This window comes from Styela clava, chromosome 4, assembly GCF_964204865.1.
Source record: "Styela clava chromosome 4, kaStyClav1.hap1.2, whole genome shotgun sequence".
In the NCBI taxonomy this organism is placed as follows: Eukaryota; Metazoa; Chordata; class Ascidiacea; order Stolidobranchia; family Styelidae; genus Styela; species Styela clava.
In genome coordinates this window covers 10,827,554-10,899,642 of record NC_135253.1, presented here as the reverse complement: position 1 = coordinate 10,899,642, position 72,089 = coordinate 10,827,554, and the positions used below count along the sequence as shown (strand labels likewise).

Here is a 72,089-nt window from a genome sequence, read left to right as displayed (position 1 = left end):
TTGAGTTTTGAAACTGAAAAAAGAATGAAATTATAGTAATTTAGTGGTTGAAATTAACTGAATATTTCAACTGTTCAGTTTTTTTCGAGCTTTAAATTTATTTATATATTTCGTCAAGGAGAACTCTGTTTGTTACTACCAAATCCTATGTCTTCCAAAGTCAAATGCGTCATTTCGTATAATGCGTTTCGCAACCAAACACAAACTTTTAAGGAGAGATTTCCTTTTTCTTTTTCGTCAAATATTTTTGTACAAAGATCGGGCTTTCGTTTGGAAAACAATTTTCCCAAATTCGGACCTATTTGTACATTATATCCATTAGATTATGCTACGGAGCAGAATTCACTCAATTTCAGGACTCTAAATTAACGTTACACACAGAAAAAATACTGAGGTCGCCCATAGGAATGAATCTTCTAGTAACAAATAAAACTTTAATTTATTAGCATAAACTTCTTTTTCATTCGGAACATAGCACGAAGGACAAAAACAGAATTATTTTTTAATATAAAATGGGATCTTATACAGTTCAAATGTCCCACGGAGAAATCATGACATGTTTATTCGTTTTGCAATTTATAGCTTCTCTGTGAACATGAAATGATTTTTTTTTGGAGCACATTCTAACTTTAAAGGCTCCACAGATTAGCGAAACAATTTTCCAATGCACGTGTTTTGTTGAATATTACCTCCTTGAACAAGATAAGTTGGTGTTGATTTTGTACAACGTGACTAGAAACGTCAACGTGACTTTTCAGATATATATGTTATTTCACGGGCATTTAGGGCATGGCTGAGGCTGTCAGCACGCGACAGTTGATAAAAAAAAATGTCAATCAACTTTTCGACTAATATGATAATGGGTCAAAGAACTGGAAAACATTTAGTTTGATATTGCGTTAGTAGTTTATCAACATGAATCTGAATTGCACCTTTCTTGTGATTTGATATTATCTGTTAGATGGTGCACAAGAGTAGTGTTTACAGTAATTTTAACACGCCCTAATATGTATATATATATATATATACGATTATTCATGCTTTATCTAAAGCATAAATACATTAGTATATGTTATCATGTGTATACATAACAGTATATCATGTGTTTTAAAGCACTGACATGACTCAATAAATTGTTGGGAAATTTGATTATTGAAACCATATTGCAATGTAACTCAATTGTAGTTTAACATAAGAAATACTTTGGTTTCATTTTGTTATGGGTAGTACTGATTAGCACCTAACTCAGGGTGGTCCAAGGTTGTCGCTTTGTCGCCACAAAATTATTTTTGCATTGTTCGCGGGCCACAATAGTGTCAGAAATAGATAAACAGGGCAACAAACACTTTATTGTGCAATCAATTGATCATTATTTGTCATTTATCAAACTAAAGCATGCAAAATATCTATGTTTAATATAAGATCCCGAACTATTCACAGCGGAGAAAGTGCCCCGGCAAATATAAGTACGTTCGAACATCGGTGGGGTTCTCAAAGCAAAATCCCTCAAAATTTGAAGATGCTCATTGCTCACATGATGGCAAAATGCCGTTTTAGATCATATTTGCCCTGACTGCAGATTAATTGATTATCACATTTTACCAAATGTAAGGTACAGGAGAGAAATTACTAATTTTTCTAACATATTAGAAGCATTTTTGTAATACTTCAGGCTGGTTGCAAAAAATAACCGGAATGAATTATATTATCAGGCCATAACGTTGATATTTATTTAATATAACTGTTAAATATATTCTCAATCAAAAATATATAAAGCCAGTGAACAACTTGGAATACCCAAGCCCAATATTCAACTTCGCTAGTTGCTTCAGCTAGCCGTGAAGTCACTAGTCAATTTAGTGACATTAGTTATGTAACAAGATGTCGAAAAGATTTTCTGATTATTTTTATGACGAAACAACACCAAATGCGATTTTTAGTAACCTTCCAGCAAAGGCGACGCGGGCCATAGATAATTACGCTGCGGGCCACTTGTGGCCCGCGGGCCTGGGTTTGGACCACCCTGACCTAACTCAATATTTTCTCAACTGAAATCATGATAAGTACAGTTCAATCAATGTGCAGCGGGCAATAATAATTAATACAATATCATTTTTAAGGACAAGCTACCCTAAACTGTTCACTAATTTCTAAATCGAATTAAATAAATGTAGCCCATACGAAAAATAGAACTTCGGGTTCGTCATGATCACTCAGACAGGAGCCATTTCAATTGCATTTCTTTATAATATTTCCGAAGAGCTGAATATGTGTGACATGTATGAATAAATGTATTTCGTATCTCAATAGATAAATGATTGTTTATAATCTATAAGCGCTGGGAATGGGAATTTGTCCTTGTGTGAATTAAAAGTAGAAATATTACAGTTTTATGTTATGCGGTTTGATTTCTGAACGCGGAAGTAATGTCCAATATTGCATTTGCTCACATTTGTGTTGATTCAATTGCTGTTTTAAGAACGTAAAAGAAAGAAGCGTGTTCGAATATAACTGGAGAGTACGTCATAATGCAAACGAAACAGAGAAACTGATTTCTCACACAAGGACTGTGTCAAATATTGACAATGTCTTACCCAATGTTCCCTCTAATTTTTTGTAGTATGTATGCGCAGAAATTTTGGTGTGTGCGCACTTTTTGGAAATGACTAATATTTGTGCAAAAACCAATGAAGAAATTTTGGCGTTTTAACCGGGTAATACGTGGGCCAACAACAAACTTTCTCAACCTGCCAACCGAGAACATTGTTACATTACATCGAAATACGTCTGTGGGCAGTGAATCAATGCGTGTGCGCAGCCTCTGAAAGCTGTGTGCGCGCGCACACGCGCACACTTTAGAGGGAACACTGGTATTACCCCTCACAAAAGTTATCAAATTCTTAGTATTCAGATTTCATCAAACAGTGATAAACGCTTCTGTGTCTATAGGTTGGTAAAAACAAAGACCAAATCCATTAATCCAAAAGAGAAAAAAATAAACAAACAGTTTAAGGGGTTCATATGGAAACAATTAGATGGTTTGTGTTACGGCAGACATCATTGAATAGTTGACTGTCAGCAACACAATTGCGACCACGAGAAAATTACTCTCAAAATTTTCTTGAGAAGCAATTTGAAGTATGAACTTTTACCTCAAAATTAATTTTATTTTGTATAAAGAAATCTTTATGCAGAAGGAATGACAAACTTCGAATCGGGTGCATTGTTCATTCATAAAATACTACTTTGGAAATGCAATCGGCTGCACGTAATACATTAAGGGTTTCAATATAACAATTCTATAGCATTTATGACTTCGTTGACAAAGTATCAACGACAAATATTTGTAGCATAGATCAAAATTTGAAAAAAAAAACTGTTGCCTGTGCTTAAATTTTCTGGGCATGGGAAAATTTTTGATATTAGATGACAACTGCTTATTTTTCAATTCATAAAATAGCAATGCTCCTTGGAAAAAAATTATGCATATTAGAATTGCGATACGCATTCAAGAATCGAGAACTGTTGCCTACTTAAAATTTTTGTATAGAAGGAAATTTCAAATAATTCGTGACACACTGGTAATTTTTCAATTCATGAAAAAAGAATGCTTTGGTAAAATATTTTCTATTCAAAAATGCAACGCGTCGTAATTTTTAAATGCCAAATTTTTTTTTTTGCATATTTGAATAATATCATTGTTTGAAGTTTCGAATAACAATGCCGTGAATCTATTTTCTGCTGACAATTTTTAAATTCATATACATACATACGTATAAGAATACTGCTTGAAATAAGAATCAGTAAAAATTCTTGAACCCGATCCATAGTTGTGGGTATACTTATATCTTTCATTACTAGTTGCCGCTACAGAGCACACTTTATTTTGGTTTTACCACGCCCTGATATGAGTGCTATAATGATCTGACGTACTCGGTTATAACACAAATTGTGACCAGTTCATGAACGACATCAATTGCTGGAAAATAGTTTTTATAAGAATTGTATTAGTCGGAGGCAACATGACCCAAAAACAACATGTTCGGCTCACAGTAGTTCATAAACTCTTCCATAAATGAATAATACCGGCTGGGCGGTTGCACTGATGAATAATACCATTTTCATTTCACTGGCATCTTGATTTGCTTAGTTCCATGATGTAGATTTATGGGGTAAATGTTATAGAATTTGCAAATAAAATCGATTTACTAACTAACCCCGATGATTATATACCGGTATTTATATTTCATTTGAATTATGCAGTCCAATATCATTTCGAAAAAACATTGCATTCACTTCCGTGTTTCTTATGTAATTTACTTGTTAAAAAGATTGATAACCATAGAATGGATGACTAACCTACATGACTAGTGGAATTCGAAAGCAATTGCTGATGAGAACATTTGTCCTGATTTGCATTTACGAAAATTCATTAATTTGCAGCCGCAATTCTTTGAATACTGACAATGTTTTTGGTTTTGGTTGTTTTGCAGTCTCTAATCAACATCCATTCCCCTTTAACATTTATTAATATTCGAAAGTTGTTATATTTGGTTGTAGGAAGGTATAATGCCCCGAAATTTCGAATTTTTTTATATATTAATTCGGAAATCTATTCGCCCGAATCCATCGTCTTTGTTGTAAATATAGATTTGGAATTTGTGTGTTTTTCCATACGCATGCGTTCGTAAGATCATGATAATAATATCGACAGTGTTATTGGATCCCCGATGTACACTCATCGCAGGCAAGGCTTCGTGATATTCGGTTCATATTTGATTATTTTGGCCCAAGAGTCATTGTTTCGAGAGTCAACCTCGCTCTTCCAATGTAGGCGTTTTTATATATTTACATAACTGGTGTATAACACGAATCACAACCCACAAAACAGGTAAAATAATATTTTTAGCGGTTTGAATTGCGGCTACACTATTGATGCAAACGAGAAGAAAACATCCGTCGGCTTTCTAATATTAATTCATGAACTATTTCATAGGTCCTGACATTGCTGATAAGGTTGATGGCAGTTTTCATTAGACGTATGCAAATATCCTTAACATTAATAGTACATTGGATGATTTTAAGATTGTTAAATGGGCGACTTTACGATAAGATTTTTTAAATTTCATGCGCTCAAACTAATTCGCTGACCATTTTTATTGAATTTGCCTTTCTGTGAGTCCGAGACAAGATTTTAGAATAGAAGTTGAACTCATCTCCTAAGATAGCCTTACGCATAGCAGAATTGTCCTTTTTAAGAAGCACTTTTAATAGCAAAGTCCACAGTTTCTGGTTTCTATATCATTTCTATCAGTTATTTGCGTGATGTGACTGATATAAACAATTTCGCAGTGTCCAAGTTTATTTCGTCGAGTTAATTTGCTTGATACAAAAGACACCAATCGAAATCCCTCTTGAAAATAAAGTTACTCGTATTGGCGAGGGATATTTACTTTTTAATCTGACATGTTTTATGCTAGCGTGTGAAAAGTGGTGACTTGTGTAATGTAAAATATTTTGTTTCATTCTCATTGCTACATGCGAAGAAAGTGATCAATATGCAATTAATTGTAACGCGATCCTTTCTCGGTGAAACCTGCCACGACTGTCTTAAAAACGCTGACCTACAGTATATTCACAAAATAAAATTTCTCCATTATATGGACCTACGCTTAACCCGACGGTGAAAATTCCACTTCTTGCTGCGGAAGACGTGACGCAGAAAAATTTAGTAACAGCGCGCTTCAAAATTCTTTTGACTTCACATTATGAAGCGGGCGATTATTTCTGGCGCACTAGGCCAGGGTGGTCCGAGGTTGTCGGCCTTGCGGAACACACTATTATTTTTGTATTGTTCGCGGGTCACAGTAGTGCCAGGAATAGATAAATAGTGCAATACAAAACAAAAACTTCCATTGTCCAAACACATTGATCTTCATTTGTCATTTATCAAGCTAAAACGTGCAAAAATCTTACTATATCCACATTTAGCTCTACATTTCAAACTCTTCATTACGAAGAATGTGCCACAAGGAGAAAATGCCGTATTAGATTCTCACCGACACAACTACAAACATGTTAAGCATTGTGGTATTTGCCTTCCCATAACCTGTCAAAAATCTGTGTGAATTGGTCAGCTTTCTTTTCGAACTCATTTTCACAAAATAACTTACAACCTAATACATTTTTTGTAATACTTTTTAGGCTGGTTGAAAAAAAAAACACCCGGCAGGAATTATATTGTTCGGCCATTACATTAATATTTAGTTATCAGGCATAATAGATTCCTCATTCGATTTTTATGTTTCTATGAAGCCTATTTTGTTAGCATATATTCCCGGCCAAAAAATAGAAAGCCAATTAACAACTTAGACTAGCGAAGCACATTATTTAACTTCGCTAGTGGCCTCCGCTAGCCATAACATTGGTCAATTCAGTAACATTGGGGATGTAACAATATGGTTATTTATATGTCGAAACAACAGCAAATGCAATTTTTCGTTTACCCTCGCGCAAATGCGGCGCCGGCCACAGATAATGGAGCGACGGGCCACATGTGGCCCGCGGGCCTGGGTTTGGACCACCCTGCACTAGGCCATAACACAGTTTGTGACCTGCTCATGATCGACATCAATTGCAGGAAAATAATTTTATACGATTCATATTAGTCGGAGGCAACATGACACAAAATTTCATGAACTCTTCCATAAATGAATAAACCGGTTTTCACTGATGAAGCAATAGCATTTCATCTCACTGGCATCTTGATATGCTTAGTATCATGATGCATGTAAAAGGTCAAAAAGAAACCTCGGTATAAACCTTACATATTTTAAAATAACACTTTGCAAACTATAAGGTCAATGTTATAGGGTTCGCAAATAAAATCGATTTACTAACTAACTCCGATGATTATATATCGTCACGCTAATAACCGAATTGCGTAAGTCATTTTTAGCAGTTTCGAGAAAAACGTAAAAAACTTCCTAATGATATTGTTATGCCATTTAGAGTCAATCATTTGCCATGGTTCAATTTTTTGATCGTAGCCGGATTTAAGTTAATTTGTATGACGCAGTTAAGTGACGTCATAATGGCGCACTGTGACTTAGGCAGAAATGTGTCTATGACTTGGGTACATACGCAATTTTGCAACTTTACTATATGCACCAGTTCTGAAAACTAAACATTCCAGAAACGAATGTAATTCTCAGTATCTACAATGTCTAATCCCCAAAATAGCTAATCTGTTTTAATTACATTATTTTTCATGTTTAAAAATATATATTTCATCAATATAACACGTTCTGCAAACCCACCGAAATAAGACTAAGATTAAATATAAAGAATAAAACAGCAATGCACCCAATATAAAAGCCAACCAAGGTGAATTGGACTCGGACAGTGAATATCACAAGTGCACGTCTTCCTATACTGTAGTATAAATTCAAATTAATACGCGCTAAGCTAGAATCCGAGATGCAAAAACTCGAAAATACTTCGGCGAGGTTATTTTACCTTTGTGACGTCACAATAGTCCTGCTGGAACACTGATAATTCATTATGACGAAACAATTGCACAAACGTGCATGTCATACTAAATCTCCATTTTTAGGGGTTTCGGAATTCTTAAAATAAAATCTGAGTTAACAGACAGGTGCGCAGCATTACATAAATACCTATTTTATGAAAAACTCAAAATTGTCAAAAATGACTTACGCAATTCGGTTATTAGCGTGACGATATTCTTTTTTCATTTGAAATATGAGGTCCATGATCATTTCAAAAAAATTTGCACTTCCGTGTTCCTTATTTAATTTACTTGTTAGAAGTTTGATAACCATAAAATAGTTGACTAACCTACATGACCAGTGGAATTTGAAAGCAATTGCTGATGCGAACATTTGTCCTGATTTGCATTTAGGAAAATTTATTAATTTGCGACAGCAATTCTTTGAATACTGACAATGTTTTTGGTTTTGGTTGTTTCAAAATCTCCAATTAACATTCATTCCCCTTTAACATATATTAATATTCGAAAGTCGTTATATATGGTTGTAGGAATGTATAATGCCCCGAAATTTCAAATTTCTTTTATATCAATTCGGGAATCCATTCGTCCGAATCTATCGTCTTTGTTGTAAATATAGATTTAGAATTTGTGTGTTTTTTCATACGCATGCGTTCGTAAGATCATGGTAATAATATTGACAGTATCATTGGATCCTCGGCGTACACTCATCGCAGGCAAGGCTTTGTGATATTCATTACATCGGTTCATTTTTGATCATTATGACTCGAGAGTCATTGTTTCTAGAGTCAGCCTCGTTCTTCCGATGTAGGCGTTTATATATAGTTACATAACATATTCGTGTATAACACGAATCACAACCCACAAAACAGGTAAAATAATATTTTTAGCGAGTTGAATTGCGGTCACACTGTTGATGAAAAAAGGCAAACATTCTACGGCTCTTCCATATTGGTTCATGACCTACGGTATTTCATGAGTACTAACATTGTTGATAATGTTGGTAACAGTTTCCATTAGACGTATGCAAATCTTTTCAAAATTTCCAAACGTTGTTTGAAGAAATCTATTGAATAACTATTTAATACAGCGTTGACTGCAACGTTCATTATATAGGTTGATACTTTTTTTTATTAATATGCGCGTTGGTGTGTATTAGGTTTCCTGGTTAACGCAATAATGATATTCAGCTTTACTTCCGATTAGTGATTTTGAAATGTACTGGAATAATCATCGACATTAAACATTACATTGAATAATTTTGAGACTGTTGAAAGGGCGACTGTACAATCACATTTTTGTTCGAAATTCCATGCACTTTAAACTAATTCGTTAACCATTTTTATTGAATTCGCCTTTCTGTGAGTCCGAGACAAAGTTTTTGAATAGAGTTTGAAATCCTCTCCTAAGATAGCTCAACGCATAGCAAAATTGTCTTTTTTGAGAAGCATTTTCAATAGCAAAAGCCACACTTTCTGGTTTCTATATCATTTCTATCATTTATTTGCGTGATGTGACTGATCTAAACAATTTCGCAGTACACGAGATCAATTCGTCGAGTTATATCGCATGATACAAAAGACACCATCGGCAATGCATCTGGAAGAATAAAATTACCGCGAATGGGCGAGGGGTATTTACTTATTAATTTGACCTGATTTATGCTGGTATGTAAAAAGTGGTGACTTGTGCTCTGTGAATTATTTTGTCTCGTTGTTACATGCGAAGAAAACGATTAATATGCAATTATTTTTAAAGCGAGCCTTTTTCGATAAAACTCGTCACGGCTGTCTTGGAAACGCTGACCTTCAGTATATTCACAAGATAAAGTTCATCCATTATATTATGGACCTACGCTGAACCCGACGGTGAAAATTCCACTTCTTGCTGAGAAAGACGTGACGCAGAAAAATTTAGTAACAGCGCGCTTCAAAATTCTTTTGACTTCACATTATTCGTTTCTATCTGACGTACTCGGCCATAACACAAATTGTGACCTGTTCATGATCGGCATCAATTGCAGGAAAATAATTTCATATGATTCATATTAGTCGAAGGCAACATGACACAAAAACATGTTCGGCCCACATTATTTCATGAACTCTTCCATAATGAATAAAACAGTTTGTACTGATAAAGCAATATCATTTCATATCACTGGCATTTTGATATTTCCATGATGCATGTAAAAAGTCTAAATAAAAACTCGGTATAAATCTTACATATTTTAAAATAACACTTTGCAAATTATAAGGTCAATGTTATAGGGTTTGCAAATAAAATCGATTTACTAACTAACTCCGATGATTATATATATGTTCATATTTCATTTGAATCATGAGGTCCAATATCATTTCGAAAAAACTAAATTTACTTTCACTTCCGTGTTTCTCATGTAATTTACTTGTTTAAAAGGTTGGTAACCTTAAAATGGATGACTAACCTACATGACTAGTGGAATTCGAAAGCAATTGCTGATGCGAACACTTGTCCTGATTTGCATTTAGGAAAATTCATGAATTTGCAACCGCGATTCTTTGAATACTGACAATGTTTTTGGATTTGGCTGTTTTGAAATCTCTAATCAACATTCATTCCCCTTAATATATATTAATATTCAAAAGTCGTTATATATGGTTGTAGGAACGTATAATGCCCCGAAATTTCCAATTTATTTTAGATATTAATTCGGGAATCTATTCGCCTGAATCTATCGTCTCTGTTGTACCTCGTAAATATAAATTCGGAATTTGTGTATTTTTTCATAAGCATGCCTTCGTAATATCATGGTAATAATATTGACAGTATTATTGGATCCGCGGTGTACACTCATCGCAGGCAAAGCTTTGTAATATTCATTACATTGGTTCATATTTGATCATTTTGACCCGAGAGTCATTGTTTCTAGAGTCAGCCTCGTTCTTCCGATGTAGGTGGTTATATATATTCGCATAACTGGTGTATAACACGAATCACAACCCACAAAACAGGTAAAATAATATTTTTATCGAATTGAATTGCGGTTACACTATTGATGCGAACGAGAAGCAAACATCCTTCGGCTCTTTAATATTAGTTCATGAACTATTTCATGGGTCCTGACATTGCTGATAAAGTTGATGGCAGTTTTCATTGGGCGTATGCAAATATCTTCAAAATTACCAAACGTTGTTTAAAGAAAGCGATTAAATTACTATTTAATGCAGCGTTAATTGTAATGTTCTCATAATGATATGGGTTTATACTTTTTTATTTATTTATTAATATGTGCGTAAATGTGTATTAGGTTTCCTGGTGAACGCAATATTAAAATTGAGCATTACTTTCAATTAGTAACATTGAAATGTACTGAAATATTCATCGACATTAATAGTACCTTGAATAATTTTACAATTGTTAAATGGGCGGCTCATAACATACATAACATTTTTTAAATTTCATGCGCTCAAACTAATTCGTTGACCATTTTTATTGAATTTGCGTTTCTGTGAGTCCGAGACAAGATTTTAGAATAGGGATTAAACCCCCTCCCTTTATCTAGTTCAACAAATAGCAAAGTTGTCTTTTTAAGGCGCACTATTTGACTTATGTGACTTATGCGCTGCGAATTATTGTGTCTCATTTGAAAGCGATCTATATGCAATTATTTTTAAAACGAGTCTTTTTTGATCAAAGCAGCCACGGCTTGCTTATAAACGCTGACAGTGTATTGACAAAATGAAATTTATTCAATATTTGGATCTATGCTGAACCAGACTGTAAAAGTTCCACTTCTCGCTCCGGAAGACGTGACGCAGAAAAATTCACTAAAAGCACGCTTCAAAATTTTTTGACTTTACATTATGGAGCGGGCATTCATTCTCAATCACAGCCAAATAGAAAGATGTTAAATATCGCTTTCATTACGATTGCCCGTCGATTATTTCAATCTCGGTCTAGGTACCGATATGAGATTTCGTGTCCATACAATTTGAGAATTGCTCTCTAATACGAATCAACACGTGCAGCCTGTGGATCGACGGAAAGAACAATAAACATCAGCGCATATTTAGTGTATTGTACCGTACAATTTGTACGATTCTTGTTTTTGCGAGTTGCTTCTACTGGAGTTTAAAGAGCCAGTATCAAGCAAACACCGAATATATAATCATTTGGAGTAGATTTGTAGAACCCGAGCCTCTTCAATTTTTGGTATAAGTATTTAAATTCAAAATTTGGCGACCCGCTAGATGCCACCAGGAAGTAATGTATTATTTGTTTCAAACGCTCAATAACAAGCGTCACACTTCCTTGCACGATTTTCCACATTTCCAATGATTTGCGTGTCATGACTAATATATATGCACAACATATACAAGTATATACTTTGTCATAAACGATGTCATAGTCTTGCTTGGGCCATGATACACAGAACAGCACTTCCTGGTTTTATTTTACTAGTACTTGGAATTCTGTTAGCAAGGTATGTCATAACATTGTAAGTATTGAGTCATTGTTCAAACTTATTCAGGCTGTCACTTGCTGACAATGTAGTGATCTGTTGGGAAATTTTTGTCCATTGTGCCCGTAAGCTTAATTTGAATATTTATTTCTCTGAAAGGTGAGGTAAATTGTCCTTGGTTAACAAAGCGAAAGTACTTGTTTCATGTTCAGCAAAATTTAGATATTTGAAGGACATTACATTCGGCTCGTTTACGTACCCAACACGGCATCCCGGATTCGCAAACAAATATCAACTCGTCGTAATGCAAACGAAAAAGTGAAACAGACAGCCAGAATACATAGAAACCCTAAAATAACCTCGAGACCATGAAATTATATAGAGACAAACAGCGGTTGAGTTTTACGGTTTTCTAAATTAGCTTTTTTTTTCGTCAGCGACAAAATCCTTTCAATATGTTTCAGTTAAAGCTATTGTAAGAACCCAGTCATAGCATCCCCTTGAATAGTCAAATACCAATTGCATGATCTGAAATTCGTGAAAAGAGCATCCAGTATCATAACGCATACTAGAAACGAGCTTACGTGGATATGATTTGCATGGCGTGACTAATTTGCGGACAGTTTCGACATGTATCATCTCAAAATTTGACATAGTCTTCACTGGGCCGCGATACAACCCCACATAGTTAATTCACCAACAGGCTAGCAAAAAGACCACCGCTAATGAAATATCAAGTTATATAACAAAGAATGATTGTTCACCATCCTGATTTAATTTTACCTCGCCACAGCATGTGAAACCCCCAATATGACTTCTCATAATAGCAAAGCATAGAACAGCTGACATTCGGGCTATAAGCAATGTCTGAATTCTGGCGTTGTATGCGATGCCAATGCAAACGTGTATGTCCTTTCTTATAACATTGTTCGAAGCGACCGTTCCAATTCTGCTGTCCCGAATTTTGACTCTTTAATAAACCCGCGTACATTAGATATATTATGCGTATTTATATTAGCATTTTCGGGGTTCTCTTTGGTCCACCTGGATTTTGACATTTTGGAACCGCGTACACTAGGCATATTATGTTTATCTATTTCAGCATATTATGAGTTTTCTTTGGTAACAGCAGCACTTTCATATATCTTCGTCTATTGAACAGTAAGTAATGAATCAGATCGTTCGTCATATTGACAACAGAAAAGTGAAACAGATTGCAAACGCAAACAAGCGAGCAGGGTGGGCTGTGTTTAATTTTATCCACGGAAAACACGGTCAAATGTTATGACCACATCCAAATACTACAGCTAATTCGGACGCCTTATTAAATTCGCGATTCGCTTTATTATAGTGGATAACCACACAACTGACACAAGCATGTATAGTTAGAAAAATCGGATCTGTATATATAAGTAAAAAATTTGATTGCATGTTCTCAGAATAAATCATCGTGACCGTATTATATATTTATGTTTGTAAAATATATTTTTCCAGTACAACACAAATCACGCTGGACCCAGCATACGAGTCGAAAGATAATATTTGTCATGCGCATATACGAGCATGACCACGCTCGAACTAAAGAAACGGTATTTTCAACCACGGCATTATCGAAATAGCGCAACTGATTATCAGTACAAATATTTGTCAGTTTCGTAAACATGAACGATCTCGACCAATAAAATTTTCAGGCCAGCTAGTATTGCTATCTGAAGCATCGTCGCAATAATGATCGACCAGCATATTGTATAGGAGTCAAACTTCGATACAGTTAGGGTGAACATGTAATGTCACGAACCTACTGTTCAAAACTAAATACGCCGTGTAAATTATCCTGACGATATGATAGAGTTTTAGCTTATTTCTGAAGACCGCCATTACATTTTCTCTTTTTTTTTACATTAGTGTAAAGATGACGTCTTTTAGCAGCCTGGTCATACGAGTGGTGAATTAAAACACATGTGGTAATTCACTCCAGGTTAAATGATTTATTTACTTTTATCAACACAAATTAAGAGATATTCCATTTACATAAAATTCCATTCAATAAAGTAAAAAGCATAAAAAACACATTTTTAAATTTCTTGGGAGGCATTTGCTCTCACTTTTGAAATGAGCACTAAAAAAGCTGGAAAAAATTATAGAAGATAAGCCAATCTATTAATTCAATAAAACAAATTAAAATCAGAAATCTTTATAGCATTTTCAAGATATGTAAGTCAATAATCAGCTGTGGGGGATAGCAAACCACGGCACCAAGTTTTCGGTTCAGACTAAGTATGATTATTTTTCACAATTGAATATTGGGGCGGGCTATAAATATTATGATGATTTACATATTTTTTTTTCATAAAATGCTATCTCCTAAAAATAGTAGTTACTGTGAATATTGATTAAAAATAATTAAATGCATAAAGATATGATTAAAAATAATATCACTTCCATCATATACGAGCAGTGTACTCGTAAATTAATTATAAAAAACCAAAAATTAAATCCCATTACAAGTTGAAACAATACAGAGAGTAAATATACAACATAAAAAGCAGCTATTATAACTCTTTGTTTAAAAAAAACATTTTCACCAATCTACATCACTTTTCCTTAAGAAACCAAGTTGCTTTCGAATGAACTATTTTATTTTTTCCTTTCATTTTGAAAACATAAGATTGAGATAATTAGTAAAATCATGAATACACAAATAGCATAGCATAATATGGTTCTAATATTGGCAGTCTCCACTTCTTTCACTTTAACAATTCATATTATATTCAAGTAATGTCTTATCACACGATTAAAACGATAATAAAAAGGTTATTGATAACAATATAAGATTACAGAAATTCATTTCAGTGTCAAAACTGATAACCACTTTTGACTTACATCACTTTTTTTTACAAATATTGACAAAGAGTAAAGGAACACATTTATAGCAAAGATAAAATAATAAATTTTAAAACATTTCAATATTTGACCGTTGCTGGTGGATTTTCACAAAATAAAAGCCAAGTCTGTATTTTCGAGAATATAAAATTTCACTCTATTTTGCATTACCATTGCTTGATGAATAGTATTTAAAGAAGATTTACATTTATTGGCAAATGAAAATATCTTTTTTTTTTTAGATTGCTAATTCTTAGCTAAAACAGACCAGTAAGCCAGCACTTGCTCAACAGCAAGTTTGTAGACATCAAGTTGTCCAGGAAATGAGAATAACACTATATAAGGCAAAAATATAACTAAAGAGAAAAATTGAAGGGCAAGTTACAAATTTTCAACATATCAAACCTTTCTTTGCACAATAATTAGAGGATTAATATGATTTCAACCTTTGCCATTGTACACACTGATACACAAATACGCGAAACATAGCTAAAGGGGATCGAAGATTAGCCTACCTAACCTGGAAGACTGATTAAAGTTATGAAGGTAATGACAATAACTATACTTATTTATACACCAGTGAAAGCTAGAAAGCAGAGGTGAAAGCAAAAGCAGAATTATTAATTCACAGTCTAGTTGCATAGATTTCCATGACAGTGAAATTAATTAAGATAACACAATTTTTTTTTTAAATTAGTTAATTGACATAGTGCATTATTAGTACATTTTAGGCATATCCAAAACAACTACAGTGCAGTTTATGTTAAAATACTAAAGGAATATCTACTTATCACGTGCATAAACAAATACAAGTATTCAAAAGTGTTTAAACATGCCTTTTATTAACTGATTTTTATTAACTATATTTCTGAATTATTATGTTATTTAATTATTTGGTCAATCATGACATGCTGTTATTTGACATTAAATTATCATGCTAGTTCTTATCACACATTTAAATCACTGTTTTTCGCCACGCTTGAGTTAATGGATTGTTTAGTACTCTTGCTGTCTTCATTATTAACAATAAATATTAGTTGAGCTTGAGCTGCGTATGCTTCTACCAGAACAAGCATGAGCTGATTCTAACAGACTTTATTGAATAAAATTAATATGCAAGAGAATCATTAGCCCATTCAGCATAAAACATGGATGAATACTTTTTGATACTCCCTATGTCAACGCATAGTACACACCGCACCCCCCTATTCTGAAGGCGATATTTAAGCTCGAAAATGCGTATTATACATGGAGAACTACAATATTATTACTTCTTTCAACTGTTTACAAAAGTATATACAAGGCATCTATAGTAAAGTTATATTAGAAAAGTTTAAAACAAGAATGCTCTAAATCAGGCCTGCACAACTCAAATTACCACGAGGGCCGCAAGCATAAATCTGAAGGCCCGACGGGCCGCAAACTTTGCCACATAAATATTTCTCAAGATGAACTACAAATCAAAATAATATTGTGAAACAGTTAAATTTAATGAAACACTTTCATTACTTGGGAGCTTGAAAATATGAAGAATCTTATTTTCTTGAGTAAAAACAAGGTACAGTATTTTTGCATATGAGATGGCAAATATATATTTAGTAGTTCATCTACCTTGAAAACCCACCCTTCATTTTCAATGTTTCTTTTTGAATAGAATTAGATATTGCGTGTTGCGGTATAAACTGACTTCAGTTAAATTTTTTACTCGGGTTCATTTTTGTAAAATCGTCTCAAATATATGTATGACAATTTATTTAGTCATATGTACCATTATCGGATATTTCCATTGTAGGCTAGAAAAACAATTCGTTTAGTAGCAATAGATCTTCCTCTGTTGTCCTTTTTTGACTGGTAAATTACATTTTTCCACAAAATCTGCTCCAATTTATTTAAAATTTTACAATAAATAGCAATATTATTTATACGAGAATTTTGCACCATTCATAAATGAAGGAATTGTTTTCTAAGTTCTAAATTTGAACCAAAAAAGAAACTTCAGTTTCATAAAGTAAGTAAAAAATAATGGGGTTATTACTCTGTTGCTAATATGCACTAATGGGTGGGAGATTTTATACCGATATTGTTTTAAGTGTGATTCAGTTTGAATACTGAGATATCTGAATCAGGGTTTCGCAAACTGGGGGAGGAGGGGTCGAGCGACGAATTTTAGGGGTCGAAAAGGGCACACCAATTTCACACAACGTTCGATATTTATTGAAAACAGTGCAAAACATAAATCTCACGATTTCGAATATGATCGGAGTAACGGTGCGCTTGCATAACAATGCCGGCTTCGATTGTTAGACCAGAGAAGTGGCGTGTTTCCAAATCCCCCGCGGGCCGCACAGAAGTATCTAGCGGGCCGCATGCAGCCCGCGGGCCGTATGTTGTGCAGGCCTGCTCTAAATAAATAATAAAAGAACTAACCAGTGTTTTTTTATTTTAGAAATTAAATTGGGACCATATACATTACAATTTGCATTTGGACATATAGTTGTGGAATGAATAATTAGTAGGAAAAGCAAAGGGCCTTAAAATACAGAATACAAGACATAGCCTTCCAAATATAATAAAATAACGTAGTAACAAAAAATGAAAGGTTGCAGACTTGAACTGATTGAGGATTAGGGATTCAAATAAAATTGATAAATCTATATCTGTGCTGGTTGAGTGTGCCATAATAACTTGAATACACTGATATCTGTATAATTAACTGGTTCGCAATACATAAATAGAACACCATTCAAGATATTATAAATGACAACACTGTTAACAACGTGCGATTCAAATAGGTTTTTCTTGTTACTTGTTAATAAGTTACCACATGTCCATGTCCAATTTCGTATTGCTGTTGCACTTCTTACAAATTTTAACATATTCCATTTTATGCATAAGAATATGCACAGTAAATCGAAGAAATGACATCTCTGATACTTAACAGCTTTGATTAGAATAATTTACACAAATTATTCATTGTGAAGACCCGTGGAGTGTGGTATCATTTTTTGAACCTGAAAAATATTGCATCTGGTAGGAAATGAAAGTCTAGTCATAAATGACAAAAGTGGATGAGTCATGATCAGTCAAACTTTGGAAGTGATAGTATACATTATGTACTTGCTTATCAAAACATGGGGTGAGATATCATTTTAATCATGATTTAAAAAAAAAAATTACATTTCCGATATCCTCTAGCTAGAATTTAGAATACCAATTATGTTATGAGATTGAACTACGCCTATCCTTTGACCTTAATACTTCATAAGAATACCTTCAATAATACAACAAAATGTTGTTTGGTAATCATGAATATTATATAAAAGATTTCCAATGTAGAAAACCACGAAAATGGTAAGCCATACTAACCTTTCTTTTTATTAACTTCACTATACACAGCTTCAACAGGTGGTTTATCTTGAAAAGCAGAAATATTCCAAATTATGAGAATAAAATTTTGAATATTTATTTAATGACACAACTCTATTTCAAAATTACAAAAAATGACAATGACAAGCTACTAACCATTTTTCTTTTTCTTTGATTTATCTACAGCAGCATAAACAGCTGCATTGCTCTCAGATGAAAAGGCAGCATTTTCATTTCCTGAAAATAGAGGATTGGATTTCAATATTTATTCCAAGAAAGAGAAAAAAAGGGACTTTACCTTTATCCGCTTTGTTTTTCTTCTTCTTCTTTCTCACATCCACAGCAGCATAAGCTTCTTCTACCCCTCCCTGAGTGGCAGAGTTGGAATCATACAGAGGGTTCAGGCGTTCTTCCTTGCTTGAACTTGCATGACCTAACACAGAAACATTTAACAATACAGTTATTAATTAAATTATTGGAAACGATTTCCATGTAGAAAATTCATGATTTCGAATGCATGAAACTGGAGTGCATTAATCCAGTCAAATGTGAGTATGCGAGTGATGCGACCATACCATACTAGATCAAAATGAGGGAAGAATAGAAAAGGCTGCCTGCATAAAATAGAATGTTCATTTTCTTATATTTCATTCCAATGATTTTACCAAAAGATTTTTCACCGTCATGTTTTTATAAGATGAAAATATATTTTCGATAAATGAAGATAAAATCTTGAACATCACAAGTTGATCAATCACACCATATAGTAAAAGTCTATACCTATGTTGTATAATAATATCGCATTTCTTGGCAAATAAGTCTACCTGGCAAATAAGATGAGGCCCGTTTTTAGGCCTAAAAAGAGGGGTTTTGCATATAACCCCCCCAATAAGATGGGGTAGGAAAATCGCAACTCCGTGTCTCTGTTCGTCAGTTATGCAACAACGTGTGCTGTATTTTTATCGATTCTGCCGATTTCATGCATCGAAATCTACACGAAACGAACTCAGCTTCATTAATATAGCTGTGAACAATTTAATCTGCGATTGCGACAATATAAATAGTATCACTACTCCAAAGTACCATGGCAATCCGTGGACATGAAAATGTGTCGTAAAGTGTTCCATTATAACAGTGGTTCTTAAAGTATGGGTCGCGACCCATAAGGTTTAAAAATGGGTCGCGACAAGGTCGTCAATGCAAGGGCAATCTAAGAGGAGAAGGACGAATTTTCAGCTTTCCCAATGTTTCAATTTAGCTTCTAAACTCTGGTATTTAAAAATAATGAAATAAAAAATTTCATTCACGGAGAGAACTGTCTTGAGCTCATTGTTACATCACAATTCTGATATGCCAGTCACGTGTATTATTTTTATGGTATCGGTAACCATGCACGTCGCTTGTCGTTGTGTTGACCGCATGGAATGTCGTCTTAGTGGATTAAAATAACCAAAAATGGGTGTCTTTTTGGTAATGAAAATTGTAATAGACGACGCAATGAAAAAGCTCGCTTCTCGACATTAGATTATTCAATATCTAGAGAAAATGTGACTTCATCTCGAGGCACCATTTACCGCGAACGAAGCAGTGCGTGCACATGTGACGAGTAAAAAGTTGTAGGCCTATATTGCGAGAGATACCGAAGGCCAGCTAGGATGTCGTGTTTGCGACGGACAGCGGACGCCTTTTCTGCTACAATTCGCGACAAGGCACTTGTGCGAGCGAGGATATTTGGCACTGACGGTTATCAAAACTAAGCTCGCAATCGCTTCGATACCCGTGACAACTTGCGTATTGCGTTAAGTAAAATAGAGCTGTGTATTGAAGATATAATTAAAAAGGAAATTTCAGTTTCATCAATCTCACTGAGTCAATGGACTGTTTCTAATAAATAGTTGTCTGTATTTGAGTCAAACTGTACTAACATTAAAAACACATTTTGCGTTTTTTAGGATTGGGTCGCGAGTATTCATAAAACTCAGATTTGGGTCGCGCTCGAAAAAGTTTAAGAACCACTGCATTATAATATGTTGTTTTGATTGCAATATACTTTAGATTAATTATTTTCCTGAAACTAAACTTGTGGTTTTTTTGTTTTATTATGAGTATTTTACATTGCCACTTTTCAATGAAGAAAATTTGGGTTGCGTATCCACTGCCTTATTTATCTTAGCATTTCGTCCGCGATGATTTTGTACCAACTTGTCATTTCACAGGTGCCATGGTTCGTTTGAGAACAAAAAAGTGATTATTATCGTCCTCACGACACAAAACATATTTTGAGGAAAATTTGTGACGTTTGTAACACATCACATTGACGAAAACAATCGGTGATTTTCAATTGCACGTGTATGGGTAATAGCCTTTTGCTTGTGATTCACACACAAATGCGGCAACTTCAAATATAATAATCACAGCATTGAAATTCCAGATTCACATCATTGTATCAAAATGAAGTACCCAAAACACAGGCATCGACCAATTGATATCTATGATTATGTATGTTGAAATTCAGCAAATTCAATTTCTGTTTACAAATGCATGTGGAGATAATATCACTGTATTCTATGTACTACTTTTGAGACATTAGGAAACATGGCTCTGCTTAGAGATGCGTTAAATTCATCCCATTTCATAGATTTGTAATTCTCTCTCAAAATAGACATACGGTATATGAAAGATCCATCAAGTCTAACTATAGTTCTTGGGGAGCTTGCCAAATCAAGAAACGGCAAAACGCTAACTACGCCTCTCTCTAATAGGGTTGATGCTGCAACATCAGACAGCCTGGACAGCTGTTCCTAAATTCTTCTAACCATTTTAATTAGAATTCAATAACATAGACTCATTAAACATCCGCATATGTATGAAATACCACTACTTTGAAAAATTTACAATCCTTATAACAACTTCCTCCGATTCATTACAATAGTTGTGACAATAATAGAGATATAGGCCTACATCATTTGCACAAATTGTGGCATGGATGTACAACTGCCCATTTACTATTATTTACCACCTACATGCATGATATAATAAATGTAAAGTATGATATATTGTTTTAAAACATTTAGTACAATATTCACTGTATAGACATACGTCTTTCAGAAAAACCATATCTCATTTTATACAAATTTTGGTATAAACGCAAATATAGATATGTTTTCAGTATATGATAAAATGCGGTAGGCCTATATAATTTTGGGTACTCCCAAAGTATGTGAACCAAGATGGTGGACACCGGAAGGTAGTATGTGGGTTGTACCAGTACCAGGTTAGGGTTAAGTCATAATTTCAGGTACAACTTCCCTCAATTTAGTTCTATTACAAGTTCGGGGACTAGCCAAGTGACTCCCGTAGTATTTGTATCTGAAATTATGGCCGAACCCTAACCTGGTACACATACTACGTTCCAGTGTCCGCCATCTTGGTTCACATACTTTGGGAGTAGCCAATATTGTACATTTTATATATATAAATATCTTCACATTTAACTTAAATACTATCATGTCATGACACACAGATGGTACTCATAGTACTTACCCGTTTTATCAGCAGCATACACAACTGCAGCACCTCCATCTCTTGCAGTAGTCCCATATAGGGGATTATCTTTTTCCTCTTTGTCTGATGCTTTTTCTGTAGCTGAAAAAAATTTATTTAGTTAAAGTTCATTTAAATTTCAAGCATATCTAAACACTTGATTTAATAAAATTCCGATAACATATTTAACACCATGCTCTATTGCAGCTTCTACCAAAAGGATAGCCTGTTATGAATAAATAAGCAAATAGAATGTTGTATAGTCTAAAAGAATTTGTCATTATTTTATTCAATAAGCCTGTCCCCTTTCTTACATGGATAGTGAGATGTTAGTATAGAAAGTAGGAGGTCCTATGGAACTGTAAACATCCCAATTCTTCATATAACCACATTTTGTACCTGTTGTTCCACACATGTCATCACACAACTCGTAAAGTTTGGGTCAGTAATACAAAACTATCTACAAAACTATCAACTGTTATAAGAATAAAACTTGTTCTTTCTCACCAATAAAATGAAAGCATGTGTGGTGGAATGCAAACCAGGATTAGTATTTTGTGTTGGTCTCTGGTATTTACCTGAAGATTCGTTTCTCCTAAATTTCACCAGAAAATATACAATAATCACAACTAAAATAAGAAGTCCTGCAATTGCTCCACCAATAACAGCTTCAAGCGGAATGGAGGCTGGCGTGGAGTTTGGAGTCTCAGGCGCGTTTGTGGTGTATGGAATGTCGGTTAGTTCAACAAACATATTCAGGATCTCGTTCTGCTGAACAGGGTCTGTTGAACGGACTTCAAGTGAGTACTTTCCCAAGTTACTTTTTGTAACCTAAAAACATACAAAGTTAATGTTTTGTTACAACTGAAGTTGTAGAAGTAAAAACTTGAATCGGTCTTACATTGATGATTTCATATGTGAAATTCTGCTTCTTGCCATTGCTGTAGTTTTGAACAGGCATAATGTTATCAGGTAGATTTGTATCAGTCCCGTTATATGCTGCAATAATATAAATAAATAAGTTCCATAATATGAACTATACAAAACAGCACTTCGATCTTCATGTTCTCACTTGCAAACGTTAGTGTCAAATCTTCTTTGTCAACTGGAGGATTAGAAGTAAAAAAGAACCAGAGAGTCAAGTTATGGCCAACAGAAACTACCTCTGTTCTGTCAATAAAAGAACTAGTAGGAGGATCTGTAATAAAACATAAAGAAATGTATAAAAAATACATTGATAACACATGCAAGTTGAACGAATAACACAAGTTAAACGAATAAGAAAAGAAATAACTCACATAAAACATTAATGGTAATTTTGTTTGACTCGATACTTGATATTGTAGTATTGACTAGTAGGGTATACTTGTTACTAGCTTCACACCATATAGTTGCCCAGTCATAGGTCAAACTCAATGACAAATCTGACGAAACCTGAACAAAAAAAAATCTAAAAATTCATAAATCCTAAGGTGTTTCTCATGCGAGAATTGGTCTTAATATGTCAACCTTGATATTTAATACACAAAGGTTTCTACAATATCCAGAATGATTATATCCATTACAATTTGCCAGCATAATATCACTGGGCCACATAATATCACAAATTCTACATTACATGCCATTGGCCTTAAGATGTCAATATTGATATTTCATATACAGAGGTTCCTACAATATCCAGAATAATTTATGAAATGAACTAGACTTGATATAATCCAAGTACGAAAGATTATTTAGCCTATATAATAAGTCATAACATACCAACCAATATCATTTTCAATCAAGATTAAGGAACTTCACTAATAAAGCTTCAGGAGTAAACAATAATTTGAGCCTGCAACTCTTAGAAACATTAAATTATAACTTGTGATGCTTTTCAATGCAAAAAATATTATGGATTGGGTACTAAAAAATGCTTCCTAGTAGCGTTAGCCATTTGCCAAACTGGGTCTCGTGTAGTTTCGTACCTAACATACTTCTAGCGGGCGTAGCATAACAATTTTTTGATATGTCAATCCTAACCCCCATCTGACTACACCATCCAAAAATTAAATCACTACGACATCACAATCACGTCATAGAGCTTGCCAAATATACGCACGATCGACCGAAATGTCATTGGCGCCGACGATAAAGAACTGACTGACGTTATCGGTCTCTCTCCTATTGGAATCGTTGCGACGAGAAAATGAGAGAACTAACTGTTCGATTTCGGGCGCTCGTTTGCGCGTCTTGGATGGCAGTTCGTATAGTTTGAAGGGCTCTATTACATCACTGTGACGTCGTAATGACGTAATTTTTGGATGGTGTAGTCAGGTGGGGGTTAGGATTGATACATGAAAAAATTGTCATGCTACGCCCACTAGAAGTATGTTAGGTAAGAAACTACATGAGACCCCCCAAACTTTGGTTCAAATAATACAATATTACAAAAAAAATAAAAAAATTTGCGCCTTTCAAAAATATCCATCTACATGATTTCATATCATCAGAATGTATTAGATAGAACATAGAATACTTATTTACTAATATGGATTTCAAGTCCAACAAATAAGAATGAGAAGTAACACAACAGCAAAAATCCCTGATAGTCTGCACCAAAGTGACTATAAACCAGGGTTGCCAGACCCCAGCGATCAAAAAAAAGTCAAATCAAGACATAAAAAAGCCAGCAAAAGCCAACAATTTTACCAAGTACAAAATCCCCATGATTTGTCAGATTTTAAGCGCTTTGCAACGTACTGATGATGATGTAGAGCCATCAGTTCATTCGGTGAGGCACATAAATAGAAAGTAAAGTTCCTATAGAACTGTACAAAGTAAAATAAATATCAAGCGGACAGCATCATTTTACCATTCAATATATACAATACAGGGTGCCGCCTCAGTCTGTCAGTATGTAATATACCAACATGTTTCTACTTGAACTTGTGATATATCTTAAAAAATTCTCCCTATATCAGTATATTGTGCTTTACTATGGAAATTTTTTCACTTTTAAAATTTATAAACCATCAATTTTATTAAAAAATTATCTAACCCCCTGCCGCTCACAGGTGGACCACTGATATCTAATTCAGTAATTTTAGCGTAGTAAATCACATCGTTACTGCAATTGCAGAATTAAACTAAAGCTCACATAAACCATATCAGGCATAATGAAAATTAAGTTATACAACTATTTTTTGGAAACAGAATGACAAATAGGCAAAACTATAAAAACGAGGCAATGTTTACAACCCTGCTTGAACATCTGTCTGAGCAGCTGCAGAAACTGCAATTATTTCTTATTGCTGTATTGGGTAGGTCTTTTTTTCTTCAAAATATTTATTTTGAAATGTTTTGGTGTTTCATTAACTTTTTAAGCTATTAACCTGAATCAACAAGCGTTTTAGGTGTCGCTGCCTGAAGACCTCTTGAGGTCCCTCGCGACTCCTGTCACACAATTTAAGTTAGTTTCCACTTGTATTTGTAATTATTTTTTTATATATCATACCATGTTTAAATTGTGTTGACGAATAAATGATGATTGATTGATATGGTTAAGAGTAAATGTAACAAACAAGAGATCTATGATCCAGGAAATCCTTATGTTAAGTAGCTAAGTACGTTGTTACACACTAAATGTTGTACTTCATATGATTGTAATAATAGACGCAAAAAGCCAAACGGAAATTCTGACGCCAAACGCGTTTGAAAAAAGCCAAAAATGGCAGATTTGGCGTTAAAAAAGCCAATATGGCAACCCTGCTATAAACCAAGTAGAGACATCGAGTGCAATGATGCATATCGGACGTCATTTTGTGTCCAGCGAATCGGGGAACGCGGCAGTGTCGGTTTGTTTTAGCTTCGTCAGAAGGTCTCGTTCGTCAATTTGTTTGAAGATTTTTTACTGTTTTGCATTTAATTCGGGTAATTTCATTATTTTTCTTTTGCTATTTGCCTCGTGGAATCATACTGGTATGGTGCGGTTTCGTGAAAGTTGCGATAGTTATCTTATCATCCCGTGTGAGTTATGCAACTTTGAAACCTCATATCTAACGAACCTTATATTATATGCAGATAAGTTTTATATTGTTTGAAAGACAATCTAGCCAATATGGCAACCCTGCTATGTAGAGACATCGAGTGCAATGATGCATATCGGACGTCATTTTGTGTCCAGCGAATCGGGGAACGCGGCAGTGTCGGTTTGTTTTAGCTTCGTCAGAAGGTCTCGTTCGTCAATTTGTTTGAAGATTTTTTACTGTTTTGCATTTAATTCGGGTAATTTCATTATTTTTCTTTTGCTATTTGCCTCGTGGAATCATACTGGTATGGTGCGGTTTCGTGAAAGTTGCGATAGTTATCTTATCATCCCGTGTGAGTTATGCAACTTTGAAACCTCATATCTCACGAACCTTATATTATATGCAGATAAGTTTTATATTGTTTGAAAGACAATCTAGGAGAATAATTATAATTGGGAGATGGAGATAAAATGTCGCGATAATCATACAAAAATCGGCAAAATTGAAAAGCGTGAAATGTTTTTGAAAAGCTTTTGAATTAAATAACAAAAACTTCGATTTGCTTGTTTTAACCTAATATGACATCGACACATTTGCAAAGGTTAAGAATAGCTTTCGACATTAGATATAATTTTTCGTGCACTAGTAAAATTGTATAAGTTATTTCATTCAATGTTCTCCAATTCTTGACATGTCCACTGCGCCAACTTGAGTTAAACAACAACGTTCCCTAATTATTTCGTTACGCAATTACGTCGCAACGTAGCAACGGAACGTATGAAAAACACATATCGCTTTCCTTCGCAAGTGTGAAGCGTCATTAACCTTATGCATACGATTGAATCAGGTACTATTTGAACTGGTATTATGATACTTGTTCACACCATGCCGAAAGTTTAAAGCCTGCGTTTTACATTAATCATTCCAGGAGCTGATGAAATGAATTTTCCCGGGAAAATGTTTCTTAATTTAACGAGCTGTTGCAACAGTTGCTCCAATAATAATTATAGAATGTAAACGATCTCATGGCTAGCACATTGTGCGGCCTAATGAATTTCATCGAAGCATGTACATTATAAGGTACCTAATTTAAAGACCAGCCGCCGCGACTGGTGTTGCAGCTCTTATCAACTTAATATTGGCAGGATATTTCGATTCTTTTGCGTCGGAAAATGTAAAATATTTACTAGGTGATCTAGCGACGCCATCATGTCTTCTACGTTCTCGTTGATAAAACTTAACTGTAATTTTATCGATATCCAACAGTGAAAAATTAGCCTTGATGTTTCCGGGGAACCCTATAAAGACACAGGGTTCAAATTGTTTGTTTCTATGAAAAGTGTCAATCCCGATGAATGCCCACAATCGTTATTAGCTCTTTTTAGGTCTTACACACCTGATAAATATTTGAAAATTGATAGTTTTACGCAATATTTATGCCACCTATCCAAAAAAGCAATCGTATTTTTGCGCGAAGTATAAACTATATTTCGCGCGAATATTATTGCCTTTCATAATATATGTTCGCCTGTTACTTTTCTGACAGATAAAGTTGCTTGAAATATAATTTCCCATCTTGCCACAATATCGCTTTTAAAATTTTGAAACGTTTTCCCAATTTAAGGTTAAATATTCACGCAAAAGAGGAGACAAATAAAATTATTGAAACACGGTATGCTAGTAGACCTGCGACAAGAGCTCAAGTCAAATAGATAATATATTATTTTATACACTCCAGATTATTAGATGTTCTTGTAAACTTATATACGCTGTTATCCTTCATTCCATGCATGTAGTATATTTTTTAATATTATTTTGGCAATGTACACCTTGTTGAAAATATTTTTTATATGGCATATTTTAATATCATGACATTAACCGCCAAAATAGTACAAGTTTCTGTAGTATAATTTGTATTTTAGTTCTGTCAGTTCGTTAAAATAGGTTCTGTGCAAGTAGCGAGTACCTACATCAGAAATTTTATAATAATTTAGTAATAAAATGTGTATCTTTTTTTGTTTAATATTTCGGTTTTATTGGGTTGTTGATTTACCGAGTGAAGTTGGATCACTTTAACCTTAACTTCGTATATGCTGACCATACCGCCGAGCGGAGTTATTCGAGAAACATCTGCGGAGAATTAATCTTTCAGAAGAATGTTCATTCGTTTTGCGGCTGCGAAAGTTTAGTCTGAATTATTGAGCATCGTTTTTTTTTTTAATCAGCTGTTTAACGATCGCAGGTTTAAATCTCTTAGTTAGGATCATACAGCGATAGAACTCTGGACACAGAATGGCTGGTGTGACGAGTTAAAAAGAGGAGTCTTTCTGTTAACAGAATGTTTCGTTTAAATCCTTGTATAAAACAAGGGAATTCATCGGTAACGAAAAGACACCTGCTAAGCACACCTGTCACGAACAAAACTTTTGTGCTACCAACCACCCGTGTCAGTTGCGAAGCGTACTCCTTCGCGTGAACAGGAAAGCCTTGCACAATTGTGTTACACTTCCCATTTAACAGACAATGATTGATACATGTAGGCAGGAATCGATATTACGGAAGGTACTACCTCCATAGCTAGGGAGAGGGGTCACTTGTACAAAGCACGTGCAAAATAACATCCCCGTCACTGTGATATCGCTTCAGTATAACACGCTTCCTCGTTCGAAAGAATATGCATGGAATTAGTCCCTCCTCTCTCCATTTAAGAGATGATCACTTTGAAAATACTTCCCCCTTTCATGAGCTATCTTGACCTAATTTTTCATTTACATTTATAGTATACTATCTCAGAACTTATGCAAAGACATGTAATTTTCAAATGTCGACGTGCCTTGGTTTGCGTGCGAGTTAGTTTAAATCGGGCAGAAAACATCACATATTGGCAAAATTTTTAGGAATGCCATGTACTTTCAACATTCATAATTAGCACTCTTTGTTATGCTGCTGACCTAGTATGAAATATTCGGATTACACTTACATTAACAGGAACATGACACCAGAGAGTTTTCTTTTGCGAAGGTACAGAAATACAACGAGGGTGATTCTCGAAAAAATATGAATATAAAAAATAAACGAATGATATGATAGTGGTTCCCAAATAATTCTGAGAGTGTCCCGAAATACCAATCCATTTGATAAATATTTTTTATTCGACCACATAAAACGCTGATATCCTTAAAACTGATGTTGAAAGAGAAGTACGCATCTCAGATATCAGACATCTAGTCGCGATATTTAATCGTTCATGTGCACAAATCTCACAAGTAGCATCGGTTAGTTGTGCATGAAATGAAAAGCTCTCATTTGTGTGTTTCAATAAAATCAGATTCGTTATTCCGTGCAACATTACTGGTATTTTTAATAGTGATTTGGTCCCGAGTTTGTACAGTTTAGAAACCAACAAACAAAAAATAACTTATTCTAAAACACAATTAAAATTCAGTCGGCAATAAATTGCGCCATGGCGATGCCATACAAAACAAAAAAGATTTGGTCGCGAGAGTTGGTTACGTGACTGCAAACGACGTTGTTTTTAAAGCAGAAGGTAGAACAATCAAATTTAAAAAACGGGGTTACGACGCCCTCAACACATCATGTGTATTAAACTTTCCCATTGGTAAATTGGTTACTGGATTACACTATAATATTATTTTTATACTTATACACCTGTTGGAGTATTTCGGACAATTTCGAATTTGAAATAAATAACCCGACATGTCATAATTAAGACACAAAAGTAAAATAGACATTCATTGAAAAAGTTATTATTTAAGGAAGACAACATGTTCGTACAACTCCGCTAAAACCCCGATGTTCGCCAGTGATATGATAAATGAATACTACCCTTGTATTCGATCAATTGACTTTAGCGAATCGTTGTTCTGCAAACAAACAGTCGGGTGCAAAATATTTCCGTCCAGTTATATGCTCACAAATATTCTCTGCATTAATATCATAACCTCGCATTTTGGACTGGGCAAAATATTCGAAACCGAATCAAATATCACGGTAGTTACTTTGCGTTGTGGTGTTATTTGATTACTTTTTGCGCTCGGATTTGAAAATGACCAGTCGACGTTTTTCCCAAAGCTGGTATCAGTTACTGGTATGAAAACACTTTTCAAGTTGCAGCCAGATAAGAAATGACAGGCCATACCCCCTTTATCCAATGTACTTCCAATTAGCTATTTAGTGATCCCTTCCATTTAACACTTTATTCGACCATACATGGTCGGCGGAATGTTAAAATTGTAAACAAGAGAGAGGTAAAATCAATCGCGAATTTCGTTATAACAACGCACGCTGGCTCGTATACGAATTGTTGCGCATGTTATGTAGAAAATGATTACATTTGTTCTATTTTGAAGCATTTTAGCAGTAATAATTAGAGCATGGCATCAAAATTGTCAAGTGAGGTGTTGAGATTGCAAATTCCGTAAATAAAATTATGAATTACCCGGGAACGAATTTAGCTATAATAACCGTTGGGTCATTGTTTTGTTGAAAAATAAGTCAAAACTTGAGGGAATCAGTTATAATTAGCGCCTGACCTTTTATTAGGAACCAAAGCATTCTAGCCTATTTTTTTTTAGCATCAAGTCGCAAATGTAAAATATCCTTCAATAAGTGCGTTTATCAACGCCATCTCGTCTTTTGTCCTCACAGAAATGCCTTTATTATCTAAATATTTAATCACTATTTTAAATCAACATTCAGGATTGACGTAATTGCAGATTAGCGAGGTTTATCTGTAAAACAATGAAGACACTATAGAAAAGCATAGGGAAGTAGATTATCATCTTAGTAAATATCTGCCATCTGGTATCAATAATAATATTAATATTCGCTTAAAATTGAAATGGTAAATTTACAAACCTTGATAGGTAATATCAAGTCAATGCAAATGTTAATTTGGGTTTTGAAATTAGTCATTAATGTCTTTAACAGCTGTTGCGGATGTGAACGCACGGGTAAACCCCAAATATAGAACTTCGTCGTCCGCAGATCCGCAAGAATTCATACTTGCAAAAAAGAGAAAGGATGAGAATATAGATATAGATTGTCGAATTCAGGATATCGCCGCCAAAACGATTATAACGAAATTAACCAGTAAAAAAGGCTTTGTTGCCGATTTTTCAATGTTTCGACAGACGTTCTAGACTCCTGTTGTGTATAAAAAATATTCGACTATTCGGTATTCAAATATTCAATTCGAAAAAAACTATACGATTTTGCCCTCCCCTACTCGCATATCAATGAGAAATAGTTGCGATTCATTTCAAAGACGCCACCGAGCACTATTGCCAGAGAAGCGGAATCGATGTGCTTGTATAATAATCATATTATAAACGTTTGCCGTTAATGCAAAAGCTTTATCTCCAATGTATGCACCACAAAGGTTAGAATTCCAGCAAATATCGTTATGTAATGCGAAATTGGGTTACAAATGTACTAATACGCAACTTATTTGTCAACTTCCAACTTCATACATGCTCGAAAATAATTGTCAACTTTGAATTTTTGCCCTTCAAAATCGAAAAGAGTGCTATTACGCAGTCCCTAACGTTTCGCAAAAAATTGGGCTAATAGTGAACACTGCCCACCAGCTTTTCTTTCTCAGTAGCAGCAATTCGTATAGTGGCTCAAAGTACCCACAGAAGCATACTTTGTATGTGAAGAATGGTTTCAGAAATAAAATTTCGAGAACGGTGACACACAAAATATGTTAGTCATCTGATAATAATCTTCATGTTATTGAATAACTTCAGACTGATTTACAAAACTTTTTACAACCAAATTTTACTCTTTGTAAACTGAATTAGTTACACTGCAGTTTCCATTTTCTGCTGCGGCTCAAAACATTCAAGAATATATCCTAAGATCAAGCTTATTCAAGCCATAACAAAAAAAAGAAGTTTGTCACCTAAATCTTATTATGTTGTTTCAGCAGACAAGAGAATGGATGAGAACGAAGAAATGGTAAGCAAGAAGCTATGGTAGACCTGCATGGCTGGGACTGCTGATTAGAATTCAGCAGCTGACTTGCAGTTGCATAGATTTTTATTAATTCTAGGAGCTCATAAACTACCGTATATTTATTTTGCGATTTGCTTGTAATGAGCTATAAAGAACAGTAGATCTTGATCATTAATCATTAAATTGCCCAAATCCACATGAACTTTACTAATTAAAAATTTCGATTTGAATCACTACTCCATCATAGTTGTCACGTTTTAAGACAGGGATCACCAAACTTTTTTGATCGCGGACCAGGTATGACTCAAACTGGGTTGAAACGGGCCGAACAAATATTTCTGTCAATGCAATACAAAAAATCGCCTAAAGTTGGGAAATTCATTCAATATATTAAACAATATAAATGACAGATAAACAATATGAATAACAAAATATCTACATTTTTGAAGTCTTGAATATTAAATTCTATATCGCAGAATATGGATCAAGAACATCATAGCAAAAGAAATATACAAGATTTCTAGACAACTATCCTGAGGTTGGCTGTTAACAAAACAATGGCTGTCATGAACATCCGCATGTAAGCAGTACAAAAGTTAACGTGACTTGTACTATTAGTGCAAAATGCACGTTCCATGTTCATTTTAGCACGAGAAACGTACACAGCAACAGTCATACTTAGAATCATACTTAAATTTCGGAATCACGACCAAAAACTAACGAATAGCATTCAATCGTTTGAACTGAACCATGACTAAAAATCTGTTCGAGTGACAAAAGTGTCTGAGAGAATGCGAAAAGTCTATTGTTCCGTCACTTTTTGCATCTTGCATTCGTCATTATTCGTGTTATTGCGGGCTAGATGAAAGGACTACACAGGCCGGATCTGGCCCGTGGGCCAAAGTTTGGTGACCCCGGGTTTATGATATTGTAAATATTAAATGTTCAAATTGGAAAGTTATTAAACGATAGAAAAATTTGGGATACTTGCAAAGATGAACAGCATAAAGTCAACTCACTATTTCCATGTTACCACCAAGAGGTGTTAAAACGTAATCTGTCTTCTCTACTTCAGGGAAACCAAGATCACCAGTACAATTCAACTTGATAGTCTCGGTCACATAATATTGATATTTTTTCTGATAATAAGTTGAATTAGATATTTCCAATTCTGGAGATGGAGCTAAAATGGAAGAAACTTGACATATACAATAGGTAGTTATAATAAAAAAGGTTGGGTAAATTACAAAATAAATAGGATCAAAAAATAGCTGGCTGACTGAAGTCTGAAACTTCTCCAAGCCCATGTATTGATTTGATGTCATTCGCTAAATTTTCATTACCAGGTAAATGCATCCTAGTTACAAAATTTTAAATCTACCCCAATTGCTAACCAAAATAAATTCACAATATCATAGCAACCAAATATCAAGGAAATAAACTACTTCTGGGACTATTATATTCAGAATCTAGCATGTGAGCTAATTGGTACTATTCTGATTCCTGATGGGCATAAACCTTATATAATACCAAAGAGATAGTTGTTAGCAGCAAAAATTTCTCATGGATATAAAATTCCCAAAGTTTGAGACAGAAATTGCAAAAATTGCAAAAATTGCAACATTAGGTAAATAGGCGATCAGGCTCCAGGAAAATTATTTAACACATTAACCTGACAAAAAGTAGTAATAAAAATAGTTTAATGAAAGTCAAAAAATTAGCAAAAATTCAATCGAAACTTATGCTGACTATTAGCCTCAGCTCAGTCATTCATCTATAATCGGAATTTTTTTCAAGGCTAAACTTGAAACAATTTATTTATTCAGCTCCAAATATTATAATTAGGTCACCACCTGCTATAATATGGAATTTTAATGATCATGTAACAAAGATCCAAAAATACAGCAGCATTACCATTTTAGTGCTATATATTTCACGATAACAATAGAAATGTGAAAGTTTGGAAAAACAACCAGTTTTTCTAAATGTGAGTTATGACTCTTATGAGAAGGACATACCATATGAGCATGAAACATTGCCTGAACCATTCCAATGAGGCTTATATCCACATGTTCGATTATAGGATCCAAAGGTATTATTATAATTATCATCAACCACAATAACACCAGGTCGTTTATTACAAGAATATTCAGCAACATTCATAAATGAAGCATTCTCTCCACCAATAATATTCAAAGCTTCTTGTGTAGATGTCAATGCGTCACAATCTAAAATACATAATTTATTTTTCATACATTTAATTTATTATTTATGGTAATATTTACAAATTTTCATATTATGCCAGTTTGATAGCTATGTTATAATGTTTGTGATAAAACTTCATACTACTTGAAATTTGCTCAAGCAATCACAAACTATGCCCCCTATATTCCCTGTGAATACATACAGTTATTACCGATATATATAATAATGGCATACATATTCTGAATGATGAATTATGAAAAAACAAAAACTTTAAACTCACAGAATATTCTGAAGTTTGTTCAATATAGAGCGAGTACAAAAGTACATCTGATACAGGGCAGAACTTTCAAAGGGGAGACGGGGGTTCAAAATCGGAAATTCCCTTCAGAAACAGTTGCAGCAATTACTCTAGTTCAGGGGTTCGCGATCCCCCAGGGGTTCACGAGAAGATTTCCAGGGATACTTGAATGACAGTTGTTGTGTTTTATGTGTTGCTATTTTTAAATGTCCTTTACTATCAGAGGAAAATGCGTGCTAATTTAAACTCAGCATAGATTTTCCCTGATCTTGCGTTGTTGTGACTCAACAATGTGAAATCCACAGCTTTGCAGCCAAACTGTGAAATCTCAGGAGACAATGTGTTGTTTGCTCATCGAATTGAGAAACTTATTTGCAATAAACAGGGACAGTCTTCACACTAATGTTCTGTATGAATGTAATGAATACTTTTGTTTAATATCATTTATAACTGGTTCCCAACCTTTCTGCAGACCGGCAAAAATTGAAATGAGTGGAATAGAAAATAATAACATTCGTATATTTGCGAAATGTAATGCAATGGTGAGAACTTTAAAACATTTTACATGAATAAAAACAAATATTGCGCCGGCCAAAAATTGAATAAGTAGATCAAACTTTCTCCAGAAGAAACTTATTCTCCTCGTTCCTATTAAAAATTATCAAAACACTTTGTTGATTAACTGATCTCATAATAATCCTTCTGCAGTTAACCAACGCATCAAACAGACTTGCAGGGTCGCAACAAGCTCATATTTTACTGAATGTCATGGCTAAGCCCTGGAATATTATACTCTCCATGACTGTTTTCTGGGAACGGGAATCTGGTTTTAACGGGAATCTAATACGTCCTTCTCTATACTAATTTAATTTTGTTGAACATAAGTTAACCCGTTTTCTTAAACATTACTACTTTAAAATACCATGGCAATTGGTGGACATTGAAATATGGGATAAACTGCCTGATTTATTTAGTTGTGACTTGTGATACACATTTTTGCGATCTTGTGTTATTATCGTCAGAAAAATCTCAAGACCTGATATAAAATTCCATAGAGTACAATTAAATTCAGTACAATAAAAACACATATGAAGTATATTATAAAGAAAAAATACATATTCATCGTCGCTATATCCCTGTGATTTTGTAACTTGTTAAAATAGCCAACTTTTTCAACTGATGATAATTTTACTGTTGCGTGAAGTAATCAGTCCATGACTGATACAGGCATATTCAAAATGACTTGCTCTATTACCGCATTTCCCAGCGAATAAGTCGCTTCTTTAGACCCAAATTTTCGGCCTGATTTTTTTTTAGGGATGGGGCAACGTATTGGGCGTGTATGTTATTTTCATTTTTCCAAGGTCGGCTCACTATTCAGTTTGCACCATAAAATACATTGGGGGCGATAATGTCAGGTGCCTCACCGTCAGGTCAGTTTAAATGAATCAGCGTTCTCGCACTGTGAATCTGAAATATCAACTCTGTGATTATCATATTTGGAGTTGCCGCATTTGTGTGTGCATCACACAGGCGATTGCTTTTTGTGAAAATCGATGATTGTATCGTCAGGGTGATGTGTTATTTAGGCGCTTATTTAGGCTTTTTCAGATTTTAACAAGTTAGGTGCCCTAACTTTTGTTTAACTCATTTAAAACAGCATAGATACTGAAAAAACATCCTTCTGTTAACATTAGGAATTAAAAAGAGAAGTCTTTCCATCACGGTATGTTTTGTTTAAATCCTTGTATAAAACAAGGGAATTCATCTCTAACAAAAGGACACCTGCTAAGCACACCTGTCGCAAACAAAACTTTTTTGCTACCAACCACCCATGTCAGTTGCGAAGCGTACTTCTTCGCCCTTTCACGAGCTATCTTGACCTAATTTTTCATTTACATTTATAGTATACTATCTCAGAACTTACGCAAAGATTTCAAATGCCTTAGTTTTCGTGGGAGTTAGTTTAAATCGGGCAGAAAACATCATATATAATATTGGTAAAATTTTCGGGATTGCCAGGTACTTTCAGCATTCATAAATAGCACTCTTTGTAATGCTGGTGACCTAGTATGAAATGTTCGCATCACAACGCCATTTGCGACATTTCCATATATTATAGTTACACTAATAGGAACGATGACACCAAAGAGTTTTTTTTGCGAAGGTACACGAAATACAACGAGGGTGATTCTCGAAAAAAACATGAATATAAAAAATAAACGAACGATATGATAGTGGTTCGCAAATAATTTTGAGAGTGTCTCGAAATACCAATCGATTTGATAAATAATTCTTATTCGACCGCATGATAGCTGATATCCTGAAAATTAATGTTGAAAGTGAAGCACGCATTCTCAGATATCAGACATCCAGTCGCGATATTCAATCGTTCATGTGCACAAAACTCACATGTAGCATCGGTTAGTTGTGCATGAAATGGAAAACTCTCATTTGTGTTTTTCAATTGCAATAAGATCAGATTCGTTATTTCGTGCAACATTACTCGTATTTTTAATAGTAATTGCGCCCCGAGTTTGTACAGTTTAGAAACCAACAAACAGAAAACGAGAATATCGGTCAGAGACCAAAGACTTATCGATCGAAACTGCGGTTTCGATTCATGACTCTATAGTGACACCGCGTGTCTCATCACTAATTGATTAATACCTCGCTAATTATACGACATAGTTGATCCAAAATCAATAGGCTTCTGGTCCGAGATATGATGGATGCACATGCAAAGTTTGGAGCAGATTCAACCATGCCTTTGTGAGATATCGCGTGCATCTAACAGACAAACAAATACCTATCAACATACTTATCCTGAAACACAATTAAAATTCAGTGGAAATAAATTGCGCCAAGGCGATGCCATACAGAACAAAAAAGATTTGGTCGCGAGAGTTACGACGTTTGTTTTTAAAGCTGAAGTTAGAACAATCAAATTTAAAACGAGAATATCGATCAGAGACCGAAGACTTATCGATAGAAAGTTAGGGTATCTCCCAAAACAGCGCTCTTACTCCATAGTGACACCTTGTGTCCCATCACTTATTAATTATTAACACGCTAATTATACGACAAAATTCGCCCAAAATCAATAGGCTACTGGTCCGAGATGTGATGAATGCACATGCAAAATCTGCAGCAGATCCAATCCTATTAAAATCGATAAGTAAAAACGGGGGTTACGACGCCCTTAACACATCATGTGTATTAAACTTCCCTTTTGGTAAGTACTATTATTATACTTATACACCTGTTGGAGTATTTCGGACAATTTCGAATTTGAAATGAATGAAAACACGACATATCATAAAAAAAAAATAAATAAACATTCATTGAAAAAGTTATTATTTAAGAAAGACAACATGATCGTACAATTCCGAAAAAACCTCGATGTTCGCCAGTGAGATAATAGATAAATACTTCCCCTGTATTGGGTCAATTAGCTTTAGCGAATCGTTGCTCTGCAAACAAACAGCCGGGTGCAAAATATCTCCGTCCAGTAGGGCTGAGAATTTCAGGAAAAAAACTTTAACCGATAATCGGGTAAAATTAACCGGTTAACCGCCGCGTGACGTTTGACGTAATAATTATAATTTCAGCTTGTTACGTCACAATGGTTATAAAGCAATTTTGTGTGCTCTTATCCCGGTATCGCTCAAAATTAATCACGAATCGAGATAGTTTCATGATTCGTGGTTCGGACATGTGGAAATATTTTTCAAAACCCGATTCCGTTGTTAAACGTCATTTAAGTGACAATTTTTTAGTGTTCGATGTGCAAATTCTACTTCGAGGTATATATCATAAAGAAAACGGCATCAACTGCACACTTGTATGACATGCATGTTGTATGACATTGAATATTTGATTTTGCAATGAAATCGTGAACAATATATTTCGAAACTGATTCTGAATTTATCATTGTAAATTTTCATTATCAGCAACCTTGGTACTTCCATCATTTCTTCACATTTATTGAGTCCTTACCCACACAGTCAGTAATATTTTTTTGAATTAAACGCTACAAAAGTTAAATTTGCGATGACGTAATCATATTTGACAAAATTCCCATGTGATATGCTCACAAATATCCTCGACATTAATATCATATCTTCGCGTATGTACTTTCTATTAGCTCTTTAGTGATCCCGTCCATCCTTGGCCAAGTCATGTTTCAATATGTGAACATTTTATTCGACCATTAGGGCTGGTAATGGTTAACCGGTTACATTTCGTCTTCATACCGCAATGATAAATTCAGAATCAGTTTTCGGTCGATTTCGAAATATATTGTTCACGATTTCATTGCAAAATCGAATTTTCAATGTCATACAACAAGTGTGCAGTTGATGCCGTTTTTCTTTATGATATATATCTCGAAGTAGAATTTGCACATCGAACACTAAAAATTTGTCACATAAAAAACGTTTAACAACGGAATCGGGTTTTCTAAAATATTTCCACATGCCCGAACCAAGCTGCCCATTTTTTTGCAGGAGAGAAATCATGAAACCATCTCGATTCGTGAATAATTTTGAGCGATACCGGGATAAGAACACGCGAAATTGCTTTATAACCATTGTGACGTAACAAGCTGAAATTATAACTATTACGTCAAACGTCACGCGGCGGTTAACCGGTTAATTTTACCCGGTTAACGGTTAAAGTGTTTTCCCTGAAATTCCCAGCCCTATCGACCATACATAGCCAGCGGAATGTTAAAATTGTAGAAAAGAGAGAGGTAAAATCAATCATGAATTTCGATGTAACAACGCACACGTCTCGTTCACACATGCGCCTATTATCATTCGAAATGATTACATTGTTATATTTTGAGTATTTTTTGCACTAATAATTAGGGCATGACATCATCAAGTGAGGTGTTGAAATTGCAAATTCTGTAAACAAAATTGTGAATTACTCCATAACGAATTTAGGTATAATTAGGGCTGTCCAAGCGAACCAAATATTCGAAATCGAATCGCTAAGATTAGGTACATAAAGCGGAAACACCTTTGCAGGACGTTTTTTATCGGGCAAGCGGCGGCGCTTCGAGTTTAGATAGACCACTCTCGCTTCTGGCTTAATTTCCCGATATTTCTCTCGCCTTCAGTTTGTGATAAACCTGTCATTCCTAATGCCTGCCCGGTGACACGTGATTAGCCATTTCATGCATGGTCATCATAACTTAAAAGTTATCTGTAATGAGTTATTGAGATAGAACAAGGAGAAAAAGGCAATTTGGAAACCGATAGTTCTACAAATAGAATCGATTTGAAGCTGTTAAGTTAGTTATCATAGGAACTTGGTACTGGCAACTCAAAGCTGAAACAGGTGTTTTGGGATCCTTATGATGGCAATACCTTCTTTCAATGGAATTTGTAATTTCTTATGATGGCAATACTGTATTATCTATCCATCTATATATATACCAAGACAAATAATTGCACTCTTGAATTTTGATGGCTGTTTTACACCACCAATATTATCATCAAACTAGCTTCGAACTTGTTAAATGCAATTTTGAATTTGCGCAACAGTTTTATCTATATTAATGGTTATTATTTTTCTGAAAATTACACAAAAAAACATAACCCTAGTGAAGAGAATTAAAATAGCATCTACAGGCTTTACATGTCCTATTAAAATTGAATCCATTAGAATTGAGATTGCAATTTTTGAATTGTGCAATTTTTACTCTTAACACTCAACAGTTTTCGAGACCCAAATTTTGGAGTCCTCCGATTTTTTTGACAGTCATTTTAACCACGAATGTCAAAAGCAATATTTGTGAGCATATTACTGGACGGAAATATTTTGCACCCCTGCTATTTGCAGAACAACGATTCGCTAAAGTTAAGTTGATTGATCGAATACACGGGAAGCATTTATTTATCATCTCACTAGCCAACATCGGGCGGAATTGTACGATCATGTTGTCTTCCTTAAATAACAACTTTTTTATTTTTTTACATTTTACATACGTTTATATTTTACATCTGTGTATTAAATATGATATGTTCTTGTAGGGTTTTCATTTATTTCAAATTAGAAATTGTCCATGATGCCCAAATAAGTTTATAATAATAATATTATAGTGTAATCGAGTAACCAACTTACCAAAAATAGAGTCTAAGGAACTTGAGGCGCTCAGCCAGGATTTTTCCAACGGGGGTCTTACGGCAAAATTAAATACCGGTAAGTGCTTAATCGTACAATCTACAACTCCGTAAGACGTCTGTTAAATACATTCCAGAGTTTCGTGTACCTCGCCTCCCTCTGTCGTTTAGTAAATATTTGGTATGCCTATTTCAAGAATATACTTGCTAATCTTCGACCATTATTTAATTCGCAATCAGTTGTAACCACGTAGTGTATTTTTTTTCATAAATGAGGTATTTCCGGAAAGAAACAAATGCACAAAAACATCGAATGTGCATGAAATGTGTGAAACTATACTCGTGGTAATCAATGTTAATCTTTTTATTGTCATTCTATGAGTATTTATTTACCTACGCGTGATTAGAGATAGGCAAAATCGGATTTTTTTTCTAATAAAACAATTTGAATATTTATTTTTATTTGATAGAAACTTGCTAAAGACTGAAAACTCGGTAACAAGGCGGAGTTTTTACTTCCTCGCGTATTATTTTTTGTCACGGCGACCGTTTCAGCGTCGCCATCCTAATTATTGTTGCACTATATTTTAAAGCACTTTTTCCACAAGTAATAATTCATTCTCACGCAGCGGCGCACATCGAATTTTTTTTTTTTAATTTCAAGCAGAACAATGAGTTTACATCGGCGAAGATGTTAAAGACACTATTAAGTAGTGAATTCAAAAACATTTTAATTTTATTTTGATCTCATCATCTGATTCGATAACAGTTTAAATTACGGCCCTAGTTTTTAGCGAACAATATTATCATTACTGACCCCGTGATTAAACTATTTATAAAGCTAACAATAGCTGACTTTTTATGATTTTAATTTCTATCTGTTTCTGTGTTATTTTCGTATTAAATATTAATAAAACACTTTGCAAAATCGTCATTGCGTGAATACTCAGTGTTGCTTTGGATTAAATATACTGATTAAATAAATCGGCAATAATAGCATTTCTACATGGTCAAAATAATATTTCCGACTAAAATCTCTGGAAATTTTTTTATAGAATACAATATTTACCTGTCTCACTTTATCTGGTTTGACGTTTCTAAACGTAAAAAACGACTTCGAAGCGCTTGAATTGAACAGATGTGATAGGCGCAGAAAGAAAAACGCCACGACTGAAAGATTTCTCATATTTATCGTTTCCGTCTGTTAGCGACAGTCGTAGGTGAATTCTTCCTCCTAACTCTTACTTCGAAATTAATGTAAATAAATTTGATCTTGCGTTTTAAAGCGCCCGTGATTTGAATTAATGAAAAAAAATTTGTGTAGGGAGTTGAAGAGAAGGCCTTAATTTGGCGTATAACAGTCCTTTTATGACTATTATTGAATTGTAAAGTAGGTCAACCTATCGCTCAAAATAGCGGGATGCCGACTTTCATAGTGAATTTGTGTAATCTTAAAAAGAAAAAATAGGATGAAGAAACATGACGTCAATCCATATCGGTGACCGGGGATGTTATTTAGCACGTGCTTTGTACAAATGATCACACTCTCTGGCTATAGCCGGTAGTAACTAATATCGATTGCTGTGTGTATTAATCGCTGTCTGTTGGACGGAAGGAGTAACAAAAATGTGTGAGCCATTGCTGTTAACGGAAAAGAGTACCGTTCGCAACTGAAACGGTTGGTTTGATTGCATGAAGTTTTGTTCCGCGGCAGGTGTGCTTACCAGGTGTCCTTTGTTTCCGATAAATTCGCTTGTTTTAAACAAGGGTTTAAACGAAAACTCGGTTTAATAGAAAGGCACCTCTTTAATTCGCAATATTAACCAAAGAAGCGCTTTTTCGAGTATCTACCTGTTTAAAAAGAATTTAAACAGAAACTGGGGCACCAAACTTGCTAAAATCGGCAAAAGCACTTTCGCACTTATTTTTTCAACTGCGAAGCACTTTCGCACTCATAATTTCCTTAGAGTTAACACTGCTGTACACCCTTTATCAGTTGTACACCCAACTTATTGTCCGGTATACATTTGAGTATACCGTATACCCGATTGAAAAACACTGCTATAAAGTATCGAGTACTTTGTGACTTGTGTACATATACTGTTGGTTATTCTGATATTTCTATTGGAGCTGATTTCCTATTTTACTGGGTTTTAGGAAACTAAAACAGAAATGTGTTAGGTCTGATTTTAAAATGTATTCGGAATTCCAGATTCAAAAATATTATTTGAGAATGTATTCGGAATAGTTTAGTATTCGGAAATGGCCATCCCTGAGCTATTAGGAATAGTTTTGTGATATGTGTAAATTGCGTTATAAACTCTTTACTAATGAAACTATACAGAACTACTCAATTCTAACACTTAACATCCAATAATACATGAATTTCAGAGAAAACACTTAAAGCGTGACGTTTCACGTAATAATTTATAATTTCAGCTTTGTTATGTCACAATAGTTACAAAGCAATTTCGGGTGATCTTATCCCGGTATCGCTCAAAATTATTCACGAATCCAGATAGTTTCATGATCGCTTTGCTGCAAGAGATATGCCGCGTGGGTAGGTCATACGGAAGTATTTGAGTGAAGCCCGATTCCGTTAATAAAAGTCATTTATGTGACATATTTTCAGTGTTTGATGTGCAAATTCTACTTTGAGATATATAAAGAAAAACAGCATCAACTACACACTTGTTGGTTGACGTTGAATGTACGATTTTATAAATAAAATCGTGATCAATTTATTTCGACCAAAAACTGATTTATAATTATTTATTGTTAAGTTTTAAAATTAGCAATCTTGGTACAGTTATTGATATTCTTTTGAATTAAACACCACAGTAGATAAATTTGCGATGACGTGATCATTTTGAAAGAATTGTACATTATAAATATGATTTGTACCTGAGATGCCAGTTAACGATTAAAATAAATCGCAACCGTTAACCATCAAAAATCGATTGACTGGTTAACCATTCCCAGCCCTGCCAAATAACCCTTTTTACTTACATCGTACAGTTATAGTCTCCACATCTAATACTGTGGAATTTGAATGTATGAGAGATATGTAACCGTCGGCTATAAAAGGGCTTGAAATAGTAAAATTTGTATTTGTTTTGTTACCGACAAAATCACACTTTCCAGAGCAAGTGTTGTTAACAACATCATCTGAAAAATAAAGAAATATCCTCTGAACAAATATTAAAATAGTCCTCTATAACTTCTGCTACTGCAAATAAAGTTATCGACTCCATATCAATTTAACCAAAAAGCCGGAAAAAGTATTTTTCCCAATAAGTCAACTTAATTTTCCGTCTTGCGACAATTTTTTGGGTATCATAACAATTACGAATTAAAATAATTTTTAATTTTTCGACGTAATGGAAATGAAAGTGTAAATTAGAAGCCTTGTAGGGGAATGGCGGCAATGTCCACCACGCAATCATGCAAAGTTGTCACAACAACATGCAACGCACGCTCGCATAGAATATAAACAATCAGTGCCGATTCTATTTTATCATCATTACAATAAGTGACAGAGCGCAAAAATTATTTAGAAGATTCCCATACCATAAGTACAAGCACGTTCATCTAATATTATTATCATTGTTTCGAAACAAATTTGAGCTCCATCCATTGAATGTCTCCATGATACAGAGCATGGTATGACACAACTGTCAAACACAGCTGTGAACATAACACCAGAGACATTATGGGTCCATAAATTTTCAACAGATTCATATTCCCCAACACTGGATATCAAAACTTGCATTGTTCCTGCAACAACAACACACCTCATTTCTATCATGACTTTAAACGAAATAAAATTTCTTACTAATTTTTCTCCACCATCACGATATTGTTACATCATGAAGAAGGATTTTCGTATAGCTGATGCTTTTAGAATCGGATAGAAATTTTTTTTTTTTTTAAATGGAATCGGATATTTTTTTCAAATCGAATCTCAAAATACTTATTCAAATTAATATAGTGAAGTAATTGTATGTGACTTTTTTTTAGTAATGTTTCCTCCAGATACATAAACTAACGAAAATATACAATCAATCATTGAATGATTCCAATTCTAAGAGATAAAAGCCAGAATTGCATTTTGAAAATTCGAGTCTGGGCATGTTTCTTTGGCAGACAAAAAAAATTCCAATTTTAATCTGAACCAAATTAAATAATTTACTATTTGCTTCAATTCAAAATGCCTAGCCCTAATCATGAAACAGCACAAAAGAACCCCTTATCAACTTATGTTATTTTTGAAAATATCAGCTAAAATTTTGTTTTTCTATTGTTTACCGTTGGCTATGACATTGAAGCATTTTAAAAGTAAGATACATGAAAAAAAATTGCCCCAAAACCAAATTTAATTAGACCACGTCAAACATAGGCTTGTAAGTCTGGTGACAACCTAAAAATAACCGCATTTTACAGACTAAAAAGCACACTGTTGATATTTTGCTTAGATTGGGTTTTAAAGCAATACCAGTACTGGTTTTGTGTGTAGGCAATAAAATATTACATTGTCCATACATTAGGCACATTGGCTTATAAGGCGCACAATCGATTTCTAAAGGTTAAAGAGGATTTCAAGTACGCCTTATGGTGCGTAAAATACGGTAATTGATTTTATGTACGTTACGATAAAAAAATTTACACATGACAATTTTTCGTTGATGCATATTTCATAGATAATATACAGCTTGAAGGTTTTGTTATTTGACATATAGATCAATGTAGACACACGAGATCATAGATACTCACCTTGGCTCAGGAGTGAGGATATTATCAACCAAAATACAGCTGCCATATTTATATACTTGAAAAAAAGTATCTATCAAATTGTGTGGGGTCTCACTACTTACTGAATAGAGCGTGAAACAGTGCAGAAGAGAGGGAAAAATCGCAGAAGAGCGCGTAAAAGGAAACGTTTTTCTCTCATTATTTATTAGCGTCCATGAAATTTTAAACAATTTGATGGGAAACAGTATACAGTGGTAGGGAATGATCACAAGTTTATATCAGTAATCTTCAACATCTTTAAATAACCCAACATGACGCACCCTAACCTGTTAACACATACTGTGTTCAGGTTGTGCACCATCTTTGTGCACATACTTTTTTTAGTTTTATGCTTCTTGTAGTTTCTTTGTTTGGGAATTCTGAAGCAATGGAGCTCCAAAATTTCTTTGATTTTGCTTATTAGTGTGCTCATATCGCGTTATGTTAGGTTATTTAAAGATGTTGAAGATTACTGATATAAATTCGTGATCATTCCCTACCACTGTATACTGTTTCCCATCAAACTGTCAAATTGTTTCAAATTTCAGGGCTGCTAATAAATAATAAAAGAAAAATGTTTCGCGCTCTTCTGCGCTGTTTCGTTCTTTTCTGCGCTCTATTCAGTAAGTACAGAAGTAGTAAGATTGAATTGTGTATCCTGATATTGTCACGTCCATCCAAAAATGTTCATTAAAAATTTTTTTTTTAAATTCTTATTGGGTACAGATTGAAGGGGTCTGGTATAGTTCAGTACCACATGTACTTAGGGGTCTGGTATAGTTCAGTACCACATGTACTTCTAGTTGGACTGGCATAACAATTTTTGCATATGTCAATCCTAACCCCCACCTGACTACATCACCAAAGAATTACGTCACTATGACGTCCCAGCAGCATAATAAAGCGCCCCAAAATGTACATATGGGCGTCCAAAACGAGAAGACGATCACCCGAAATCGAGCAAGCTATTTCACTCGTTTTCTCGTCGCAATGATAACGATACAGAGATTTGAGAGAGATCGCTGGCATTAGCGAGTTCGTTATCGGCGGCGCAAATGCCGTTTCGACCGACCGTAGCTATACTTGGGGAATCTCTATGACGTGACGTAATTTTTGGATGACATAGTCAGGTGGGGGTTTGGAATAACATATCCAAAATTCGTTATGCTACGCCCACCGGAAGTGCATGTGGTACTAAACTATATTAGACCCCATTAAACGTTTAGCATCCAAAATTAAACACTCACACAAACCAAAATTACTATAGATAGACAATATATCAATATCACTACTACTATACCCAGTATACAGGTATTAAATTACAGCCATTAAACAACAAAATTCATCGATTTATAAATATATTTTATTTTCTCAAATTTCAAAAAAGTTTCGATAAAATCACTTTTACCTGATGGAAATCAATTTTATTGATAAAGGAAAACACTCACTGAGCCGAGATTTACTTTGACACAGCTATTACCGTAAAAGCGCCTAACTTCGGACAAAATTACCATATTTTCATCAATAACTCGACCATTTATTGTCCAAGCGGCGTCAAAATAGCTCGGTAAAACATTCGTGCGGTAATTTATATACCCTGCAAATTTCCGGTCAATTGGAATATTTTTTTTTTATTCTAATAAAAAATAACAAATAAAATAATATCAAAAAGAATTACCAACAGTACATTATTATTATGTTATACATGGTTGTTCCAAGGAAGAATTCATCACCGTTCATTTTTTTCCATAATTCCATTTTTTTCATAATCATCATTCATACGATTACAATTATTTTTAAGATAAAGCATGTAAAAACAAGTTTTTTCAATTATCTACTTTATCTACTAATTACATACACTTGTATAGACATTTGTATATATACTTTCCTATACTTTATAGATGATACTCTTCATATGTAGTTACATAATAATCTTAGATCTCTTGTGAAATTAGGTGAATTTCTAAGTTTCTCTACTTTATTTCTACATTTTAAAGCATTTATAACTGTGTTTATTACACTATTAACACTTGGCATACCATTTTGAAAAATTACTGCATTTCGATGCAACCAAATCTTATACCTAGTAATAGACAATAACAAAATAATAGCATTTTTTTCTACATTTGTTACATGTTCATAATAAGGGCTACTCAAATCTAATAATACACAAGTTTCATAATCAATTGAATTGTTTCTGCCAGTTATTTTCATTATTATCAAAAAAACATAATCATAATATTATACGACTCGTACTTGTTTTACAAACGGACAATTCATTAAACGAATGTGATAGTGATTCTAATTCTGTTTTTACATCAAACATAACACACAAGTCATTTCCAGCAATGAATCTAATTCTAGATATACATTCAAGTGGCAAAATATTCCACATTAATTTATGATTGAAACTTTTCACATAATTTGCTAAAATGTCATTGTGAATATTTGAACATGCTTTTTCAATATTACTTCTGCAAAGAAATACCATTCTTTCACTCATTAGTGAGTTAATTATTTTGTTATACAATACTCTATGATATTTTTGCCTAGCTCCTAGTAAAGTAATTTTATGCATTTTCATAAATTCTATAATGAGTTTATAATTTTTATGAGGTTGTAAACTATGTTTGACACTATTATTTACAGATAAACCATAATATACACTTAATTGTTGCCCTATGTTGAATTCTATTAAATTTAAAACAGTTCTATTTTTTTGGTTATCAGTATCACTATCATCAAATCTATAATTAATGTATTTTGTAGCACACATTATATATAAACACATCACAAAAATTGGTATATTTATAATGTCGTATCCTTCCAATGTCTTTGATTTACACAATGTCTCAATTTTTAGTTTAAATTGTCCCTCGAATATAAATTTTTCTATCTGTTCATTAATTTTCTTTCCAATCTTTGGTGGCATGGGTATCACTCTGGCCAAGTATAGGCACAAAGGAAGTATTTTCATCTTTACTACTAGACATTTTCCATCCAACGTCAACGGTATTGTGTCGGATAACTCTTCAATCTTCATTTTTACTTTATTGGCACATATTCCCCAGTTATATTCGCTTGTATCATAGTTTGCAAAATAAACATTCAATTTTTCTACAATATCTATATCTGGATGACTAAATTTCGATTTCCATATTCCAATAGTCAGTAATTTTGTTTTCTTTAGGTTTAGTGTCATCCCCGTTGCCATTTCAAATCTTTTCAGTATTTCCAAGGCTTTGTATATTGAATTCCTATTTCTCAATATAATGGTATTTATCATCTGCATATCCTACATTTTTTATATCTTTATTTCTTGGTATAGATATTCCTCGAATTTCTTTAACAGAGTTGATATATGTTATCATGGATTCTACGAAAATTAAAAATATACTCCTACTTAGTGGGTCCCCTTGTTTAATTCCTCGTTCAAGTTGTATCGTTTCACTAAGATATCCATTCATTATTATTCGAGATTCTGATAAGTTATATATATAGACTTCAGTATATTTATCAATTTGTCTTTTATACCAAATTTTTCGAGTGTTCTATATAAAAATTCTTGATCTACTGTATCAAACGCTTTGTTGAAGTCTAATGATAATAGCGATGACTCACCAACTTCATTTTGTTCCTGCACCAAAATATCTCTTAATATTGTTGACATATCTGAACTTCTTCTTCCAGGAATTGCTGTTTGGTTTCGGTCTATTATTTTTGGCAATACTCGTTTTAATCTATTTGCTATCAATTTAGTCAGTATTTTATAATCACAGTTCAATAGAGATATTGGTCGATAATTTTTAATTTTGTCTTGCTCTCCTTTTTTATGTATAAGGGTCATATACCCCAATTTCTTTTGTTATAGTGCACTTTTCAAATATTTCTTCCAATATTTGGAATATGTCATTTTTTATTGTATTCCACGATTTCTTATAGAATTCAATACTGATTCCATCAGGTCCAGGTGTCTTGTTTTCTTTAAATGAGTTGATTGTAGCCTCCATTTCTCCAATATTTAGTTGTCTCTGTAATTCATCAGCTTCATCAATTATCTTTTCACTATTTATGCTATCTAAAAAACAGTTTTGACTATGATAATTAGTTGTCGCCTTGGAATATAACTCTTGATAGAATTTCTTTAATATTCTCATTTTATCTTCTATTCTTTTATGCTTTATGCCTCTCTCATCTTTCAACTCATTCACATGAGCAACCATTTGTCCTTTTCGAAGTTTCTTGAAAAAAGTTTTGTTGCATTTTTCATTTGCATCAAAATTGTTCACGCCATGGCTTGAATCTTGATTTTACTATTATTTTCATTCTATTTTTTCACTATGTTTTGTTTAGTTTTGTTATATATTGTGAGAAGTTTCTCACCTGAATCAAGTCTTTTCTTCAGATTTTCCAGCTTTTTCAAATCTTTCTCATATTCTTTTTTTGCCGATTTGGCAGATATTACAGAATGTTTTATTACAAGATCTTTAATTTTTTTCTTAATTTCAGTCCACCATTGAGTTTTGGTTTCAAATTATCCTTCGAGAATTTTCCAATTTGCCCATTTCATTTTCAGTTCATCTTAAAACCCTCTTCTTTGTAAACATTTATATTATTCTTCCAATATCCTTGTCCTCTTTCCTCTGTCGTTGTGTTAATTTGGATTTCAATTGAGTATATATCATGGTCAGAATACAGGGTGGGTTTACAGACATAATTGACTACTTTAGTTCTATTTATTGTAGAATAAATACGGTCTAGTCTGGCCTGTGTAAAATTATTTCTCCAAGTATAAAAATTTCCAGTTTTCCGCACGATCTCATAAGAATCTATTAAATTAAAACATTTTATTAGTTCGTCCAATGATTCTGAAACATATTCTTTCCGTGGTCTTTTTGGTATAGGTGTTCTATCACGATTGATGTTATGTACGCAGTTTGTATCTACCTCCTAATATTACTGAGTACTTGAGTGTACAAATCTATATAAATTGTCATAGAAAACTTCTTGTGTTATTATGTTTATCCTACAAGGTGCATAAATATTTACAATATGCACTTTGTCACCATATATATTTAAATCAGCAGTTATGACTCTTCCCTGATTATCCCATTGAACATTATCAAATTTTACATTATCAAATTTTACTTCAAAAAGTTTGGATTTAAACAATATAGCTACGCCTTTTGAGTTAGATGAGCCAGAATTCCATAGAGATTTCCCCCATTTCCATTCTTTACTCCAACATATTTCTTTGTCTGGAGAACTATGTGTTTCTTGTAATAATAATATATCTGCTTTTTGTTTTGATAATTCTTCGAATATACTTTCTTTTAACATTATCTCTGAATCCATTAACATTTATTGTAAGAATATAGATATATACAATCATTGTGCTTATTAAGATTAATTTTTCAATTCTAAACTGTCTATTCACTCATGTTTTGTATAAACTGATTTGCTTCTTGTAGCGTCATCGTTTTTGTCTTTTTCGAAGATTTTCTCTTTTTAGTTTTGGTCCCTTCCGCCTTGGAATTCCTCAGAAGATAAGGAATAGTTCTTTCGCAAGTTGAGTTACTTTTCGATGTAGTTTCTTCTGTTACATTCTCGGTACTATCTTCTTGTGAGTTTTCATTGCTTTCGTTATCTTCACTTATATCTGATATTACACCAAACATTCCAGATTGAATATCAGATGTTTTTCTTTTAATAATTCGGGGCGACATTTCTTTTGGTGTACTTTGTGTTCTGATTACCGTACTACTTGTTCTATTATTTCTTCATCTTGTACTACTTCTTCATTTACTTGACCTTGTTTTTCAATTGTTTTTCCATTATTATTTTGATGCATCAATTCAGTTTCGGCCTCTGTCATGTTTTCTTTTTGTCTGGTATCTTTATCTTCCGTCCTTGTAAATTTTTGTTCAGTTGGTTTGCCTTTATCTTTATATCTTAAAAATTTTGGTATAAACTGTTCACATGATTCCTTCATGTGCCCAGTATTTTCACAAATTCTGCATGTGGGAACTTGCCCCCAATATTTTACAAATAAGGAATGTCCTTTAATTTTTACATAGCTTTTTATTGGTCTATTCATTAATTCCTGTTTGTTCTGTGAATGCCATTTTTTAAGCTGAATCTGTCTTTCAATTGCATTAGTCTATATCAATGATATTACCATGGTTTATCTTTGAAATGATCTTTAACATCTTTATCTTCCATTGGTATCGAAACATTATGTACAAATACAGTCACGTTTTCTGGAAGGTATAATCTGTGTAATGGTAATATTTCAGCTCCCGTTTTTTTCATTTCCCGCAATTTTTTGTCAATAGTTATTACGTCTGATCTGGTTTTAAATGTAATATCAACAGTATATTTCGAAGTCATCAAAAATCCTTCTACTGTATCAAATTCAATATTTACTTTTTTGAAAAATTCCCAAACATCTTCTCTTCTTACTATTTTATCTTCTTCATATTTTATCGTCATACATTTTGATCAGTATAACGTAGAGCTTGCCAAATATACGCACGATCGACCGAAATGGCATTGCGCCGACGATAAAGAACTGACTGACGTTATTGGTCTCTCTCCTATTGTAATCGTTGCGACGAGAGAAATAACTGTTCGATTTCGGGTGCTCGTCTTGGATGGCAGTTCTTATAGTTTGAAGGGCTGTATTAAGTCACTGTGACGTCGTCATGCCGTAATTTTTGGATGGTGTAGTCAGGTGGGAGTTAGGATTGATACGTGAAAAAATAGTCATGCTACGCCCACTAGAAGTATGTTAGGTGAGAAACTACATGAGACCCGAAACTACTAGTTGAAGCCAAAGGTAAACCTAATCTATCTTTGATTAAACTAAATAGACAGAGCTTAAGATGGACAACCCGCATTTGATATTTTATCCACATTAAAGTACTGAACCAGCGAGATATTTTGTGCACCATCTTCACCAAGTTAGTCTTTTTTTAAACACTGTTTTCTTGTTAAATCCAATGTATTCATTCAGTTTAAAGATTTTTTATGTTATTTCGTGCCAAAATTATATTTTGATCAGCATTTTCAATTTTCATATGTAACTATAAGTGAAAACTATATGCGCGTGGAACCTATATTTAATGTGTAAAAGTATTCTGGCTGAAAGTGCTGCTAGCTTCACAGTGGTCTAACACTCTAACATACCGTCTTCACCAATCCCCCGTAACGCGATTAACTTTGTTTGTTTTATTCATGTGGGCGTGGCTTTCTAGGCTAGTTTCATCCAAAGTGACTATAAACCACCGCTGTGAAGCAGAGATGAGCGGAGTCAGAATTTTCACACTCCGACTCCGTCCCGATCCCTCCGAAATCAAAATTCGAACTCGAAGTCCGACTCCGAACAAAGAAAACTATGCCTCCTGCTTCGCTCCTGTTGACAAATCTAATATTGACCAATTTTAGTGTTCACTACAGCAGCAACATCAAAAATGTGCTGCGCTGATGTATTTTATGTTCATTACACACACATCCTGACATCTGAAACATTTGAGAATATCTGAAAATATTCATTATTATGTTTCTCAAACTCACATTTCTGCATTTAAACATTGCTAAAACTAAAACCACGGGAGACTGACTATGTATTACCGGTATAGTGTTCACTACTGCAGCATCTAAACATTGCAAGTCACACTAGCGCACACTCATTACTATGTTCAATGACATAACAAAATTCAGGGATCGTATAAAAAAATTAGTTAACGTACGTTACCCTATTATCGCTACTTTTTATTACAATCCATCCGAAGTCTATCTACTTCTGGTTATAATTTCTCTATATTGTCTCTGAACGTTAGCTACCAATCGGAGGAAAAAATGCCAACAGCGGCGAGTCGCGAAATGAATTTGCTATAGCGACACCTCACGAATATAGTGGAAATTTGGGTATGGCGATAATGGACCTTTCCCCGAGCATCGATTTCCTTGTTTACTTCGTGACATTGGCCAATCAGCAAGATGTAAAAAGTGACGTAACAATGCCCCCTTTTCGCATCCGCTCAGACACTTTTCTCACTCAGACAGATTTTCAATCGTGGTTGTAAACATTATATTATATAATGAATTATCTTACAAATATCAAATATTGAAAAAATTCCACCGGGGGGAAAGACTTTAAAATAAAACCGGAATCTACCTATGTGTAACGATAATCATAATTCCCGATAATGGTATTTTATGACAAAATGCAACAAGGAATTGAAACTTTTCTATTAATTTGTACATCACGAAATTTGCCTATTATATAAAATAGTGACTCATCTTCTAAATACTGAAAAATAAAAAAAAATCTACCGGGGGAAAGATTTTAAAATAAAACCGGAATCTACCTATGTCTAACGATAATTTGAAATTTGATATTTGTAAGATAATTCATTATATAATATAATAAGCAAATTTGGTGATGTACAAACAAATAGAAAAGTTTCAATTCCTTGTTGCATTTTGTCATAAATACCATTATCGGGAATTATGATTATCGTTAGACATAGGTAGATTCCGGTTTTATTTTAAAGTTTTTCCCCCCGGTAGAATTTTTTTTATTTTTCAATATGTGAAAGATAATTCACTATATAATATAATAAGCAAATTTCGTGATGTACAAACAAATAGAAAAGTTTCAATTCCTTGTTGCATTTTGTCATAAAATACCATTATCGGGAAATATGATTATCGTTAGACATAGGTAGATTCCGGTTTTATTTTAAAGTCTTTCCCCATGGTAGAATTTTTTCAATATTCGATATTTGTAAGACAATTCATTATATAATATAATAAGCAAATTTCGTGATGTACAAACAAATAGAAAAATTTCAATTTCTTGTTGCATTTTGTCATAAATTACTATTATCGGGAATTATTATTATCGTCAGACATAGGTAGATTCCGGTTTTATTTTAAAGTCTTTCCCCCCGGTAGAATTTTTTTATTTTTCAATATGTGAAAGATAATTCACTATATAATATAATAAGCAAATTTCGTGATGTACAAACAAATAGAAAAGTTTCAATTCCTTGTTGCATTTTGTCATAAAATACCATTATCGGGAAATATGATTATCGTTAGACATAGGTAGATTCCGGTTTTAATTTTAAAGTCTTTCCCCCCGGTAGAATTTTTTTATTTTTCAATTTGTGAAAGATAATTCACTATATAATATAGTAAGCAAATTTCGTGATGTACAAACAAATAGAAAAATTTCAATTTCTTGTTGCATTTTGTCATAAAATACCATTATCGGGAAATATGATTATCGTTAGACATAGGTAGATTCCGGTTTTATTTTAAAGTCTTTACCCATGGTAGAATTTTTTCAATATTCGATATTTGTAAGACAATTCATTATATAATATAATAAGCAAATTTCGTGATGTACAAACAAATAGAAAAATTTCAATTTCTTGTTGCATTTTGTCATAAATTACTATTATCGGGAATTATTATTATCGTCAGATATAGGTAGATTCCGGTTTTATTTTAAAGTCTTTCCCCCAGGTAAATTTTTTTCTATTTTTTAGTATTTGTAAAATAATTCACTATATAATATATTAAACAGATTTCGTGATGTACAAATTAATAGAAAAGTTTCAATTCTCTGTTGCATTTTGTCATAAAATACCATTGTCGGGAAATATGATTATCGTTAGACATAGGTAAATTCTTTTTTTATTTTAAAGTCTTTCCCCCCGGTAGAATTTTTAAATTTTTCGTTATTTGTTGGATAATTGGATATATAATGTAATAAGTCGATTTCATGGCGTACAAAGTATTAGAAGTGCCGAAATCAGACTTCAAAGCCATCAAGACAATGTATCTCTTTGGGTAAATGTTACTTAATTTGCTTTTGAATTTGCTTGTTCAATCTTTATTTTAAAAGATGTATTTGTGCAAATCAGATTCGATTTGTTCATATCTCATTCTTATTGATGGAAATGAATAGGTTTGATATTTCGCTTAGATATAATTTTTTTTTGTTGTGAAACCTTCCTGTGAATTCATGCTTGTCCACCTATATATCTGGCAACAGTGATTAGAGATATCATTGTTCAGCTGATTTCGATTTATTTTCCCGGCAATTGTGGCTATTTTGTGCCATCAATTGCCGGACTTTGAGAGGTTCTGGCGCTGAGTTAAACATGGATATATGTAATTTAGTAATCTGTGAACGTTTATGATGCCTTAACTTACGGTGAAACATTGTCAGAACGTCAGCCCACACTCGTGTGACGCTAGCCCACACTCGTGGGATGCCAGCCCACACTCGTGTGACGCTAGCCCTCACTCGTGTGACGCTGGCCCACACTCGTTTTTGTCAGGCCATACGAGGGGTAACTGGGCCGTGCTTGGTATTGTATTTGCGTTGTGTATATCAGATATGGTCTCTATATTGTCAGAGTCTTCAAGTTTTTATGTAATTACGTTTATAAAGTCAGTAAAATAGTTGGTTAACCTCTTGACGTCGGGCTGAGTGTGGGCTGAGCGAGTGTGGGCTGGGGTAACTTTGGTTGCCGGAGTCCTGTTTTTCGGAGTCCTGAATCCTGTTTGTGCTCAACACTACTGTGAAGCTAGTAGAATTTGACCTTTGTGTTCGGCGAAGCGAAAAGGTTAAAACTCTTGGCAGAATTGTATGCGTGTCATAATTTCGTCCTGATAAAATGTAGATAGGTAAAATTAACATAACAAAAAACGGAAAGATATTTATCAAATAAAACTAAAATTACCATTTACAAAGCAAAAGCATGAATTGCTTGGTAAAATAAGCATAACAAATAGATATCCCGTGTTGAATATGCCCCTATTCATCGAAATTACGTATAGCAAGAAAGGGTTAAATTTTGCAATTTTCAAATATTAATAGAAATACTTTCCGCTCATGAGGCAGGCGATTTTATAATTTCATATTAAAGTAGAATTTATGAAGTTTATCACACATATTGAACCTAAAACTACTCGAACTCAGAAAAAGGAGTACTCCACTGTTGAATATGCCTCTTTTCATCAAAATTACGTAAAGCGAAAAAGGGTTAAATTTTCAAATATTAATAGAAATATCTTCCGCTCAAAGGCACGCGATTTTATAATTTCATATCAAAGTAGAATATAGGAAGTTAATTCACACACATTGAACCTAAAACTACTCAAACCCAGAAAAAGGAGTACTCCCCTGTTGTAGATACATACCCCTTTTCATCAAAATTACGTGAAGCAAAAAAGGTTTAAATTTTGCAATTTTCAAATATTAATAGAAATATCTTCCGCACAAGAGGCACGCGATTTTAAAAATTCATATCAAACTAGAATATATGAAGTTTATCACACACATTGAACCTAAAACTACTAGAACTTAGAAAAAGGAGTACTCCTCTGTTGAAGATACCCCTTTTCATCAAAATTACGTCAAGCGAACAGGGTTAAATTTTGCAATTTTCAAATAATAATAGAAATATCTTCCGCTCAGGAGACACGCTATTTTATAATTTCATAGCAAAGTAGAATATATAAAGTTTATCACACACATTGAACCTAAAACTACTCGAAATTAGAAAAGGGAGTACTCCTTTGTTGAAGATACCCCTATTCATCAAAATTACGTGAAACGTAAAAATGGTAAGTTTTGCAATTTTCAAATATTAATAGAAATATCTTCCGCTCAAGAGGCACGCGATTTTAAAATTTCATATCAAAGTAAAATATATGAAGTTTATTACACACATTGAAGCTAAAACTACTCGAACTTAAAAAAGAGAGTACTCCCCTGTTGAAGATACCCTATTTATCGAAAATTACCTATACCGATAAAGGGTTAAATTTGGCAATTTTCAAATATTAACAAAAAGTCCTTCCTCTCTAGAGGCACGCGATTTTATAATTTCATAACAAAGTAGAATATCTGAAGTTTATCACACACATTGAACCTAAAACTACTCAAACTTAGAAAAAGGAGCACTCCCCTGTTGAAGATACCCCTTTTCATCAAAATTACGTGAAACGTAAAAATGGTAAACATAAAATCGCGTGCCTCTTGAACGGAAGATATTTCTATTAATATTTGGAAATTGCAAAATTTAACCCTTTCTCGCGTTACGTAACTTTGATAAAAAGGGGTGTCTTCAACAGGGGAGTATTACTTTTCTAAGTTCGAGTAGTTTTAGGTTCAATGTGTGTGACAATGAAGTTTATTACACACATTGAACCTAAAACTACTCGAACTTAGAAAAGGGAGTACTCCACTGTTGAAGATACCCCTATTCATAAAAAATTACCTATACCGATAAAGGGTTAAATTTTGCAATTTTCAAATATTAATAGAAAGTCCTTCCGCTCTAGAGGCACGCGATTTTATAATTTCATATCAAAGTAGAATATCTGAAGTTTATCACACACATTGAACCTAAAACTACTCAAACTTAGAAAAAGGAGTACTCCCATGTTGAAGATACCCCTTTTCATCAAAATTACGTGAAACGTAAAAATGGTAAACATAAAATCGCTTGCCTCTTGAACGGAAGATATTTCTATTAATATTTGAAAATTGCAAAATTTAACCCTTTCTCGCATTACGTAATTTTGATAAAAAGGGGTATCTTCAACAGGGGAGTAGTACTTTTTCTAAGTTCGAGTAGTTTTAGGTTCAATGTGTGTGATAAACTTCATGAAGTTTATTACACACAATGAACCTAAAACTACTCGAACTTAGGAAAAGGAGTACTCCCCTGTTGAAGATACCCCTATTCATAAAAAATTACCTATACCGATAAAGGGTTAAATTTTGCAATTTTCAAATATTGATAGAAAGTCCTTCCGCTCAAGAGGCACGCTATTTTATAATTGGACACGTTTAGTGGCCATAACGAACGTTTCAAAATTTTGTTAATATTGTTATTTTCTTTCATCATTATCATTAAAAAATCGCTTTTCTCTTCGAATACTGGACCAATTGCTTTTGAATGTTCAGTGGTTCAAGATTGATTTTTTTGCCAGAAGGCTATTACTTCCATTTATTCCTGAATTTTCTATGAATCTTATGAGATCTAATATTTCATCCAAAATTGCGCTGTATTAATTTTTAGTTATGGGAACACGGTTTTTAATCCGCCAAGCGTGACGGCTGACTGTGAAGATTCTTGCGACTGAAAACCCGGAACTTTTTGAGGGTACGGTACCGGTAACGTCAAAGGTAAACTCTGCTTCGCTCTAGTCCACGTGTCCATATATTTGAGCGTTGCTCTCTTGTTTCATATCAAAGTAGAATATCTGAAGTTTATCACACAAATTGAACCTAAAACTACTCAAACTTAGAAAAAGGAGAACTCCCCTGTTGAAGATACCCCTTTTCATCGAAATTACGTGAAACGTAAAAATGGTAAATTTTGCAATTTTCAAATATTAATAGAAATATCTTCCGCTCAAGAGGCACGCGTTTTTATAATTTCATATCAAAGTAGAATATATGAAGTTTATCACACACATTGAACCTAAAACTACTCGAACTTAGAAAAAGTAGTACTCCCCTGTTGAAGATACCCCTTTTCATCCAAATTACGTATTGCGAGGAAGGGTTAAATTTTGCAATTTTCAAATATTAATAGAAAGTCCTTCCGCTCAGGAGAAACACGATTTTATAATTTCATATCAAAGTAGAATATATGAAGTTTATCACACACATTGATCCTAAAACTACTCGAACTTAGAAAAAGGAGTACTTCCTTTTTGAAGATACATACCCCTTTTCATCAAAATTAAGTAAAGTGAAAAAGGGTTAAATTTTGCAATTTTCAAATATTAATAGAAATATCTTCCGCTCAAGAGACACGCGATTTTATAATTTTATATCAAAGTAGAATATTCGAAGTTTATCACACACATTGAACCTAGAACTACTCGAACTTAGAAAAAGGAGTACTCCCCTGTTGAAGATACCATTTTTCATCAAAATTAAGTAAAGCGAACAGGGTTAAATTTTGCAATTTTCAAATAATAATAGAAATATCTTCCGCTCAAGAGTCACGCGATTTTATAATTTCATATCAAAGTAGAATATATGACGTTTAGCACACACATTGAACCTAAAACTACTCGAACTTAGAAAAAGTAGTACTCCCCTGTTGAAGATACCCCTTTTCATCAAAATTACGTTATGCGAGAAAGGGTTAAATTTTGCAATTTTCAAATAATAATAGAAATATCTTCCGCTCACGAGGCACGCGATTTTATAATTTCATATCAAAGTAGAATATATGAAGTTTATCACACACATTGATCCTAAAACTACTCGAACTTAGAAAAAGGAGTACTCCCCTGTTGAAGATACATACCCCGTTTCATCAAAATTAAGTAAAGTGAAAAAGGGTTAAATTTTGCAATATTCAAATATTAATAGAAATATCTTCCGCTCAAGAGACACGCGATTTTATAATTTTATATCAAAGTAGGATATTCGAAGTTTATCACACACATTGAACCTAAAACTACTCGAACTTAGAAAAAGGAGTACACCCCTGTTGAAGATACCCTTTTTAATCAAAATTACGTAAAGCGAACAGGGTTAAATTTTGCAATTTTCAAATAATAATAGAAATATCTTCCGCTCACGAATCACGCTATTTTATAATTTCATAGCAAAGTAGAATATATAAAGTTTATCACACACATTGAACCTAAAACTACTCGAAATTAGAAAAGGGAGTACTCCCTTGTTGAAGATACCCCTATTTATCAAAATTATGTGAAACGTAAAAATGGTAAATTTTCCAATTTTCAAATATTAATAGAAATATCTTCCGCTCAAGAGGCACGCCTTTTTAAATTTTCATATCAAAGTAGAATATATGAAGTTTATTACACACATTGAACCTAAAACTGCTCGAACTTAGAAAAGGGAACACTACCCTGTTGAAGATACCCTATTCATCGAAAATTACCAATACCGATAAAGGGTTAAATTTTGCAATTTTCAAATATTAATAGAAAATCCTTCCGCTCTAGAGGCACGCGATTTTATAATTTTATATCAAAGTAGAATATCTGAAGTTTATCACACACATTGAACCTAAAACTACGCAAACTTAGAAAAAGGAGTACACCCCTGTTGAAGATACCCCTTTTCATCAAAATTACGTGAAACGTAAAAATGGTAAACATAAAATCGCGTGCCTCTTGAACGGAAGATATTTCTATTAATATTTGAAAATTGCAAAATTTAACCCTTTCTCGCATTACGTAATTTAGATAAAAAAGGGGTATCTTCAACAGGGGAGTACTTCTTTTTCTAAGTTCGAGTAATTTTAGGTTCAATGTGTGTGATAAACTTCATGAAGTTTATTACACACATTGAACCTAAAACTACTCGAACTTAGGAAATGGAGTACTCCCCTGTGGAAGATACCCCTATTCATAAAAAATTACCTATACCGATAAAGGGTTAAATTTTGCAATTTTCAAATATTAATAGAAATATCTTCCGCTCAAGAGGCACGCGATTTTATAATTTTATATCAAAGTAGAATATTTGAAGTTTATCACACACATTGAACCTAAAACTACTCGAACTTAGAAAAAGGAGTACTCCCCTGTTGAAGATACCATTTTTCATCAAAATTAGGTAAAGCGAACAGGGTTAAATTTTGCAATTTTCAAATAATAATAGAAATATCTTCCGCTCTAGAGGCACGCGATTTTATAATTTCATATCAAAGTAGAATATATGAAGTTTAGCACACACATTGAACCTAAAACTACTCGAACTTAGAAAAAGTAGTACTCCCCTGTTGAAGATACCCCTTTTCATCAAAATTACGTAATGCGAGAAAGGGTTAAATTTTGCAATTTTCAAATATTAATAGAAAGTCCTTCCGCTCAAGAGGCACGCGATTTTATAATTTCATATCAAAGTAGAATATTTGAAGTTTATCACACACATTGATCCTAAAACTACTCGAACTTAGAAAAAGGAGTACTCCCCTGTTGAAGATACATACCCCTTTTCATCAAAATTAAGTAAAGTGAAAAAGGGTTAAATTTTGCAATTTTCAAATATTAATAGAAATATCTTCCGCTCAAGAGACACGCGATTTTATAATTTTATATCAAAGTAGAATATTTGAAGTTTATCACACACATTGAACCTAAAACTACTCGAATTTAGAAAAAGGAGTACACCCCTGTTGAAGATACTCTTTTTAATCAAAATTACGTAAAGCGAACAGGGTTAAATTTTGCAATTTTCAAATAATAATAGAAATATCTTCCGCTCACGAGGCACGCTATTTTATAATTTCATAGCAAAGTAGAATATATAAAGTTTATCACACACATTGAACCTAAAACTACTCGAAATTAGAAAAGGGAGTACTCCCTTGTTGAAGATACCCCTATTTATCAAAATTATGTGAAACGTAAAAATGGTAAATTTTCCAATTTTCAAATATTAATAGAAATATCTTCCGCTCAAGAGGCACGCGATTTTAAATTTTCATATCAAAGTAGAATATATGAAGTTTATTACACACATTGAACCTAAAACTGCTCGAACTTAGAAAAGGGAACACTACCCTGTTGAAGATACCCTATTCATCGAAAATTACCTATACCGATAAAGGGTTAAATTTTGCAATTTTCAAATATTAATAGAAAATCCTTCCGCTCTAGAGGCACGCGATTTTATAATTTTATATCGAGGTAGAATATCTGAAGTTTATCACACACATTGAACCTAAAACTACTCAAACTTAGAAAAAGGAGTACACCCCTGTTGAATATACCCCTTTTCATCAAAATTACATGAAACGTAAAAATGGTAAACATAAAATCGCGTGCCTCTTGAACGGAAGATATTTCTATTAATATTTGAAAATTGCAAAATTTAACCCTTTCTCGCATTACGTAATTTAGATAAAAAAGGGGTATCTTCAACAGGGGAGTACTTCTTTTTCTAAGTTCGAGTAATTTTAGGTTCAATGTGTGTGATAAACTTCATGAAGTTTATTACACACATTGAACCTAAAACTACTCGAACTTAGGAAATGGAGTACTCCCCTGTTGAAGATACCCCTATTCATAAAAAATTACCTATACCGATAAAGGGTTAAATTTTGCAATTTTCAAATATTAATAGAAATATCTTCCGCTCAAGAGGCACGCGATTTTATAATTTTATATCAAAGTAGAATATTTGAAGTTTATCACACACATTGAACCTAAAACTACTCGAACTTAGAAAAAGGAGTACTCCCCTGTTGAAGATACCATTTTTCATCAAAATTAAGTAAAGCGAACAGGGTTAAATTTTGCAATTTTCAAATAATAATAGAAATATCTTCCGCTCTAGAGGCACGCGATTTTATAATTTCATATCAAAGTAGAATATATGAAGTTTAGCACACACATTGAACCTAAAACTACTCGAACTTAGAAAAAGTAGTACTCCCCTGTTGAAGATACCCATTTTCATCAAAATTACGTAATGCGAGAAAGGGTTAAATTTTGCAATTTTCAAATATTAATAGAAAGTCCTTCCGCTCAAGAGGCACGCGATTTTATAATTTCATATCAAAGTAGAATATATGAAGTTTATCACACACATTGATCCTAAAACTACTCGAACTTAGAAAAAGGAGTACTCCCCTGTTGAAGATACATACCCCTTTTCATCAAAATTAAGTAAAGTGAAAAAGGGTTAAATTTTGCAATTTTCAAATATTAATAGAAATATCTTCCGCTCAAGAGACACGCGATTTTATAATTTTATATCAAAGTAGAATATTTGAAGTTTATCACACACATTGAACCTAAAACTACTCGAATTTAGAAAAAGGAGTACACCCCTGTTGAAGATACCCTTTTTAATCAAAATTACGTAAAGCGAACAGGGTTAAATTTTGCAATTTTCAAATAATAATAGAAATATCTTCCGCTCACGAGGCACGCTATTTTATAATTTCATAGCAAAGTAGAATATATAAAGTTTATCACACACATTGAACCTAAAACTACTCGAAATTAGAAAAGGGAGTACTCCCTTGTTGAAGATACCCCTATTTATCAAAATTATGTGAAACGTAAAAATGGTAAATTTTCCAATTTTCAAATATTAATAGAAATATCTTCCGCTCAAGAGGCACGCGATTTTAAATTTTCATATCAAAGTAGAATATATGAAGTTTATTACACACATTGAACCTAAAACTGCTCGAACTTAGAAAAGGGAACACTACCCTGTTGAAGATACCCTATTCATCGAAAATTACCTATACCGATAAAGGGTTAAATTTTGCAATTTTCAAATATTAATAGAAAATCCTTCCGCTCTAGAGGCACGCGATTTTATAATTTTATATCGAGGTAGAATATCTGAAGTTTATCACACACATTGAACCTAAAACTACTCAAACTTAGAAAAAGGAGTACACCCCTGTTGAATATACCCCTTTTCATCAAAATTACATGAAACGTAAAAATGGTAAACATAAAATCGCGTGCCTCTTGAACGGAAGATATTTCTATTAATATTTGAAAATTGCAAAATTTAATCCTTTCTCGCATTACGTAATTTAGATAAAAAAGGGGTATCTTCAACAGGGGAGTACTTCTTTTTCTAAGTTCGAGTAATTTTAGGTTCAATGTGTGTGATAAACTTCATGAAGTTTATTACACACATTGAACCTAAAACTACTCGAACTTAGGAAATGGAGTACTCCCCTGTTGAAGATACCCCTACTCATAAAAAATTACCTATACCGATAAAGGGTTAAATTTTGCAATTTTCAAATATTAATAGAAATATCTTCCGCTCAAGAGGCACGCGATTTTATAATTTTATATCAAAGTAGAATATTTGAAGTTTATCACACACATTGAACCTAAAACTACTCGAACTTAGAAAAAGGAGTACTCACTCCCCTGTTGAAGATACCATTTTTCATCAAAATTAGGTAAAGCGAACAGGGTTAAATTTTGCAATTTTCAAATAATAATAGAAATATCTTCCGCTCTAGAGGCACGCGATTTTATAATTTCATATCAAAGTAGAATATATGAAGTTTAGCACACACATTGAACCTAAAACTACTCGAACTTAGAAAAAGTAGTACTCCCCTGTTGAAGATACCCCTTTTCATCAAAATTACGTGAAACGTAAAAATGGTAAACATAAAATCGCGTGCCTCTTGAACGTAAGATATTTCTATTAATATTTGAAAATTGCAAAATTTAACCCTTCCTCGCACTACGTAATTTTGATAAAAAAGGAGTATCTTCAGCAGGGGAGTACTTCTTTTTCTAAGATCGAGTAATTTTAGGTTCAATGTGTGTGATAAACTTCATGAAGTTTATTACACACATTGAACCTAAAACTACTCGAACTTAGGAAAGGGAGTACTCCCCTGTTGAAGATACCCCTATTCATAAAAAATTACCTATACCGATAAAGGGTTAAATTTTGCAATTTTCAAATATTATTAGAAATATCTTCCGCTCAAGAGGCACGCGGTTTTATAATTTCATATTAAAGTAGAATATATGAAGTTTATCACACACATTGATCCTAAAACTACTCGAACTTAGAAAAAGGAGTACTCCCCTGTTGAAGATACATACTCCTTTTCATCAAAATTACGTAAAGTGAAAAAGGGTTAAATTTTGCAATTTTCAAATATTAATAGAAATATCTTGCGCTCAAGAGGCACGCGATTTTATAATTTCATATCAAACTAAAATATATGAAGTTTATCACACACATTGAACCTAAAACTACTCGAACTTAGAAAAAGTAGTACTCCCCTGTTGAAGATACCCCTTTTCATCCAAATTACGTATTGCGAGAAAGGGTTAAATTTTGCAATTTTCAAATATTAATAGAATGTCCTTCCGCTCAAGAGAAACACGATTTTATAATTTCATATCAAAGTAGAATATATGAAGTTTATCACACACATTGATCCTAAAACTACTCGAACTTATAAAAAGGAGTACTCCCTTTTTGAAGATACATACCCCTTTTCATCAAAATTAAGTAAAGTGAAAAAGGGTTAAATTTTGCAATTTTAAAATATTAATAGAAATATCTTCCCCTCAAGAGACACGCGATTTTATAATTTTATATCAAAGTAGAATATTTGAAGTTTATCACACACATTGAACCTAAAACTACTCGAACTTAGAAAAAGGGTACTCCCCTGTTGAAGATACCATTTTTCATCAAAATTAAGTAAATCGAACAGGGTTAAATTTTGCAATTTTCAAATAATAATAGAAATATCTTCCGCTCAAGAGTCACGCGATTTTATAATTTCATATCAAAGTAGAATATATGAAGTTTAGCACACACATTGAACCTAAAACTACTCGAACTTAGAAAAAGTAGTACTCCCCTGTTGAAGATACCCCTTTTCATCAAAATTACGTAATGCGAGAAAGGGTTAAATTTTGCAATTTTCAAATATTAATAGAAAGTCCTTCCGCTCAAGAGTCACGCGATTTTATAATTTCATATCAAAGTAGAATATATGAAGTTTAGCACACACATTGAACCTAAAACTACTCGAACTTAGAAAAAGTAGTACTCCCCTGTTGAAGATACCCCTTTTCATCAAAATTACGTAATGCGAGAAAGGGTTAAATTTTGCAATTTTCAAATATTAATAGAAAGTCCTTCCGCTCAAGAGGCACGCGATTTTATAATTTCATATCAAAGTAGAATATATGAAGTTTATCACACACATTGATCCCAAAACTACTCGAACTTAGAAAAAGGAGTACTCCCCTGTTGAAGATACATACCCCTTTTCATCAAAATTGAGTAAAGTGAAAAAGGGTTAAATTTTGCAATTTTCAAATAATAATAGAAATATCTTCCGCTCAAGAGACACGCGATTTTATAATTTTATATCAAAGTAGAATAATTGAAGTTTATCACACACATTTAACCTAAAACTACTCGAACTTAGAAAAAGGAGTACACCCCTGTTGAAGATACCCTTTTTAATCAAAATTACGTAAAGCGAACAGGGTTAAATTTTGCAATTTTCTAATAATAATAGAAATCTCTTCCGCTCACGAGGCACGCTATTTTATAATTTCATAGCAAAGTAGAATATATAAAGTTTATCACACACATTGAACCTAAAACTACTCGAAATTAGAAAAGGGAGTACTCCCTTGTTGAAGATACCCCTATTCATCAAAATTACGTGAAACTTAAAAATGGTAAATTTTCCAATTTTCAAATATTAATAGAAATATCTTCCGCTCAAGAGGCACGCGATTTTAAATTTTCATATCAAAGTAGAATATATGAAGTTTATTACAAACATTGAACCTAAAACTGCTCGAACTTAGAAAAGGGAACACTACCCTGTTGAAGATACCCTATTCATCGAAAATTACCTATACCGATAAAGGGTTAAATTTTGCAATTTTCAAATATTAATAGAAAATCCTTCCGCTCTAGAGGCACGCGATTTTATAATTTCATATCAAAGTAGAATATCTGAAGTTTATCACACACATTGAACCTAAAACTACTCAAACTTAGAAAAAGGAGTACTCCACTGTTGAAGATACCCCTTTTCATCAAAATTACGTGAAACGTAAAAATGGTAAACATAAAATCGCGTGCCTCTTGAATGGAAGATATTTCTATTAATATTTGAAAATTGCAAAATTTAACCCTTTCTCGCATTACGTAATTTTGATAAAAAAGGGGTATCTTTAACAGGGGAGTACTTCTTTTTCTAAGTTCGAGTAATTTTAGGTTCAATGTGTGTGATAAACTTCATGAAGTTTATTACACACATTGAACCTAAAACTACTCGAACTTAGGAAATGGAGTACTCCCCTGTTGAAGATACCCCTATTCATAAAAAATTACCTATACCGATAAAGGGTTAAATTTTGCAATTTTCAAATATTAATAGAAATATCTTCCGCTCAAGAGGCACGCGATTTTATAATTTTATATCAAAGTAGAATATTTGAAGTTTATCACACACATTGAACCTAAAACTACTCGAACTTAGAAAAAGGAGTACTCCCCTGTTGAAGATACCATTTTCCATCAAAATTAAGTAAAGCGAACAGGGTTAAATTTTGCAATTTTCAAATAATAATAGAAATATCTTCCGCTCTAGAGGCACGCGATTTTATAATTTCATATCAAAGTAGAATATATGAAGTTTAGCACACACATTGAACCTAAAACTACTCGAACTTAGAAAAAGTAGTACTCCCCTGTGGAAGATACCCCTTTTCATCAAAATTACGTGAAACGTAAAAATGGTAAACATAAAATCGCGTGCCTCTTGAACGTAAGATATTTCTATTAATATTTGAAAATTGCAAAATTTAACCCTTTCTCGCACTACGTAATTTTGATAAAAAAGGGGTATCTTCAACAGGGGAGTACTTCTTTTTCTAAGTTCGAGTAATTTTAGGTTCAATGTGTGTGATAAACTTCATGAAGTTTATTACACACATTGAACCTAAAACTACTCGAACTTAGGTAAGGGAGTACTCCCCTGTTGAAGATACCCGTATTCATAAAAAATTACCTATACCGATAAAGGGTTAAATTTTGCAATTTTCAAATATTAATAGAAATATCTTCCGCTCAAGAGGCACGCGGTTTTATAATTTCATATCAAAGTAGAATATATGAAGTTTATCACATACATTAATCCTAAAACTACTCGAACTTAGAAAAAGGAGTACTCCCCTGTTGAAGATACATACTCCTTTTCATCAAAATTACGTAAAGTGAAAAAGGGTTAAATTTTGCAATTTTCAAATATTAATAGAAATATCTTCCGCTCAAGAGACACGCGATTTTATAATTTTATATCAAAGTAGAATATTTGAAGTTTATCACACACATTGAACCTAAAACTACTCGAAGTTAGAAAAAGGAGTACACCCCTGTTGAAGATACCCTTTTTAATCAAAATTACGTAAAGCGAACAGGGTTAAATTTTGCAATTTTCAAATAATAATAGAAATATCTTCCGCTCACGAGGCACGCTATTTTATAATTTCATAGCAAAGTAGAATATATAAAGTTCATCACACACATTGAACCTAAAACTACTCGAAATTAGAAAAGGGAGTACTCCCTTGTTGAAGATACCCCTATTCATCAAAATTACGTGAAACGTAAAAATGGTAAATTTTCCAATTTTCAAATATTAATAGAAATATCTTCCGCTCAAGAGGCACGCGATTTTAAATTTTCATATCAAAGTAGAATATATGAAGTTTATTACACACTTTGAATCTAAAACTACTCGAACTTAGAAAAGGGAACACTACCCTGTTGACGATACCCTATTTATCGAAAATTACCTATACCGAAAAAGGGTTAAATTTTGCAATTTTCAAATATTAATAGAAAGTCCTTCCGCTCTAGAGGCACGCGATTTTATAATTTCATATCAAAGTAGAATATCTGAAGTTTATCACAAACATTGAACCTAAAACTACTCAAACTTAGAAAAAGGAGTACTCCCATGTTGAAGATACCCCTTTTCATCAAAATTACGTGAAACGTAAAAATGGTAAACATAAAATCGCGTGCCTCTTGAACGGAAGATATTTCTATTAATATTTGAAAATTGCAAAATTTAACCCTTTCTCGCATTACGTAATTTTGATAAAAAGGGGTATCTTCAACAGGGGAGTACTACTTTTTCTGAGTTCGAGTAGTTTTAGGTTCAATGTGTGTGATAAACTTCATGAAGTTTATTACACACAATGAACCTAAAACTACTCGAACTTAGGAAAGGGAGTACTCCCCTGTTGAAGATACCCCTATTCATAAAAAATTACCTATACCGATAAAGGGTTAAATTTTGCAATTTTCAAATATTGATAGAAAGTCCTTCCGCTCAAGAGGCACGCGATTTTATAATTGGACACGTTTAGTGGCCATAACGATCGTTTCAAAATTTTGTTATTATTGTTATTTTCTTTCATCATTATCATTAAAAAATCGCTTTTCTCTACGAATACTGGACCAATTGCTTTGGAATGTTCAGTGGTTCAAGATTGATTTTTTTGCCAGAAGGCTATTACTTCCATTTATTCCTGAATTTTCTATGAATCTTATGAGATCTAATATTTCATCCAAAATTGCGCTGTATTAATTTTTAGTTATGGGAACACGGTTTTTAATCCGCCAAGCGTGACGGCTGACTGTGAAAATTCTTGCGACTGAAAACGCGGAACTTTTTGAGGGTACGGTACCGGTAACGTCAAAGGTAAACCCTGCTTCGCTCTAGTCCACGTGTCCATATATTTGAGCGTTGCTCTCTTGTTTCATATCAAAGTAGAATATCTGAAGTTTATCACACAAATTGAACCTAAAACTACTCAAACTTAGAAAAAGAAGAACTCCCCTGTTGAAGATACCCCTTTTCATCGAAATTACGTGAAACGTAAAAATGGTAAATTTTGCAATTTTCAAATATTAAGAGAAATATCTTCCGCTCAAGAGGCACTCGTTTTTATAATTTCATATCAAAGTAGAATATATGAAGTTTATCACACACATTGAACCTAAAACTACTCGAACTTAGAAAAAGTAGTACTCCCCTGTTGAAGATACCCCTTTTCATCCAAATTACGTATTGCGAGAAAGGGTTAAATTTTGCAATTTTCAAATATTAATAGAAAGTCCTTCCGCTCAAGAGAAACACGATTTTATAATTTCATATCAAAGTAGAATATATGAAGTTTATCACACACATTGATCCTAAAACTAATCGAACTTAAAAAAAGGAGTACTTCCCTGTTGAAGATACATACCCCTTTTCATCAAAATTAAGTAAAGTGAAAAAGGGTTAAATTTTGCAATTTTCAAATAATAATAGAAATATCTTCCGCTCAAGAGACACGCGATTTTATAATTTTATATCAAAGTAGAATATTTGAAGTTTATCACACACATTGAACCTAAAACTACTCGAAGTTAGAAAAAGGAGTACACCCCTGTTGAAGATACCCTTTTTAATCAAAATTACGTAAAGCGAACAGGGTTAAATTTTGCAATTTTCAAATAATAATAGAAATATCTTCCGCTCACGAGGCACGCTATTTTATAATTTCATAGCAAAGTAGAATATATAAAGTTCATCACACACATTGAACCTAAAACTACTCGAAATTAGAAAAGGGAGTACTCCCTTGTTGAAGATACCCCTTTCATCAAAATTACGTGAAACGTAAAAATGGTAAATTTTCCAATTTTCAAATATTAATGAAATATCTTCCGCTCAAGAGGCACGCGATTTTAAATTTTTATATCAAAGTAGAATATATGAAGTTTATTACACACATTGAACCTAAAACTACTCGAACTTAGGAAAGGGAGTACTCCCCTGTCGAAGATACCCCTATTCATAAAAAAATTACCTATACCGATAAAGGGTTAAATTTTGCAATTTTCAAATATTAATAGAAAGTCCTTCCGCTCAAGAGGCACGCGATTTTATAATTGGACACGTTTAGTAGCCATAACGATCGTTTCAAAATTTTGTTATTATTGTTATTTTCTTTCATCATTATCATTAAAAAATCGCTTTTCTCTTCGAATACTGGACCAATTGCTTTGGAATTTTCAGTGGTTCAAGATTGATTTTTTTGCCAGAAGGCTATTACTTCCATTTATTCCTGAATTTTCTATGAATCTTATGAGATCTAATATTTCATCCAAAATTGCGCTGAATTAATTTTTAGTTATGGGAACACGGTTTTTAATCCGCCAAGCGAGACGGCTGACTGTGAAAATTCTTGCGACTGAAAACCCGGAACTTTTTGAGGGTACGGTACCGGTAACGTCAAAGGTAAACCCTGCTTCACTCTAGTCCACCTGTCCATATATTTGAGCATTGCTCTCTTGTTTCATATCAAAGTAGAATATCTGAAGTTTATCACACAAATTGAACCTAAAACTACTCAAACTTAGAAAAGGGAGTACTCCCCTGTTGAAGATACATACCCCTTTTCATCAAAATTAAGTAAAGTGAAAAAGGGTTAAATTTTGCAATTTTCAAATATTAATAGAAATATCTTCCGCTCAAGAGACACGCGATTTTATAATTTTATATCAAAGTAGAATATTTGAAGTTTATCACACACATTGAACCTAAAACTACTCGAAGTTAGAAAAAGGAGTACACCCCTGTTGAAGATACCCTTTTTAATCAAAATTACGTAAAGCGAACAGGGTTAAATTTTGCAATTTTCAAATAATAATAGAAATATCTTCCGCTCACGAGGCACGCTATTTTATAATTTCATAGCAAAGTAGAATATATAAAGTTCATCACACACATTGAACCTAAAACTACTCGAAATTAGAAAAGGGAGTACTCCCTTGTTGAAGATACCCCTTTTCATCAAAATTACGTGAAACGTAAAAATGGTAAATTTTCCAATTTTCAAATATTAATGAAATATCTTCCGCTCAAGAGGCACGCGATTTTAAATTTTTATATCAAAGTAGAATATATGAAGTTTATTACACACATTGAACCTAAAACTACTCGAACTTAGGAAAGGGAGTACTCCCCTGTCGAAGATACCCCTATTCATAAAAAATTACCTATACCGATAAAGGGTTAAATTTTGCAATTTTAAAATATTAATAGAAAGTCCTTCCGCTCAAGAGGCACGCGATTTTATAATTGGACACGTTTAGTAGCCATAACGATCGTTTCAAAATTTTGTTATTATTGTTATTTTCTTTCATCATTATCATTAAAAAATCGCTTTTCTCTTCGAATACTGGACCAATTGCTTTAGAATTTTCAGTGGTTCAAGATTGATTTTTTTGCCAGAAGGCTATTACTTCCTTTTATTCCTGAATTTTCTATGAATCTTA

General features: G+C 33.4%; 1 protein-coding gene across 2 annotated transcripts; it reads right to left on the bottom strand.

Annotated features, from left to right (window-relative positions):
• Positions 1–13,937: 13,937 nt before the first annotated feature.
• LOC144422153 (uncharacterized) lies at positions 13,938–46,773 on the bottom strand. Of its 2 annotated transcripts, none has more exons than XM_078111998.1 (14): positions 46,587–46,773; positions 43,958–44,164; positions 43,397–43,555; positions 33,772–33,981; positions 32,773–32,936; positions 23,063–23,198; positions 22,837–22,962; positions 22,666–22,763; positions 22,343–22,595; positions 21,765–21,866; positions 18,520–18,654; positions 18,378–18,458; positions 18,222–18,269; positions 13,938–17,866 (listed from the first exon to the last, which is right to left on the bottom strand). In XM_078111998.1, exons 2-14 carry the CDS (start codon positions 44,157–44,159, stop codon positions 17,826–17,828), a joined length of 1,755 nt encoding a protein of 584 aa, XP_077968124.1. In that variant the 5' UTR covers positions 44,160–44,164; positions 46,587–46,773; the 3' UTR covers positions 13,938–17,825. The 2 variants fall into 2 exon arrangements, with proteins under 2 accessions (XP_077968124.1, XP_077968123.1); XM_078111997.1 differs by lacking the exon at positions 46,587–46,773 and adding an exon at positions 45,161–45,267.
• Between the last annotated feature and the right edge of the window lie 25,316 nt (positions 46,774–72,089).

Bases quoted from the DNA above. Each gene is read 5' to 3' on its own strand.
- LOC144422153 (XM_078111997.1), bottom strand. From the start codon at position 45,206: ATGGCAGCTGTATTTTGGTTGATAATATCCTCACTCCTGAGCCAAG. The intron at 23,199-32,772 runs GTGAGTTGACTT...TTTTTTGTTCAG, and splicing joins TTGGTGGTAACATGGAAATA to GTTTCGTCAGATTTGTCATT. The intron at 18,270-18,377 runs GTTAGTAGCTTG...CTGCTTTTCAAG, and splicing joins ATCAAAGAAAAAGAAAAATG to ATAAACCACCTGTTGAAGCT.